At 39.6% G+C, this 68196-nt stretch overlaps 1 protein-coding gene across 1 annotated transcript; it reads right to left on the reverse strand.

The window, feature by feature from the left end:
- Nucleotides 1-2571: 2571 nt before the first annotated feature.
- On the reverse strand, nt 2572-55271 carry NECAB1 (N-terminal EF-hand calcium binding protein 1). Its single transcript, XM_068185273.1, has 13 exons — nt 55174-55271; nt 51774-51798; nt 42106-42214; nt 29884-29909; nt 27500-27597; nt 18024-18160; nt 16699-16811; nt 14277-14353; nt 10501-10554; nt 8954-9066; nt 6883-6960; nt 5816-5907; nt 2572-2943 (listed from the first exon to the last, which is right to left on the reverse strand). The coding sequence occupies exons 1-13, from the start codon at nt 55213-55215 to the stop codon at nt 2915-2917; spliced, it is 993 nt and encodes a 330-aa protein (XP_068041374.1). The 5' UTR covers nt 55216-55271; the 3' UTR covers nt 2572-2914.
- Nucleotides 55272-68196: the final 12925 nt, after the last annotated feature.

Here is a 68196-nt window from a genome sequence, read left to right on the forward strand (position 1 = left end):
CAAAACTCCTAAGTGAAACTTCTCAAACTTCTTCTTGTGTATGATTCATCAAAGTGTTTGTTCACTAGTATATATACAAAGGTGAGTAACTCTTATAAGGACATATGACCTGCTACAACTTTTTTCACCCTTCCAGCACCTAATTGACATGAAGTTCTACAGCAAGTTATTCTAAGAATGATTTTAATGCATTTTTCCTAATGAAAAGGAAAAATGTAACAAACCTTAGTGTAGTATGTAATTTTTAAGGATTTTCCCTGAATCTGTGTCACATGTCACTATTTCCTTTGTTGGTAGGTCAGTAGTGACAAAAAACCCATGCTATACACTAGCCTAACATCTTGGCATAGTAAAAATAGCAGCCAGTTGTTCAGGAGTATGAGTAGGTTTACTTTGATTAAAACAAGAAACATTTAAACTTATACTGAGGTCATTTGTGAGGGTAATTTCAGTGCCCTTTTACAATTGGACAGGTTGGTAGCTGGATCGTGTCAATATAGGAAAGCCTTGGACTTTGGTGTTAGAAGCATTCACTTTCACTGAGTTACTGTGAGAGAGATAAAGGTGAAATTTGTAATGTGGGCATATAAATTCACATGTGCATGTATCCCTCTCTGACATCCACATTTGTGTGGAGAACCAAGGCCTCATGAACTTTATTGGCAAAGGGCTTGATTCAGTTGCTGAAAGGTAGGCATGTGGTGTCATCCGAGACTCACCTGGAATTCCAGTCTGCATGCTGCGTGGGCCTGGCATAAATGACAGACAAACTACAGGTAACGTGTGTCATCCTCAGCTGGGAGCTGGATACAAGTTGGTGTCCTCCACAGTAATTCACATGCACTAGATCCCTTTGTTTAGGCAAATAACTCACTTCAGAACTCTACTGATAAAATGAAAGCCGAATTGCCTTGGTTGCATGCAAGAACCTAAATGTGATGCCTTTCTTAATCTTGAGCTCAGACCTTGTTGTGATTTCTGGAATATAGGACCTTACTGCAATGAAGACTGCTTGTTTGTAGTTGAAATTCCCTCTTTTCAATTACATATGGTAACTTTTTTTTGTTGAGAAGAAATAAAACTAAACAAGATGGTATTTTATTGAACATGGCTTTTAAGTTTCTTTTTGGGTACTGTTTGTAACCTCAGACTGCTAAATGGATGGAGAGAGTGGTCATGTAGCATGCTGAGCTTGTCAACTTGCTGTGGAGGTGTGAGGTTACAGTAGTTGCTTGCCCATTCTTGGGCTGGAGGGCACACCTCAGATGCAGGCGACAGACAACACCATGACTTGCTAGGGAATCAAATATTGCTACTTCCAGGTCTCACAGAATCACAGAATATCCTCAGCTAGAAGGGACCCACAGGGATCACTGAGGTCCAGCTCCTAGCACTGCACAAGATACACTTAGACTCATACCACGTGCCTGAGAGCATTGTCCACATGCTGCTTAAACTCTGTCAGGCTTGGTGCTGTGACCACTGCCCTGTTTCAGTGTTCCTCCACCCTCTGGGTAAAGAACCTTTTCTTAATGCCTAACCTCAGTCTCCCCTCATACAACTTGATTTTCCTTGGGTCCTGTCACTGGTCACCAGAGAGAAGAGATCAGTGCCTGCTTCTCCTCATGAGGAAGCTGCAAACTGCAATGTGGTTTCCCCTCAGTCTCCTCCAGGCTGAACCAACCAAGTGACATCAGCCACTCCTTGTATACTTCCCCTGCAGGCCTTTCATGATCCTCATGGCCTTCCTTTGGACACTCTTAAATAGCTTTATATCTCTTTTATATTGTTGTGTCCAAAACTGCACCCAGCACTTGAGGTGAGGCTGCTCCAGTGCAGAGCAGAGTGGGACAGTCCCCTCTCTTGCCTGGCTGGTGGTGCTGTTCCTGACGCACCCCGGGACACGGTTGGTCCTTATGACTGCCAGGACACTGCTGACTCACAGTCAATCAACCAGGACCCCCAGACCCCTGGATGTGAGGGCAGTCTGGCTGCAACCTCTGGCACCCCACTGATGACCAGGTTGATTGAGCTGACAAAGCTGGTCTGGTGGGTGTCCACTTGCTCCTCAGTGCTCCATGTGCATCCCTACCAAAGCTGCACCCTGGTTGAAGAGGCTGATCTTCCCCATGGAGATGGTGTTGTTCATCAACAAGGGTATACAGCAGCCCTGCCTCCTGCTAGAACCAACCTCCAAACAAGCTCAAGGTTTATGGTTATTTCTGCTGTAACTGCAGTTTCTCTAATGATTTTGCAGTGACTTGCCAGAGAGCTAAAGAAAATATTTTCTGAGTGGTCAGGACATAGAGGTTGTGCAGTGTTCAGTCTGGGGATCTGTAGTGACAAGAGAAAGGCAGATATGTTTCCTCTTGGGAGGGTAAGGGCTAAGAGTCTGTTAAGTGCTGCCGTGTCTTGTGAGCAGAAAATATCCTGGGGGAAGTTCTGTATTAGCACAAAGAGTTTTCCCTATGCTTATTCTTTTCATTAATGACTTACAGCTTCTCCGCAGACATGTATGAAAATGTGTGTTCAGGTTCATACTTCTTTCTTTTGTAAAAGGAGACCACAGCGGCATTAAGTAATATTTTTTTTATTAATGCATTAATAAAACTTTTCACAAATATTTAGTCAAACATTCAAGACATACTTTTCTGTGACAGTCTGGACTGTCACAGAAATAAATAGTTTATCATAGTTGTCTTATTTCAGTTTTTAGAATGCATTATTTCACTGAACTAGTCACAAGAAAAGGTAATAAATGCACAGTTTTCCAGATTTTGGAATGGATAAAGTGGAAAAGATGCCATCCATAATAACAAACGTTATTACATCATAATTTCACCTGTACACTGCAATATGAGTGTTAGTGTAATGAAAGACAATACAACATTAACATTACTTGGAACCACAGCTTCTAGTTGTCATTGAGGACCCACCATGATGCTGCAAGAGAGCAGAGTTTATTTATTTTTTAGCATAAATTGCATTTCTTTTTTAACCTCTGGTAAAAATTCTAAAATTCTAAATAAAATGCCTATAACCTTTTAACAAATTAAATGTTTGTTTATATATGCAGCTATTACTGATGAGAAAAAGTACTCAGAATACTGGGAGAGCTGAGTGTAAGTGGTGGGAAGGTGGCTTTATCACAAGAATTATATCTCTTTTTTATAACATCCAAAGAAGCATTAATGTGTCATAGGTGCAGCTGCATAGAATTAAGCGCCCGGAGAGCACACCAAATAAATCCTCAGTCCTCTGCTGCTGTGTGTGTCTGTTTTTAAGCCAAGCACTGTGTTCCCTGGGTGGTTGTGTTAACTTTAATGACTTGCTTTCCTGGTGACTTTATTCAAATCTGATAAGTTTTTTACACAACTCTAGGAATTAATAATTTTTTGTCCTCAAAAGTAAGAGAACTGATGGACTTGTAAAATGTCATTCCCATAAAAAGTTCTGTAATCACCAGATTATAGGTAGTGCTGGAGTGAAACCAGTTTGTGTTTCTTCCCCACAATCTCTAGCCTTTGGCCTTTTGAAATGGAACCTTATGCAGAGAGGAACCACAAGATTTGTGGAGTGAGATGGGAAGGTAAGAAAGGAATTGCGACTGTATCTGAGATGCCAAGTGCCCTTAGTAGAGGGGTGTTCTAGGCTACATAGGTTTCACACTACACAAATTCATTAGCAGAACTTATTTCTTGTGTATGTATCCATAAATGCTTCCATTAATGCTATTTTAATGAAAATTATTATTCATGAAGAAACATGATGAGAAAATACTCAAGAGTCCTACCTGAATTGAGGCTATGAGCCTAGCAGTCTTTGAAACATCAGTGGATGTTTCAGCCCCCAAAAATGCCAATTAAACTATTTGTTTCATGGGTTATAGTGTTATAAGTGTTCAATGGTTTCCCCTTATCTTGTTTTCTTTGCCCAAAGGTTCTCTAGAGTCTTCAAGTCCAGATCTTGTGTAAAAATGAGAAATTCACTGAATGTGAACTAAGAGATTCATGCCACTCTGGCAGACTGGTGAGTTAACAGGTGCATGAGTGATTATAGTAGCTTGTGGTTCCTCTTAAGTGATGGTAAATTAATTTTCTTTGGGATAATACTGGATCAAACAGTCTTGAAAACTTGTCCTCCTGAATCATTCTTAGCCACATAAGTGTATCCTTACTAATTTCAGTTAATTGGTAAAGACTTAAGGGTTGTAAATTTTGAATGAATCAGATTCAGATTACAATTTGCAATTGATTTAGTTCTTATGTACCCACATATGTAAAAGAAGTTTGGAAGTTTCTCAGCTACAGTAAATTTGTTTTTAGAATAGAGCATATCTGTGTTCTAATTGCAGACACGTTTAGGGGTTTTTCCTTCTGATTTTACAGTGATACCACTTTGTGGTGTCTAAAATTCTTTTGTAAGGTGTACTGGTGGGATTGCAGCCATCATTTTTTACTTCAAGATAATTTTCTGTCTTTCAAACACAAATATGACTTGTATTGATCAGTTGTGGGAAGCTCTTTCCATGAAATAGAGTTCAAATCATCGCACAGCTAATGTATAAAATTACAGGTAATGTATAAAATTGTACATTGAATGCATTAATTCCCATTGCAACCCCAGCAAGGAGTGCACAGTGAGAAATGCTGTTTCTATGGTAACTGTCTGCCAGGACAGAGTGCTGCAGACTGAAATCCTTCTTATCAGGCAGAGTAAATGCTTTAATGAGTACTTGGAATCCAATTTCAGACGCTTCCATATTTAGGCACTTAAAAATTATGTTTACATTTTATTTTATGTTAATTGTACTTTACCTGTGAGTAAACTACCCTGGAACACTGCTGGATCATGTGCAGTCTCTTGGACACAAAGAATTTTGGGAAAAGGCTTCATTGTTTCCTGCAATCAAGTTTTCCTTAAATCCAGCAATATCCCAGTAAGATACAAGAGATGCTTGGTTCATTAACTTCAATCTCCTGATTCTGCAGGAGTCCCTGGCATATAATTTTGTGTCCACATCAGGCTCATGAGATCTGAAGATGTCTTGGCTGGTTTCTTTTAAGGACAAACCCCAGGTACAGGACTACATTTATTTTTCTACTAAGTGGAGTTTTATTAAATTTAGCCTGTACTCAGACACATAGGAAATTAGGGCTTCATTGTAATAGATTTGTGTTCCCTAAAATAAAAAAAAAAAAAAATTGTCCTCTCTCTGTAAATATTGGACTGATGCTTTCTTTGCTTCATCCTGCACCTGCACTGTGTCTTTTAACTCTTACTTCTAGGAGAAAAATGTTACATGCTCATTGGTTTCTATTAAGAATAATAATTTGGAATCTTTACCAACTTGCTTTTTTTTAACATAGCAAGAAGTGTGTACAACAAGTTGGTTAGTAAATATCAATTATTGGTAAATAAGGCTCCCTTCAGTCCATGTAAGTAGGAATAAACTGAAGTCTTAATCAATCAGAAAGCATTTTTTTCCTTGAAAATCTTAAATGGGATATATTTTACCATTCACAAATAGTATTGTTTATTCTAGATATTTTCTTAAATAGTGTATGTCAGTGTTACTTCACACTATGTAAAATAAATCACTGTGGGTCTTCTCCTTGCTGATGCATTTTGTATTTATGTGGTTAAAATAAAAACATTTGGAGTCCTTTTCTCCTCTATACTCTAGAGAAGAAGAATATTCTCAAAGAAGATCTGAATAAGGGTGATATTATGCAGGGATCTTGCATATGGAACACACTAATAGAACCTTCAACATATAACAAAAAAAAAAATAATGTGAAAAGTTGATATTTACCAGGGACTAGCATTGTTGTGATGAGCTCTGGAGTTTCCAAGAAATCCACTTTACTTCTTTGGAATGTCTTGCTGTAACTCATTTGAAGGTGGCTAAATAATTGTAAAAAATAAAAATGTAATAGGTTTTTTAAATGGGCTCAAATTTTTAAGTGAACATAAGAATTTTCACAATTAATGCTGTACAGAGATTCTGTAATTCGAAACTTACAGTGATAGTGGGAGAGGAGACTAGATAAGCTATGAAGTGCCTGCATGTTACATTAAACACAGGTTTTCTTCTGTGCAGCTCGCTGTCAGTCTGATGCTCATCTCTTGGTTGTGACCCAGTACAGTTTTGACATGTGTTACCAGTGTTCCTGAGTCTGTGTGATAGGAAACCCAGTAAAACTGGGGTTTTGTTTGAGAGGAGAGCAATAAACCTGTTCTCCATCTCCCTAAGAACAGGTTCTTGCTAGAGATTTAGGATCATAGGGTTGGTGTATTTGAGTGTTTTAAGTAAATGTAGATAAGGAAAATCCTTTTGTCTCTATGCAATTCCTTAGTTGTCTGCCAGCCGGAGGCTAAATTTCAGCTGGTAGGATGATTAATAATTTCTATTTGGGGCCCAAAAGAGACTCTCTGGGAGTCTGTCAGATGGGTTCCTGTGCTGTGGATTGGGAAGTTTTGGGAGAGCTCCCCATAACTCCTGAAGTGTGCTGCAGGCTGGCACATCTTCTGTTTCAATAATTGTGTCTTTTTGTTTCTTCCTTATCATGAAACTGGTGATATTGCCGTCTTCCTGGTTTTCTGTCTCTGATGAACTAATATCCACCTAATGCTATATCTTTATGTACTCACTTTCGGACTTTTTCTGTTTTGAATAATCACTATTGTCTTTCTGGCATTTTATTTATGTTTCGGTATATTCAAGTCTTTAGCAACTAAAGCATTGTTCTGAAGTATTAATTGTGATATATTTAGCAAAAGATCAATTAGCATTATTTAAAGTAATTTGTACTGTCTTTCTACATAATTGATTTCTATCCTTCAAACTTTAGGAAAAAAAAAAAAACAAACCACACTTACCTATTCCAGGCATTGCTGTTTTCCCAGAACTCATAAACAATGAAGTGGAAATTACTTGGAAACTTCTGTATGGAAATACTAAGAATTTTACAATAGAACTAATTTAATGAAACAAAAGAACATTATTGGACATATACATTTTATTCCTAACTGCTTATCAGTAGGTACAAATGCAGTGATTTTGGAAAAAAAAACCCACAGAACAAAACAAAAAACCAAACCCAATACCAACCTAATTAATACACTTAACAAATGAGTGATCATAGTGATCATATACTTCAAATTATCTGAGCTTTTAAAAATAAAACCCCTTGTATATTCATTTTTATTAATTAATATTTTTTACAAAACTCATTTTTCATATTGCTCCAATAGTGTAATTTATCTAAACAAATACTAAACAGAAAATTAATCAAACAGCTGTTCAGGGATGATAATCTAATAAGTAGAAGTTATTCTTTTGTATGAGAGATGCATCCAAGTGTCATATAATTTAGGTTATTGGCTTTGAAAGCCAATGGAGTAAATGAAATATACGTATTATGGAGTAAAAAGCCATATAGGCTGATACCTGCTGCAGATACTCTTTTAAAATAATATTTTGCATACTAGTTACTTGTTCTTAAGTTATTCAAGTAACAATTTCTCAGGAGTGAAAAATGACCCACAGAATATCTCTTGATCCTCTACACAGGGTCATCCTGCTTATTATCCTGAGTATAAAAGCTTTATAGCGTGTAGGGTACTTATTCACTTGGGTACTCAAATTGGTGTTTCAATAAATTGCACAGAAAGTATACATACAGATTTTTCTGTGTGCCCAAGTGTGAGATTGCTGACCTCACTAATGCTGTGCTTGAAAACTGGTCTCAGCTTATGCTTCATAATATAGTCAGAAGTGTTTTATGATTTATTGGTTTTCTGCTGCTGTATGTGAAAGTGCATGGTAAAATGGCAAAAATATTAAAAGCTGTTGGCAAAAACAAGTCGCTGTCAATTATAGCTACCGCAAAACCCATCCGTTAGGTGGCATTACAGACTTAACAAATGCCTGTAAACTTGGGAAAGAAAGGAACTTTCTGCCACCATTTGTTAACTTGCATTCTGAAGTCATCTCTCTTCCCTGACAAGTCTGCAGTCACTACAGTGTTTTGCTGTATGTTCATTTCTGGGAGGAGGCCAGGAGCATGTCTCATTGGGGTTTTTTTCCATCTCTTCGCCAACAAGAGAATTTTATTTTTCTCATAAGTCTGCCTTTACAAGTGTACCACGGCAGAAAGATCAAACTCCTTCCAGCTTAATTTTTCTGGTCTATGTGAACACTACTGATAAAATCCTAAATGTGATAATCTCATAGCAACAAGACTCATAAATGAGGGATGTGATAGGCAGTCTTTGAAGCACTTGACTAGATGGGAAGATTCTGTATCGTGTACACATTACAAAAATATCTTTTTCATAATGGTCTGTAGTATGTATGATAGTACATACTCCACTATGTTAAATTCAGAAATTAAGTACAGTGGTAAGCCACTAAAACTTATTCTTAACCCAGCTCTAATGTTTTATTAATTCTAAAAGAAGCAAATCAGAAATATAGTTTCATTGAAAATTTTGCTTTTTAATTTTTCAAATTCTTTATTATGAACTAAAATTTTACAGTGATAGCCTAAAGGGAAGATTCTGAAAGCTTCCAACTAGAGAACTGGCAAAGAAGTTGATAAGTTGATGCTTTTCCAGGTGAGCATAAATGAAGGATGGCAAGTGAGTTTTCCAATAAAGAATGTCAGCCTAGAAGCTTCCAGAAGTCATGAAGACCCGCAGAGCTAACAAGCCTGAAAAGTTTGTTTAGCATCTTTGGGATGTACAATCATTTTGTCATAGTACCTAAAATCTGCACATTGTCACATCTCTTTCTAGTTCTAGGTGTCTTTAAAAAGCTCTGTCTTATACACACACATAACCCACTAAGAAAGGTGCCTCAGGTTCTGTCTTCATAAATAATCCCAGTTATTAAAGAAGAAAGACTACATGTCTTCCTTCAGCCCAAGGACAATAACCCTGTACTTACTGCAAGCAGCCACCTTGAGCAGAAGCAGATTCCAGGTACTGCTTCAGAGCAAGACGGAATTCCTCCACTTTTTCTTCTATCACAGACATCTGGTGCTGAATGACCATTATGTGCTGATACAAAACCATGACAATATTACTGCCACAGCTTCCTCTGAATTCCTTGTACTTTAGACTCAGAAAAGTCTATCATGAAACAATAAAACCACAATCATAAAAGAAAACCCACAAAAGTTCCCTTTAAGTTTGCAGTCCCTGTTTTATTCATCTGGAGTGAAGAAGTAGAAATGCTCCAGCATGGCTTTTGTGTCTAGGCATGAGTGTCCACTTCAGACCGTTGTCCTAACTCTGGAGGAGAGAGTCTTTTCAGAAGAGGGCAAAGCAAAGGTTGGTCTTTGAGATGTTCAGTAATAAAGTCAGTGTGTTTCCTTGGATGAATCTGTATGCCAGCAGGTGTGAGGTTTGGGATAAGAGCATATCCCCACAACCTGGACTGGGTGCATTGTTGCTTTTATTAAAGTGCTTTCATAGTTTTTACCTTTTGGAGGCCTGACCCTCACCTGACTGAGATGCCCAAGATAGCTCACATTAAGTGATGAATAGAGAGGGGGTTTTCAATCTGTAATTCTGCAGGAAAATGAACAGTCTTTATAAACAGGACTATGGAAACAGTCAGCAGTGCAGAAGACCTATTTATCCTGAATTAATATAATTATCATTTAGCTCTTTCAAGTAGTTTATTTATTGATTAATCTATTGAAGCTTGCCAACTTTACTAATGAAATATTTAAAGCAACGCTATGTGCTTCTTAATGAGTACAACTTAATTTCTTGTACAGGTTTTTTGTTTCTGCCTTGATTATGAATACTGTTATATCATGGATTATAAGCAGTCTGTGTAGCAATACTGCATAATCTCATTTAAAAAAATCTAATGCAACTACTGTGATTAAATAATTTTTTCATGTGTATTTGATTTGCATTTTGTTAGGTTCAAATGAATGAATGTAAGGTTCATGAATTTAGGAATGCTAGTATATCAATCTTGGGACATAAACTTGTTAAACAGTAAGTTTATTTCTGGTGACTATTTTGATTTTATAGATTATAATGAGCACGTGATGCTCTTCCATTTTTGTTCACAGGATTTCCTATAGCAGTTTTGGGAGGGAGGGAGGCTGTACAACAATGGTTAAAGCATGCTTGCGGCATTTGGAGCAGAGAAGCTACCACCCCATTAACACTGCTACCAAATTTGATAAATCTTATTAATGACACATTTTTCTCCTTTTGTGTCCTAAGGTTTTGGCTCACTCTATCCTTTAAAAACAATGCAAAAAGTTAATATAAAGGTTTTACCCACATATTCTAAATTTTGTTCTGTTGCCTTTTGCACAGTATATTCTGCTAACTAAAATGGATTCTTATCACTGGAAAAAGTGAGGATAAAGATTTTTAAATTATTTTTTAACGAAAGAGACCAGATGTGGTCTCAATGCCTGATGTTTAAAATAAAATGTCATAATCATTATCTTAAACAGTACTTACAGATCTTGCATTTTCTTCCAAAACTTCCTCTTCAAGAGGTTCAAGCTTTAGGTCCTTGGAGGCAATTGAAAACAAAATAGAAATTGCAAGAACAGTCAATACTACAGCTGTATTCCACTCTTACATTTTAAACAAACTATTCAATAATTAGATTCTGTTCTACCTCAAGAAGTTAAACCCCTTCTTTATTAGTTCTAAGTCAAACACAAGTTTTACAAGATCTTGGATGCCTCAGTGGTTAATTCCAGCCCAGGCTGTCTTTTAAAGTTTTATTTATAGTGCTTTGCAGGTGATTTTTCATTTTAACAAATCTGCTTGTTCCCAAATGTACGTTGGATTTAATTGAGAAAAGGCAGACATCCTCTCAAATTGTCTCATGGACTGTGGAGATGAGCAAGAATGGCAATTTGAAAGGAACTATAAGCTACTATTGTGCAATCATAAAACTTTACACAGAAGAAACTTCCCTGCAGGGAATCTGTGGTTGCAAGAGGCTGTTTTCTAGCATTGAAAGAGATCTGCATGATGGTCCAAGTCAGGTTTCTGAACTGCTGCCCTTCCTGTGAGAATTGTTTGGGTGGCAGCAAAGAGATGTGTCTGTGAGTACACCTGGTACCCAAACTGGATATGCACTTCAGGAATCAGTGATTCACACAAACACCAACCAGCAGCACACACAAAATCATTCTTTACTTGCCAGGCACTTGCAGTACCTCCTATCCCAGTGCCATTATGATATTCTGAAAAATACCCATATGCCTGAGAGAAAAAAAGCAGATTGATTTGCAACAAGCAGCTGGAGAAAAACATGCTCTGTTAGTGGTGCTTCACGTCTCACTGAACACAGTTCTTGTGCAACAAAGAAAAAAATCTTCCACTCCCAGCATGGGTGAGGATTGATTAACCTCAGGTAGCAGCTGTTCTGCCAGCACAGATGCTGTACTCACTGAAAAGCCAACAAGAGATGTGCAGGTAGAATTCAAATGAGCAGAGGGCCTCCACCAGCAGCAGGTGGCAGAGCAAGGCAGGAATGAAGTATTCAGAAGCTGCTGTGTAGTTAAAGTCATAAAATGTGTGTGGGAAGGGAAAGACAGCCAGCTTTGCTGTCAGTGCAGACACTTTGGATAAAAAAAAACTGAGGGAAAAATGTGTATTCCTGAAGTGAAAGTTCACTTTCACTGTCTTTTTTTTCCTGGAAACATGGAAAAAGAGAGGAAAGGAATGACTCCAAGAAGTACTGCAAAGTTTCTCTAAACATAGCAAGAAAATAATTGTTTTCTTTGCCAGTATATGTAAACAAAGCCTGGAAATAAAAATGGATGCAGCTCAGAGGCTTTAAAATGCCTCTGCAATCCTATACTACCTCAGCTGAGAAGTGGTGGCTTCTGAAACTGCCTTTTAGCATGAATGTGCAGTCCTTTCTCATCTGTTTTGGGGCAAAGTCAAAAAAGGGGTTTTAGTAAAGGCAAGCTGGTATTTAATGCCTCTCACAGTCAGATATGGCTGTGAGATACAAATTCAAGCAGATGCAAATTTAAACAAAAGTGAATATAGATAGGTTGTCTACTGGAAAAATTAGACTTCTGTAATTGCTATGTTTTATTAATCAAGTTTTATATTGACAAGGAGGTAATTATGGGAGGTCTATGCCCTTCCACTGTTTCCATTTGGCACAGAGCCCCTTTTCAGACTCAGGTTTTCTGTCATTTGTTTATAATAAATTTGATCAATTCATAGCATCATTGTTGTAAGTTCATTTACCACAAAATGTTTGGCTACTTGCTGTAACATTTGCACTGCATTATTGCTGAATACCAGGTTTGTTTCTTTTTAAAGTAACATTCTTTTAAATGTTTTCTCTTGGCATCAGTCCATGTCAGGTGGCAACTATGGCAAGGCAGTGAGCTGCTGTTTCCAAAGCCAAGTGGGGAGAAAAACCAGACTTACCTTTCAGGGTGGGCTTTGACATTTCAAAATCCAATTTATATCTATTCAGAAAAAGATCAAGTTGCTACTTAAATGTCATTAATGTGGCAACTGTTGTGTAATTGCCTTTCCCATGCAGAAATGACCTCCGGGAGGAAGCGCTTGGACAGAGGCTCAGGGGTATTCCCTGGCCACAGCTTACTGCACTGAGCAAAACACGAGGAGCTGCGGAGCACGGCAAGGAGCAGAGTGAGAAGCTGACAGAAGTCATGGACAGTGCCACAAGGAATGGCCAAATTTCACAGCTGGTTAAGGAGAAGTGATGTGAGAGACACTGTCAGACTTCAGGGATAACCAAAGGGAATACTGGGCTCCTTTTGGAGCAAGGCCAGCAGTGCTGGGGGTGGCCATATGCAGCTAATCAGTATTAAGGCTGAGATAACAGAAATACCAAACTGGGACCAAAGAGGAAAGGTAATTAGGGGCATTTTTTTTCATTTGGGAGGGAGGAACAGCAGAGAAAGGTCATTACACTTCTCTTGCTGAGCCCTATGCCAAGTCACCACCATTTATTGGAATTTTTTTGTTAAATTCCTTATTTAACTATTTTCTGTGTGTGTAACTTGCTACTGAACTCAAGCTGGACTAGCGGTTGAGTAGCAGGAGACATTTTTCTGCCTTGACCCAAGGTCTGAGCCAGTGTCTGGGTAAGGGGTATGGGTCCAGCCACAAATACTAGATGACAATAATCATGGGGGAATATCCCAATCAGCTAGAAAGAAAGAACAAGATCATGCTGTTTCATGTCCCTGTGAGTGCTGCCTGTGTGTGGGCTGGTGAAGAGACCCATGCCCATGTCTTTGCAGTACAAGCAAAGCTTCACTGCTGGTGAGCACTGACCTGTGGGGAGGAACAGCATCAGCTGCACTGGGACTGGAGCCACTCCTGGGTCTGGGACCACTTCAACCCAAAACCTCACCTCGAGTGGACAAGGAGGAAGAAACACCCTGGGTCTCAAAATCCACTGAATTCAGCCACTCCCCTACTGCATATCTGAAATTGTCTGTCTGTCCTTAAACAGGGAAATTTAATGCTGAGAACAACTCAGGAATTTATAACCTTACTTTTCCTCTGCTCTTCTTTCTTCTCAAAAAAAAAAAAAAATCATCACACACAGATTATAAGACAACTTTTGAACACCAGAATAATAATGAAGAAGAATAGATTTTTTCTGTACTGACAGATGTGGCTCAGGATTTTACAAGCACTGGGAAGCCCTAGCATTGTTGATCAGATGGGTGATTTGTCAGACTCCTCGAGGGCTCTGCTTTGGTGTGGGAATCACAGGTGGTTTCTGGAGTCTGGGGGCTGCTGCAGCCAGCTCCCAAAAAGATTTGCATCAGACTTTGGTTGAACTGTATTGACAAGGAAAGTGGTTTAATTTTTATAAATGAGTATTCTCTGATGGGAAAGGAGGAAACAAAACTTCCTGTCAAGCTTTCATGGGAAAATTTAGAGAGGAAGAAGATAATATCAGATCTTAAAAGGGGAAGGTTGTAGCATGCTCCCCCATACAAGCACTACTGAATACATTGGCATCCTCCAGTCATAGAATAATACAATTTTTCACGTCTTTATGAAAAATTCAATCTGTGGTGATGGGAGGGGGAAAGGGAAGCATGGAAAAACAATGTCATGAATAGGAAAGAGGAAAGTGGAAGAAAAATGTAGGCATTTAACGAGTGTTAGCTCTCTTAGGTAATGTTGCAAATGGGGCATTGAAAACATTTGTCGTTTAAGGTTTGCTTTACTGAAAGTGAAAGAAGAAACAGGTGAAAAAGCCTGCACACCTTCTTTTCCAGTCTATCAATTAGCTTCTGGAGTCTGTTTATCTGGACCACCCATTGGCTGTCTTCCTCAATCCAACCTTTGAAAAACATAGAAGAGAAACATTTACAAAATGTTGCTAAGTTGTTGGTATATAGTGTATTCCTGTATTTTATAAAAAAAAAATTACCCTGCAAATTTTTTGGCTTTTCAAAGATTGTGCTGCAACTAGTTCAATATTCATTTAGGTGAAACTAAAGGAAAACATGATTTGACTCTATGAATGATTTTCTGTTTAAGATACAATAGAAATCCAATACAGAATGAAAACTACATTCTAGATTAATGACAGTGCTTTTGAAATCATGCTGGGAACGGAAGAAAGTTCTCCATCTCCACTGCAGGTATATTCCTGTCTGTGTAGTGACCTGATCATAGATTCATAGAATGGTTTGTGTTAGAAGGGTCTAGAAAGATCATCGAATTTCATCTCCCCTGCCACGAGCAGGGAACCTTCCACTAGATCAGATTGCTCAGTGCCCCATCCAAAACAATCTGATGTCACAAAGCAAGGGTGGAGCTAGACAATACAGTTCTAGACAGGCACAAGCATCAGGGCTAAGAAGGTGCTGAAGGGTCTTGAGGGGAAGCCATACAAGGAGCAGCTGAGGTCACTTAGCTCATTCAGTCTGGAGAAGAGGAGACTGAAGGAAGACCTCATTGCAGTCTGCAACTGCCTTGTGAGGGGAAGAGGAGAGATGGGTACCCATCTTTCCTCTCTGGTGAGAGTGACAAGTGACAGGACCCAAGCGAACAGCATCAAGCTTTGTCAGGGGAGAATTCAGTTGGATATCAGAGGGTGGTTGGGCACTGGAACGGGCACTGGAACAGGCTCCCCAGGGAAGTGGTCACAGCACCAAGAGTTCAAGAAGCATTTGGACAATGCTCTCAAGGCACATGGTGTGATTCTTGGGGACGGCACTATACAGGGCCAGAAGTTGGACTCTGATGATCCTTATGAGTCCCTTCCAATTCAGGATATTCTGTGATTCTGTGAGTCCCTCTAATATCTCTGGAAAGTTTTGCCTTGCTAAAGTCTCCTGAAAATTGTCTGCCAAATGTAAAGGACAATACTCAAGGAAAAAATATTTGCATTATTAAAGAAATTTCTGAAATCACCATGTAGATGTGTACATAAGTGAGTGCTTTAAGGAGACAAGGAAGGTTGTTTATCAGAAATTGAAAATTTTTCAACAAATGCTCTTGTTATGCACATTCATTAACCTTCTAATTTCCCAGCTGAGAGTTCGTGTGGCACTTGCATATATTTTGACCAAACAATTAAATTCTAATGCTGAGAACATACCACAGCTGTGGTTGGTAGAGGAGGCAGGGTGTGGCTTTGCCTGAACAGGTGCATAGGCTGAAGAAATGTTGGCCTGAGCCTTGGGTGCATATACACACCACAGTGCTACTGTGCATGTGGGCAGCTGGCAGTAAGCAGGAAGACCAAGTGCCAAGACAAACACAAACTTTGTGGAGGAAAGTAGACAGCTGTCAGCTATTAGTAGAGCTGTGGAGGAAAAAATCTCTTTAAGATTACACCAATAGAGTAAGTGGATTTGGTAGAGCTTGCATTTGTTTGGGTTTCTTCTAGCTCTGTGACCTTCCTGGTTAAGAGCACCAATTCACAAGAGACCAAACTTCATCCTGCATCACTGCTCTTAAAGAACAGCATCATTTGGTGAGTGGCAGGGAGTGAGTCATGAATACGAGTGACAGAAAGGTTCTCAGCAGAAGCTTTAAAAGGAAGAGGTCAGCAGATGGTCAAGAAGTGGGCTGGACCCACTAGATATTTTATTGTTTCAGTTATCTTCACACCTTGATTCTGTGACATGTAATTAAGCATGGTGATGGCTTCACCGCAGCCTCATGCTTAGTGTCACTGCTTCCAAAGAATCCCATTTGCCAAAGTACTCTCATTTTCCAAGCAGAAATGCTGCTGCAGAGTTTTGTTTTGTTTTTTTCTTTTTTGCATGATCTTAAATGAAATATTATTTTCTTTCAGCTTTTGTATTTTTCCCTTTCTATTATCTATTCCCCTCAGCTAAGATGTGAGTCATGGCAGAGAACTTGGTTGTATACAAGTAATAGCCTTCACCTTTCCATTCATATTTGCAGGCAATACAGATTACCTAAAAAATGTTGAATCAGTCCAAAACACACAGTTTGGCCCACAGTTAAGTTTTTATCTTTTATAATTTCAGATCTGTGGATAAGCATTAATTTTCCTCAGTTTTCAGTTAATATCTTCTATATTAAATTGAAATTGTCTTCTGTCAGTAAAGTATCTTAGTTATATGTCTAAACTAAATTTTTGAGAGGAAGATTTGTGTATATTTTTCTGTATATATGTATATGTGTTTAAAATGTGAGATGCCATACCTGTGCTAGAATAAGGGTTATTTGATGACAGGCTGTTGTTCCTCTGAAGCCTTCGGGCTAAGCGTTTTCCTGGCCACTGAACTGAGAGCACTTCTGGTTTTGTTGGATCTTTTCTGCACAGAAACACAGGAGACTTCTTAAGCAAAAATATGTGGGAGAGCTCTTCTCTCTCTGTTCTCAAAAAGCGCACTTCTATGTTCCCTTTTGAATTAAATAAAAATAAATACCTATTGAGAGGACTGAATTATTTTTTGGATTTTCACTTTTACTCATTAGTTTCGATTAAGTCATTAAAGAAGTTAAAAGAAAAAAAAAAAAAAAAAAAAAGAAGAGGGTTAAGCCGGCATAAACCAAAATCTTTGAGGGAGACAAATCTCAAGGTCAGTATCTGTGCATGATGTGGTTCTGACCTGACCTAAGTAATCATTCACAGTTTCTTCATTCACAGGAGTTTTGTAGAATCACTGCAGAGGAACTGGCATGAATAGAGGTGCACAGATACCGTGCACCCTCAGCGCACCCTCAGGCTTTCAAAACCTGATTGATTCCTACAGTCAAGATACTGGCACAAAACCAGGTATTCCTCCTGTACTTCAGGGATCTCAAACTCAACAGCAAAACAAACAAGAAAATGACATTTCTAAAAGAAAAAGAAAATTACATGTCCAACAGAAAGGTCTTAAGATCTTTTTTGTCCATAAAATACAACAGTTTGTAATTTGCTTTCCCTATTGTCGTTAACAATAGCATACGGAGGAAAAAATTCCATATAACCAAGTAACTTTTCAAACCCTCATCACAGAGATCATTGTACTAAATTGAGCTAAAACCCTTGGATGGATAAAGGCTATGCAGGTGATTGAGAGTATATAGAGCTAGATGTTAACCAAGAATATGGCCATATATTCTAGGGACAAGCTGTGACAAGCAAAGCCTGGCTATTTCTTCTTTTAACATGAAGATCATTGTGCATGGAAAAAAAATTATAAAGCTGGAAAAAACCCCAAAACAGTCAGTCATCTTAGTAATTTCAGAGCTCTTTATATTGCAGTTTCTACATTTGATAGTAAACTGTCCAGGGATTTAAAAAGAAGTCAGCAGAACCTAGCATGTACCAAAATTATTGTCCTACAGGCAATCCACCACAGGATCAGATGCATTCAATTTCAGGAAAACTCCTATTAGTGGGTTCCTATAGGGAGTAAAAAGTGTATCCTTATTTCTCCTATTATTGCCTGTATCAGATTTCCGGGTGAAATGTAAAGCAGTTGTGGAGGTTCTCACTCCTCACCCCCTTCCCTGCAGCTGAAGAGGGGTTTGCTCACCTCTCCTGCCGGGTCTGCTCCTCCGTGGTTTCCATGGCACACTCCAGGGAGCTCTGGAGGGACTGCAGCTGGTTCAGTGTCTCCTTCAAAAGAAAGCGAGTCACAAACTGCTCCAAATTGGAAGCTTCCTGATAGTCCTAAGAATTACACAAAAAAAACCCCCAAAAGGTCAGGCTTTGCTTGCGAAGTTAGAAATAAACGAGGGAAGGTTCAGACTTCATTCAGGAAGGAATGAAGGAAGCATGTTGTATGTTTCCATGTTTATAAATGTAAACCATGCAAGTACCCTTTATTGATGAACAAAAAGACCTCTGAATTTCCAGGTGTAGACACAACTCCCACTCAAAATGAGAGGCTCAAGTACACAATGACACAACACAGTTTCTACTCAAAAAGACCCTTTTCTTTACATCCTTAACTCCAGCTGATGGCAGCACCACATTACTTCTGAAGTGTGGAAAAACCAAAATAAGATTGACAGCTGCAGAACTGAATTCAAAGTTTTGATTCAGATCCACTCTTGTGAAAAGATGTTTCTCAAACCTTCTGGCCTGTCTCAGATGTTGATTATGGGAATGGTCTTTGAGCAGGGCACATGCTTAAGATACTCCCCTGAAAGGTCCCACCAACAGTTGGCTGAAGGACTGTGCAAGAGATGTTGCCTTCTGAATTTAACACTCTTTGACTGATTTTTATTCCTTTAATTTCTTTAATTATTTTTGAAACCATATATCTGTATATGTCACAATTTCATTAAATGCATCTAAATGTAATTTAAACTAGAGTTTGGTTATTATGAAAGTCTGCACCTATACTTAGCAATTTGTAGTGGTTCTTTGAATAATTACATTTCCAATTTATTGTATGTATCAAAAAATATGTATGCTTTTTTTTTTGTGCAGATAATTTCAGAAATCAATTTTTATGCCTGTTGTCTCTCTGGCCCAATAAATCATATTTCCATGATTCGGGTCAAATTTGATGTTTCTGGCAAGCCCAAATCTGCAAAACCCCACTGTGTTCCCTTCCAATCATGCCCATTATGTGATTCTGTGATTTGGCATTTCTACAGTAATATGTAGGTAATGCTTTGTGAGGAGGGCCACCTTTACAACAATTTAAACACCCTCTTTCTTTTTTTCTCATTAATAAATGTAACAGAGAGGATAGCACAGACCCCTAGAACCTCTGCTTACTGTGTTGAGGTCACATCAGGAACAGAGATAGAAAATAGATTTACATCTCTTAAGCTCTGAATGAATGTGTTGGCTCCTCACTCAGCTGATCTTGAAAACCTTTGGGCACAATTCAATCGAAAACAGTTTCATAAAAGATGAGGTGCCTTCAATGAGAGATTTCTTTAGTCACCACACCTGAAAAGAGATGATGGTCCCCACCTCCAAGCTTTAAAGAAGACCTGTCACTTCGATGGTGTTGCCTCCTACACTATCTGAGAACCCATTCGAGTATTTTTGGCAATGCATATGAGTATTCTTAAGGTATTCCATGTTCTTTCCAATATGAATTACAGCTGAAATGCCTTTCTGATTTTTAGACTTCTCTTAGAATTTTTCCATATATGTGTTTGCAATCAGAACAAAAAGAGAAGATGTTTAGAAATTGGAATGTAATATGAAAGATAGTCAGAAAACAGCTTTAAAAGCATTTTGCTCTCAGATGAGAGCAATCTTTTCACAATATCTCTTATTAAGTTAGTTCTTGTTGGAAGACTTCTGCTACAGAAATCTCAGGTGTTAAACCACCCATGAATCATCAGAAGTTACTTATGTAGCCAGAAGCTTCATGGTCTTCTACATTTACTTATTCTGTCTTCAGACTAATCAGCTGTGAGTCACTTTCCAACAAATAATTTTTCATTTATACAATTTTAAAATAGATGTTCATGAGAGACTGTCTGTCTACCTGAGGGACCAGTCTATAATAATGTTTATGGGAACCTTTCTATGATTACTTAATCTTTTTGTGCAATACAAAAGCTGTTATTTTATTTTTCAAAACTGTCTCCATTGTAATTGATTTAAAACTTCATTGAACATGACAGATCATTTCATTTCCAAAAATTTTGATTTTCTGGCATGTTAGAACAACATGTGTGAATCTGTGCAGCATGGACATATAATTGAAAACTTTCAGTGGAAATCCAAGAGAGATCCAAGTGGAGATCCAAGTTTCATTTGTTTTTCAGCTTTTGCCATTGCTCTTGGAAATAAGTGAAGAAATCATCCCAGAACTAACCATTTCTTTTAAGTTTTTGAATTGTGTTTTAAAATTCTGGGCATCCAGAAAGTAAATGTTACAAATATCTCCATAATGCTTCCTGATGATACTCATGGTAAGTCTGATACAGGTATGCTGAATTACATTACATTACAGGTATGCTAAATGCACATCAGTGGTGTTTCATTTTGAAAACTCTTCAGGTGGGCTCTCACAGATATGGGGATCATATAAACATTAGCTGTGTAATACTTGCTGCTGTCTGAGGGGCTTCTTCTTTCTAACTCCTTGAGAAAAAAAATTACCTAGAAAAGCTTTCCTGCATCTTAAAGCTAATAAGATTTTTTTCATTAGAACTACTCTAAGTTTGTGCATTGCACTGGGATTTAGTCTTTTTTTCTTTAAATTCATATCCCATAACTTCTGAATTTAAATGCTTCCCTATGAAAAAGGTCCGTGTGATCTTTAGAGATGTCTTAGAGTTACCTCACCATATTTACAGAGCTATTTTTGAAAATGGGAAAGGTAGCCCGGATGCTAACATCATTTTTGGCAGTCTAGAATGATCAAAGACCCTTTCCTTAGGTATATTTTACCCAAATATTGGTTCTTACTAATATTCTATGTGGAATTACTTAACTCTCTTAATGCACATAGTTGAGCAAATAATTACAAATTATTTACTGTTTCCTTTGAAGAATTTATGAGTCAAGAAATTCTGAGCTCACAGCAATGTTGGGCAGCTTCAGCTCCTGCCCAGTGAAAAATAGCTACTACCTGTCTTTCTAAAGTTCTTCAAAGATCACAGAAGAAGGTATTCAGCATATATAAATGATCTGAATAATTGTAATTTAAGTCATGGAGAGGAAAAGATTGTCCATTGCAATTAATTTTAAACCTCAAGCCCAGCTCTCAGCACTGAGGAATTAGTAGCCATGCTTTGGTATTGTTTCACCACTCTGTTCCCTTTGAAATGCACCTTATTTTCTGTTTTATGAGAGGCACAATGGTACGAAATTTTTGTATCAATTTATTAAGTTTATATTATGGTAGAACCAGCTTAACTGGCATGCCCAGCATATGTACTGCCAGTGCATCATGCCACCAATCAGTAATGGGGCCCATGGATGGTGTCTGTACATAAACTAGAAAAATGGCTCATTTCTTGAATTTCATTAGCTGTAAATTACTGTTCGTTAGCATACACATTACACTGCACCACAGTTTGGGCAGTCAAGATGAAATAAGCCTGTGTTAACATATTGTTAGTTTCACTGAATGTGAATGAATGAGGGTAATTTTCCACATTTTCCTCATCAAGAGGCAACTGTGACCTTTGTGAGCAGCAAAGAGTTGTTTAATGAAACTGAAAATGCACATAATTAGTTATTTCACTGTGGAAAAGGTGACTGTGTTCTTTAAAAGTGTCTAAAGGCTATCTTGAAAAGTGCAGAAGAGGTTCTCCTTTTACAAAGGCAGAGGAGGCAGGGTTTAGGAATCTCCTAGTGCAGTCCCCATCTCAGGGTTTCCAAGGTTCAGCAACTCTTGATCCTCTCAGTCTCTGGTGCCAGCCTCAGCCCTCTCCCCTTGACCCTGCTGCTCCATTCATCAGAAGAGCAGCTCCTTGAGATGGAGAAGGAGTGGGACACTTCTTACTGACATATTACTTAGCAATTTTCTGTTTCCTATCTATATGTCATATTAAACATAATTTCACACAAATATGTATGCTTATCTTTACAGAAAATACCCTCAAGTCAACTGAAAAGCAGTTATCACTGAGTAGAACTCAGTAAGGAATAATCTATTTAAATTCCCCTTTATCATGGAATGTCTCCTGCCCTATATGTTTAGATCCCAAATTAGGAAGGACAATGCCCTGGGTTACAACTTTAAATTGAGAATATAAAATTAGTAAGAAAACCTTCACTAAAATGAAATCTCTGAAATCTAATTGTTCAGACTTGTAGGAAGAAATCAAAACAGCATCAGAATAAAATTACAATTTCACTAGAAGCCATATTGAGAGATGCTCAATGTATTGACATCACACAAATGTAACCTTTACAGCATCCTCACTGTAAAAGTGATCAAAGGCAGAATGTGCCCAGTTATTAGATTCAACTTTGAATATGGCACAAGTTTTGCAAGTTTATCCAAGTATTACATTTTGCATAAATTATGTGTTTAAATTCTTCCTAGAGAACTGGAACAGTGACAATTTCTACTAACCATCTGCAGTGCTGACATAGCAGCAATGAAATAAAATAGGCAGCCATGGCTGATTAGAAAGAAGATTGTCACACATTTGTAACAGCATCTCTCAGAACAGTCTATCACTCCCTGGGATTACTGTAGGAGTAATGCACTGTTGTTCCAATAACAGGGCTAGAAAATCCATGCATGGATAAAAAGTAACTCCTATTTAGGTTCTATTAGGTGCATCACATAGCTAAGAGACAAGAAACTATTTTGGCTGTGTTTGATATTAGCAGGTAGCAGGGAAATGTGTAACACCATTGCTCCAGGGAGAAGGTTGAAACAATGCACAGAAAACATCAAAGCCTCTGGTGGTTTTGATAGGTATCAAGAGGAGAATGGCTAATTAAATGTTTATTTTTCTGCTGGAAGTAATTTCTATTTAGAGGTATGAGTATTAAATTAAGGGGGGGGGTTGTTTCATTTTGTCTTTATTTTTGACTAAACATATCTTCTCTGCTGCTGGCAAAAATTTGAGCATTGTGTCTTTCTGACCCACTAGGTATTAAACTTCCACAAAAAAAGATCAAAGAAGTTCCCAAGAGTTTTCATTAAGAAGCTAGAAGAGGAAAGGCATGAATGTCTGGAATATCCTTGTATGACTCCTCAGAATTAATTGCTTGCAGCTTTTTGAATTTATCTTAGTTTGATTTGACTTGCACTAATAGTCACAGTCTTAAACAAAAATAAAAATTTCAAAGCATAATTTAATAATGTTCCCAGCTAAAATAGCTTTTATTCCTTGAGTCCTCTCTGCCTTGTAGCAGGGTGGAACTGGTGATACATTTAGCATTATCACCATCATTTCCCTCTTCTGTTGAGAGACAGTCAGTTCAGCTACAGACTGGAACAGGCTTCTCAGGGAAGTGGTGGAGTCATCATCCTTGGAGGTATTTAAAAGATGTGTAGATGTGGAACTTGGGGACATGGTTGAGTGGTGGATTTGGCAGTGTCAGGAGGTTAACTGTTGGACTTGATGAATTTAAGGATTTTTTCTAACTTGAATGATTCTAAACCTTAATGATGCTATGATTTTTGATTGACATAAAAAAGTGATAAATCTAAAGGAACAAATGAACTGTTTTCCAAGTCAGTGCATGAAATAATACTCAAGATAAACTGAGCAATACCCGTTTTTCTTGTGCAGCAGCTATTCATTGCATTAATTCTGTGAAAGGTGCATTTGTAAGAAGTGTGATTTCAAAGACAACAAGACTATATTCTGTGAAAAATGTTGATAAATTCTAACCTCATGGAAAAATGGGTGACAGCCAATTTAACACAGTTTTTGTGAAAACAGAATAGCAATTTAAGACTTCATTTTTGCTCAAATATAATGTTAGTTGTGGAACACTATTGTCAAAAAATGCTTATCTAACTTTCTTCCCCGACAAATTGTTTTGAGATAAAATTTACATAAATGCTACTGTTCTATTAGTCAAATATGCAAGTAAAAAAGTCTAGGCATTCTGGTTTATAATGGGTATCAACCCTCAAGATTGCAGTGATTTACATAATTACCATAAATGCACTATCAGTAACTAAATTTCAAGTCCTGTGTTACTCTCAGCTCCTGTAATCTTCTCTTTTACTTTACTGGCTCCTATTTGTAGACTATTCAAGAAATTTTCAAGTAATGATAAGGCTGCACGGACTTTGCTTAGCTTTGGGGTTTTTTGAGCAAAGCAGAAAAATTAATGATTTCATAGAAGTAGATAATTAGACATGCTGTGTTGGTCATTGAATCCAGCATCTTCTGTTGCACACCACACGCCCCCCTCTCCATGTTTTTACAAGTAACATGTAAAAAACAGTTGGGGTTTTTTCCCCTCAAAGGACTTGGAAGGCTATTCAAGAACTTTTTAGCTCCACTGAATAACTGCCTTGTTTTCATCCTAAAATTAATGTATATATTTTGTGTATGTAAATACTGCATGAAAACCGTCTTAAATAAATCAGTTTTGATCACTACTGCTCAAATGCATTTTGCTAGTTCACCTAGTCTGGTCCCTTGCTATCACAGATAGATCGTTAGGTATCTTTCATAAAAGAGTTGCAAAGGAGGGAAGAAAGTCCCTCCACAGCAAAGAATCAGACTTTTACAGAGTCTGAAAAGGAGAAAATTTGCACTGTCCCATCCCTCTTTTCCTGTGTTGTCTGTCATCTCTTTCCATGCAAGCCTGCTGTGCTTTTGCCTCCAAAAGAAGAGCTGTACCTCAGTATTTACAGGAGTAGTGTGCACTCAGGGGTCATCACTTTCCTTCCTGCTGTAAGATGTAACACAAGGAAACAGTACTGAAACAGAAAGACTGTAGCTCATATTCTGGTTAGGTGGGGTTTGTTTTGAAGTAAATTGCTTCCAAATGCAACTCAGTCTTTTCCCTGCTGAAAGATGTTCCTGAAGAAATCTAACTCTGCATTTTTAGCTTAGCACCTTCCCATCAAGCAATGGAGCATGCATGGTTCCTACACTGCCAAGGGCTTCCTGTCTTCCCAGGTGCAGTTTAGTTGGTTTGGCAGGAGGGATCTGACCCCAGAACAGTGAAAGGAATTCAAAGCTTCTTGACCCTGCAAACACACTGGAATGTTTTCTGCCACAGATGATGATGGTTTCACTTTCAGATTGCAAAGGACTGGAAGGCTGGAGAAAACTCAGTTCAAAAAAGCTGTGCTGACAGCTCTTTCAAACTACAGAGGGCAATAAAGTACACAGAAATCATGCTGGTCTGAGTCATTGGAAACTGACTCAGCCACTGTAGACACACTGTGTGCTGGTGGGTCCCACTGTGTAGGTCTTCAATTCCAGATTTCTTTTCTGTATATGAATTTTCCAACTAGCGCATCCCTTAGAAGATAATAATAAATGCTGCTACTACTCAGTGACTGGTCAAGGGATTCAGTGGCTGCAGTGGCAGAATGGTGACAAAGTTTTATGCTGCACTAGGAGAGGAAACCCAAGTCTTGCCTGGGATGTATGTCAATGGCCATTTCAAACCACACCAATAATTTCTGAGCACCTGTTTGCATGAGCAGGGAGTCAGCTCGAGCTATGAGCTGCCTCACATCTTGTGTGTCATTGGTGATGAACATCATTTATTATGCTATCTCAATGTGCTAACTAACTTTTGCTGTACCTCCAGCTGATTTTAGATGGCTGAAGTCCAGATTTTAGACCACAAACTTAAGTAAAACTTGAACCATTTAAGATAGAAATTTTAATATTTGCACGCCAATGATTTATGAGGTCACATAACCTGTTTCCTGAGAACTGAGTTCCTGTTGAAAACAATCCAAACTTTGAACTGAAAATTTAATTTCCATACAAAGCTCTAGTGGCTGAGCATATCCTTGGCAGAAAGCTCTATTTTAGAATATTTGAGGACACCTTTTTTGTTTGTCTGTGTTCATACAGAGTTTCTACTAAATGGAATTAAAAGCGCTTTTCCAGTTTTAGCCTTGCTCTATTTCTGTCACCTCTAATAAATAGTCAGCTGAAGCATTCCTGAAAGACAGAAAACCCACTAGGCTTGAATCGTGAGTTAAGAAAATAATATTCAAAGAAATTGTGGTTTGGTTATATTTTAGATGGGTTCTTCAAGCAGATATATGAAACACTTATTAATATTCCAGATTTTCTTATCCATATTTCTAGTCAGGCCAGTACATATATTTTATAATCTCTACTCTGCTGGGACTTCTCCTTGTAATTAACTTCTGAAGTAATTCTTAAATGCTATCTTTTATTTACTTCCAGTTGTTATGAGATGACATCCTGCCCTTCAGCAGCAGTATTTTATACACATGGCTATTTTTTCAAAAATATGCATAGCTAAAATGATGCAATCTGTTGCTCTTTAATATCCAGCTCAACAAGACAATGAGTCAGTGCTCATTCATTACGAGTGGAAGATGCACAGCATAAATGAAGAGACATTCAGCTTCCTGGCTCAAGCTCTAAGAAAATAAGCTACACTTCTGGGTTTTTATTTTGGCAGGTTATGTAAAATGTATGAGTACTTTATTCCTGCAAACACCCGAATACCAAAGATAACATCCTCACTAAGGAAGCACAGCTTTCTCCACATTGATCTCTCCACTGACTGACTGAAAAAAAACCCCAGGGTTTTTTGACCCCAGGGGATCTCATTGAATAATCTTGGGGGCAATTTCTGGTTTTGATGACTAGCCTGGTGTGGATCTGTGGCTAAGTTTGGAGGATCTGGGTTTGCTTCCCTCACCTTTTGAAGCTGTTCCACCTTGCACAGGATAACTGTTCAGCCAGGGAAGAGGAGTAAATCACTCGATGTACTGGTGCACTTTTGGTCAGCCACACAGCTGGGATTTGGTCTGAACACAGGAGCAGGTACAGCCACAATGAATGGAGTGCCAGGTGGATTGGCTGCCTGGCATGTCCTGCAGCACTGCCACAACCCTGGTCAGATGTGCAGGTGGAGAAACCAACCTTCTTCCCCTGAGAAACATCTCCTCCCTCCAGGGTAAATGTCCCCTTGCTGTGCTGGTGGGCAACAGCCCTAACACCTCCTCTTGGCAGGCTCTGTGACCACTGCTTTTGTTTAAAATGCCTCAAATGGAAATGAAATCTTGTTCTTGGCCAGGAGGTTTTGCTCAATCCACCAGGTTATTTTTTCAAATTTGGTCTATTTCCAAATGCTGGTGTTGATACTTACCCACATTTCATAGAGAACATAGAACCCTCTTCATACAACAATGCAAAGAACATTCTTCAGGCTATTCACAAAGATTTTGGCTATATCCAAACTGTAACAGTTTGCAGACAGGACTTTAAAGATTTCATATACAACCATTTTGACAGGTATTTTCTTACTGGATTTTGCAACAAACAGGTACATTTGGAAAAACTTAAATATGAATTAATAAATTCTGATACAAAAACTACTGGAAATACTCCAAACAAACAAAATATACAGTGTAAAGAAAATTTCACAATTTTTACTTACTTTCTTTGTTTTGTCCATTGCCTTCAGTATGGTTATGTTTAAGTCTTCCAAGACAGATAGAACATTTTCATACTCTCCTAAGTGCTTTGAAAAATAATCTAAAAGAAGAAAAAAACCCCACATCACCTACAAATGACCTGAAAAATCAGTGTTTCATTAAATATCAGCTTTATCAAGTCTGAATTAAATTACAGCATTATTGAATATTTAAATGCAAAATGAAAAGGAGTTATAATGAAAAGGATAATTTTCTTTTTAAATTTTGTATTCTTTCTCTGTAAAATCATTCCTGGCATACCTAAAATACCAAAATCAGTATTTCAAAACTCTTTCAATAAATGAGCTGTCGAATTCACAAAAAGTGTAAATATGAACTTGACAGATGAAACAAACATTTTCAAAATATCTACATCTTCTTTGTAAATTGAAATTTCAGTCTAATAGTCTACAATTACTAGCAGCAAATGAAGTTTTCATATGTATGTGGTGAATTTGATTATATTGATATGAAAATGAGTCATTCTGGTAGAGCCCTTAGAGGAGATAATATCAACTGGGGCTGGTTGAGAGCAGCTGTTTCTCTGAGAAATGCAGAGACCATGAGTTGGCCAGATAAGCTTCTAGTCCCAGGTGCTGTGATATTTTCGACAAATATGATGCATGCAAAATTCATTTTAATGAAAATCATGGAAAGAACAAGTTGCAGGATGTCCCTGTGTAGCTTCTCAAAGCAAAGGACTTAACAGAAAGAGCTGATGTAAAATCAGAGGCATTACAGCAAGAGGAGGGAGCAAACCTGGGAAATCATGACCCGAGTTCCCATTTGGTTGATGTGGTGAAATACAATAGAGGGAAGCACAGGAAGGAAACAGTGTGAAAAAGAAATAAATTTAATTATGTTAAAGCTTAGAGACTGTGTTAGACAAGGCATTTAGACATCAGATCACCTGGAAGAGCACAAAAATCAACATCTAAGTGGCAGACAGGAAGAACAAGATTAGATAAGAGCTTTTTGAAATAATAAATAGCAGCCCTTCAGGGCTTTTAAGAGGTCAGCATGAGCTTCTCAGGGGAATCACGAGAACATAAGTTACCAGGAAAACTGTGATGTGATCTGGTATTGCTGAGAGCTTGAATGAAATTATTTAGAATTAAAACATATTATGAGTTAGTACCCTGGATGTTTTTTAGCTTCATTTCTGAGATGAACTGATATAACTCAGAAAGAGCTCTATTATCACAAGCTTAAATATGGATTGAGTAAATTCAGTACCAGATTCATGGATGAGAAACATCTGAAGGACTTAAAAGGCATTTGAAGCAGCCTGTATTTAATCAAAACAGACAATAAACAGAGTCAGTGCTGGACTGACACCCCCCCAGTCCAGCAAGCCTGTGCAACATCAGCTGCAGTAAATCCCATGTGGAGCAAAACCACCTCTCTTCCTCAGCCAGGTTTATACAATTTTGGCCAGATGCTCAACCAGCAGAAGTTGTCACAGGCCAGCTCACTACAGATAAGCCTCTTGTCATGTATTTATAAGCCACAGGGTGAGGTGGTTTTTAGTGGGCTCTTGGCCATGTCACCCTGTGGGTGAACAAAGGAGCTGGTATTCAACTTGACAATATGTTCATCTTTTAAAGGTCTTCAACATTGTTGACCTATGGAAAACTTATCATGTTTCCCTCAGAAATTGTCTGGTGTTGAGAAGCATGATTTTTTTTTTCTGACATTTTGTGGGAAAACCTGCAAAAACATTTGTAAATTGTTTTCTGCTGCAAGAAGCACTCCTGAATCAGGTGCTGTTGGATAAGCTGGAGAGCAAACAGGGTGTTGGGGAAATGACTCACAGCTCAGAATGAGGCACAGAAATGGGTAGTTGGGCCAAAATCTAGGCCTTGCAGGAGTTTTATTGTGACAAAGGATCATAGAACTTGTCAAACTTGCTGTTCTCCCTGGCTCAGGTAGGAGGAAAGTAACGAATTTTCTTTAAGTGGGGTATCTGACAAGTGTTAAAGTGAGAAACTAACTAGAAAAGATATTTCACACTAAGGGGAAATAAAATACAAGTCATCTATCTATCTATCTATCTATCTATCATCTATCTTTATGACAGAACAGATCTTGAATCTCAGAGAGTGTGAAATACTGATTAGGAAAAATATTTTCAAAGTAAATTCTGGACATAGGGAAATTCTGCACATTCTGCACAAAGTCTGAAAAGATTATACACCATCTGCATTTTCCCAGGAGTTCTCTGAGTGGAAATTATTTTCTGTTTGAGCTACAAAGATTAAACAGGAAAAAATAATCACATGGCATGTTTATTTGCACAGGGCTGCTGCAGGCATAGATCATGTTCTTTCCCAAAAAAAGAACTTACCACAGAGCTCTTCTGTGTCAAGATTGCTGGAAAGATAAGAGTATAGAAGGTTAGTGAGTTTAGTAATTGTTTTTTGTTTGTTTTACTGGTAAACAGTGCAACTCAAATACTAGCCTGACTGGGATATGAAGCCCCTGCTTGGGCTGCAGCAGGAGATGCAAGTGCCTGGCTCTTGCTGGCCTTGCTCTGCTGCCTTAGGGCACAAGGCTGCAGCCTTTCTGAAGCTGGCTGCAGGTGCAGCCTCTGTTCCTGAGCACGTTCCCACTGGCACCTTCCTACTCACTGCAAACTCACCCTCAGGTTCAGCCTTTGTGCATCATGATGCAGTGGCTGCTCCTCAGGCCTTACACACTCGTCCCCAGTTCTTGCAGAAATCCTCTAAACACCAGAATTTTTTTGTTTGGGGCTTTTTCCTCCACCTTTCTGCCTGTACTCCTCTTCTGTGGCTGTCATGCTGGACAGCAAGGCTCAGAAGTCTTGGCCTTCCATGCTAAAGAAGAAAAACCCCAGAAACTTTCTCCTGTTTGCAATCCTTGCTGTGCAATAGTGTTCTATGGGAGAGCCTTACAGAAGGAGCATAAAACCAGACATAGCCCATGAGCACACATAATTCCTAAGACTTTCTGACCATGCAAGACCATTTCACCACTACTAGCCTTGGCAAAATTAATAATATGAAAAATATGGATGTACTGCCATATTCCCGTGCCATCATTACATAAATACATAAATGCAGGGAAGTATTCTATTCAATTCAAACCTCTTTGCTTGAAGCAGAGTTCATCTTGATCAACTTTGAAGTGATATTTTCTCTCATGAGCAAGGCCTTAATAGTTAAAAGAAAAAAAAAACATTTGACCTACAGCTCATTACTGAAAGTTAGCATATTGCCTTTCTTCCAAGGAGGAAAAGAAAAAGATTACTAAATAAATTTAAAAGCATGAATGTCCTCTTTGAATCTTGCTGAGGGGTGAATATTGAATGGCTGACTGCACTTAGTATTTTTTCACTTATCTTTTTAATGGAATTTTTAAATTGATCTTTTAATAAAATGATGGCACAGTCCTATCTTAAAATCACTTTCTCCACTGCTAACTTCCATACATCTGGCTTTTATTTCATAAAGGGGAGAAACTGACAGAAATAGCAGGATCCTGGATTATCACAAACTTGCATACTCAGGGCTATAAAAACTTCTGAACACTTTTAATTGATAATGTAAATGAGATTTTTCACACAACATTTACTAATTGAAGGTGATTCTTATCTGGATTCGAACAGGCCAAGTGAGATGGCTGCAAATGAGACTTACACTTGATTTCTCCAATGACCTTGGTGGCAGGTGTAAAGGAATTCACAGTCTGTAAGAGCTGGTGCTGAGGCTGTGAAACTCAACTCTTAGGTAAACAAACTAAGTGATGGGGAAAAGTGCAGCTCCTTAAGGCTGTTTACCACAGATCACAATGGTATCTATGATCAAATGTGTCTGGACAACTCTTCTGCAGTTCAGCAGTTGATTTTGGAACAGTCCAGATGTTCACCTTTTAAATGCAAACTGAAACCCTGAAAGCTGGAAATTTTCCTGAGTCAAAGAGCCTTGACAGGATATGATGAGGTTAAAGGACAGGAGTTTGCTGTTATAATGCTTACTCTTTTTTCATTATCCCTGCATTTTCTGCTCCTTCACATCATCTGCCCTAATGACTTAATGTAAAAGACACTTCTGCATTTCTTAATGCACAGCTTGATAACTGAGTTTAAAACAGCCTTTCACATTGTTAGCCAGTCAAATTCATGCTGTCTTTTCAAATTTTATATTCAAATCCCTTCTGGTCCATGTTCTTTTGCAACATCCTCAGCACCATGTTAGTGACATAGGGCTCAGAGGCTTTCAGCATCCCTGTTTTCAACATTCTGTTTGTCCTATTGACAGGAATGGCACAGCTGCAAATGGACTACCAGTGAAAATGGAAAAGTATTCAGGTGCTGAATTCATTTTCAGTTAGAACTGGACACATGAATAACCAGAAAATATTATCCAAAGCATTTTGTGCAGCAAGCTTGTGAAAAAGCACCGAAAGGTCATAAAGAACATGGATTTCTGTCTAGCATATTTAGTATTTCCTTCTGTTATAAATACCCTTGGAGACTTCATTGTTCTTGGCATCCTGTTTGAAGGGGATGTTGTTCTAGGCAGGGAAGGTATAATTTTGTATCAGTGATTATTTTATTCTCTCTGAAATAATGATATGATGCTTCAAAAACAAGCTGTGAATGAATCTCAGATTTCTTTTGCTGCATACAAACAATTTTGAGCTCCCTGCAAGATGCTACTGAAATAATTAAAGAAATTTGGCAAGTATTTAATAGTACAGGAGTGAGGTGCACACCAGAGGGCTGTTTCTGTAACTCAGTACTCAGGTTTACAGCAGCACATGTTCCTCATTTCAGTAGGTACATATGCCAAGGATGCTTCTGCTTAGACCCTTAATCTGGTAATGCTGAATGTGTTATGAACAATATTTGCTGGGTGACTCACCTCCAGGCTCCAGCCCTCCACTCATGATAAGCAACCAAGTCATAGGGTGAGGAAAATGCACTCACATCATGTCAGAATGATAATTCTCAATTTGCTTTCTGACTACTAGATGCAGTCCTTCTACCTGTCTGTGTCTAAAATGTTCTCTACCTAAAAAACACGAGCTATTGTTAAAGGACTATTACACTGAGCAGTCCTGATCACTGAAAAGTTGATCATATCAATTGTTCAGTGACAGAAAAATGAGCAAATTCACTTGAATGAACCATGGTAAAAGTGCTTATTTGTGGTACCTCTGGAAGTGGTCCAAAATGCAGAACTGCAAAGCAGCTGTGCTTTTGTTCTGCCCGCTACAGTTGGCTGTGAACTGGGGGCAGCCAGGGAGGAGGGAAGGTTAAAGCTATTCCACTCATCCACTGCTGTGGGTCCATGGATCCATCCACTGACCTGACACACACTGTTCTATGGTACAAAAGGCACCTCTAGGCAGGGGAACCAGCAGAAGATCTATGTATTTCCCCTGGACCACAAGAAAAGGCAATATCTTACTGAGCATAGAGTCTGAAATATAAAGCAGTTATTTTATTGAGGAATCCAATACTATATTAAACATTTTATGAACTAACTTACTTTCTTCTTCAGATCTCTCTTCATTCTCAGATATGAGAAGGATTTATCTCAAAAGCTTGAACTAACTATCTTTTCAGTCCCATTTGCAAGGCTTTTTGCTAAATTTGGTTTTAGGGATGAAAGTTTGAAGCTAGTATTGCCTATTGTTAAGTAGAAGCATATAATTTGTGAGTGAAAGGAATTCAGCATTACTTAAACTATGCAAGGGTAACTGAATAGGCATCCATGGACAACCTCAGCTAAAAAGCTGTAAGGTCTTTGCAACCAGAAAGCCTGTGTACCATCTCACTTCAAGTCAGCAAAATGAGGTAACTGCTCCAACACCACTGAGGGTGTTTTGCAAAGGAGTCTTATGTGTGCACTTCCATTTTAAGGATTTTCTGCCTCACAGCTCCTTTGCAGCAGCAAACAACACCTTTTGTTCAGGTCTGTACAAGGTTTCTTACCACTGGAGGCAAAACTGCTTCCAGTAGGATGCAGTGCTGTAGGAAGCTCAGGTGTTGGTCTGGTCACAGAAAAGGGGAAGGAAGAAGAGGGGGCAGAAGTGGGACAAAGCTTCTGTCCCTGGGGAGATGAACTTCCTGCGGCCCTGAGGACACTGCTGCTCTTCAATCCCAGATCCATCTGGACTGTGCACCCTCTGGGCTCCCAAAGGCAGCAGCCAGCTTGGCTCTCTGGGCTCTGACATGGACAGCGGGGCCAGCTCTTTTACTATCCCACATTTTGTTTCACTAAATAATTTCCTAGTTTGCTTAGCTCCAGGCTAAGTGATAACTTCAGAATCATCACTTACTGCTCTGCCTGTGGCAGGACTGAAGGAGAGAATAAAGGGTTTTTTTTTTCTCCTAAGAACTCATCTGAAAAAACAACGCTCTAGTCCTTTGCATTCAGCAGTGACTCACAGGGATGCAATGACTACACAGCTGACAAGTCACCTTAATCATTCCAGCTGTAACAGCCTTTGTGTTCCTAAAAGAGGCTTAATAATGATATTAAAACTTGTGATGTATGCTAAAATTTGTAGTGTAGAACACTCTACAAGGGCTGCAGAGCTATAATTTTTTTGCAGAGTCTGAAGACACAAACCTAAATGAGGAAATGAGATGCAGCATCACAGTGGCTCTTTTGCCAGCGAGAGCAAATTTCAGTTTTCACCCCATAGGAGGGGATAATGTTTCAATTCTGGTTTTGTCACAAAATTATTTAAAAACCAAAAAAACCCCAAAAAAACCCCAAAACGAACGAAACAAAAACCCCCTGAGATTAAATTATTTATTCTTCGACAAAACAAAAAGTTTACATTGGTTTCTTACACTCCTTGGAAATGCACAGGAGCAGGCAATTTCAAAATGTCAGAAATCAAGCGAACAAGGCAGAAGGTCAGCTTTGCTGAACAGGCATCTTCTTTTGGAAAAGGAAGGTGTGTGCCCAGTGGAAGCAAGGTCAGGTGACATGGGAAGGATACAGAGATGCAGCTTGCCAGTGCAGGGAGAAAATTCATACAGCCAAAGATCAACTGGAGTTAAAGCTGGCCAGAAATGTGGGGGGCAATAAAAAGTTATTTTAAATATATTAATGGCAAAAGCAGCATAGAAATAACATCAGCCTGTTACGGGATGGGGACGGGCACCTCACAAACAGGGACATGGACAAGGCAGAGGTGTTTAATGCATTCTTGGCCTCTGTGTTCAACACAGATGATGGACCTCAGTGCTCTGAGCTGGTGGACCATGGCTGTGAGAATGTTTGACTCCCAGTAGACCCTGAAATTGTGTGAGATCTGCTGCTTCAGCTGGATCCCTACAAATCTATGGGGCCTGATGGGACTCACATAAGAATCCTCAGAGCTATCTAATGTCATTGCAAAAACTCTCTAGGTGATTTTTAAGTGGTATTAAAAATCTCCTGGTTCTCTGGGAAACCCAGATTATGGAAGGGACCAGGCCTCCAAACTACACCTACCATTAAGCAACCAGCTTTCTGCAGGGAATCCAATGTTATCTACTGCAGAACTGAAATGGAACTCTTTAAGCCAGCTTCATTTAGTTAAAGGCAACTGAAAATAGTCATTACTGTTTGATTTTTTTTTTCATTGAGAGGGATTGCCATAAAGCTGAATTTCCCATTAAAAATGACCACTCATATGAAAAATTATATTTGCAGCTTGTCTGTCCAACCAGAGGATCTGTTAGTAAATCATTCTTGGTGAACTTGTTTCATCAGTTGTGAAATACTAAAACGTATAGTCAGCTCACTCTGACCAGTATCTTGCCTTTGTCTATGTGCTTCACTTCCAAACTGATTTCTATAACTGTGGTCATGAGAAATCTGTGTTAAAGCCAATAGCTGCAATTACATGTCTTAAATATTAGCAAACCTATCTTTCTGAGGCCAATGCTGCACCATGTACCTGAAATTCCAATTTAATCTAAAAGAACCAGTTTTTAAAAAATAGTCAAACCCCAATATATTATTTTCCTCTTGCAAATTTGCATTCAAAAATTCCTTAAAAAAATTATGCACCTGAAGTTCATCTAATTAAAGATCCTGTCTGTTATGTCATATTCTTCTTAATAATTTTTAAATTTTCTTTGTTTTACTTATTAGTTAATTATTCTTTTCTTATATTGAACTGTGAAAGATCAGTAATAGCATGAGACTGAAACAGGCCTTCCAACTAAAACAAAAAGAAACCATCCAAGGCAGAGATAATTAGTACACTTAAACTGCTGAGGAATTATCATTAAGTTTACAAGCAGAACCTTGAAGGAAGCATTCTGGTCCATATAAACATGCCTTTCATTTTAGTTTCAGTGCACAGTACTGGGCTCCAGGCTCATGGGTTCCCACGGCTGCAAGGATTGCTAACCAGCCTCTTACTCTCTACATCCAATTGTCGCCTTTTGGAGTTTGCTGCTAGGGCAGATGATCTCAGCATTTCTCTTTTGACCCAAGGGAGGAACTGGGGCTCTGTTAATGGAGACCTGGGCAGGTGGGAGGAAGGTTTGCTCACTCTGGGGATGAGTCCCAACTGTAGATGTCCATATGTGCGCCAGCTGTCCAACCTGCCCTGCCAGGCACAGGAGCCCCAATGAATTCTGTGGAATGAGAGGGTTTAACAGACCATCTAGAAGCAGACTCAGAAGTAATTTGATATAACACAGGCATCTAGTGTTGCTTCAAATGCTCTAGCATTTCTCCCACCACCTACGTCCCAACTACTTCTGCTTGTTACACTTTCCACCTTGGGCTGATTTGCAAGTGTGAACATCTTAAATGCCTAATGCCTGAGCAACTGAACTGAAGCCCATGTGAACAGTATCGCATCTTAGGTGCCAGTGACTTCCCTGAGCACGAGGGAGCCTTAGACATCCTGCTGACACACAGGCATGCAAGTGTAGATGTCTCCATAGTGCCATGTCCTACCCCTCCATCTGCTGTGCATGCAGCACGACACACTCCCCATATTCCCAGCATAAGCTCAGTGCTGCTAGTGGCCTAGGCTCTCAGATCCTCACCAAACTCATCTGTGTCTTGTGCACAGTTTAACTTACGCCACACACAAAGGTCTAATGGGGTCTCCCTGCCTTAGGGAGGCTGCCTGCACCTCATCCCTCCCACCTTGTAACCAGGGTCCTGACTAAGGACTTCATCTTACCAATGCATAAAGGGAGAAAAATAACTCTGATTCCCCACAGACTCCTGTGAGTCAGTAATCAGTGAAGCATTTATTGCACTATCTCTCTGGCAGTGCTGCATACTAAACCCCCTTGAGACCTTCTGTGTATCTCCTAGTTCATAACTGTGCCAAATATTCTCATTATCTTCTGACACCTTTTCCCGGAGGATGCCATTATGCTAAAACAATTTCCATGGAAGTCATGAGTGGGGGAAGGGTAAAGGATTAGGGTAAAAGGGAGGTTACATTTGCAATGACTTTTGTGAAGGCTTATTCTCTAAACCATTAACCATGTCAAGGATTCTTGCTGTGCTGAAACACGAGCTTGTCAGAGTTGACATTAAAATTAAGTAGGAGATGATTTACCAAAGAAAGGAGTTGTAACAGCCTTCACCCCTTAAACCACTAATTTCAAACTTTTCCTATATGTTTTTCTCTCCATGTATAAAAAGACTTGTGCTTCTGATACCTTTCTCTACTTTCAGTGCAGTTATTCATACAACACATATAAACAAAACAGCTGTATTTCTGCAGAGCTTCCTCAACTGTGCTTCACCACTGTTTTACATGAAGGATGTTTTGCATTCAGTAAATAACCAGAATGCTCTGAGACAACAGAATATGTGGGTCTTCAGGTCCGAAATTACTTCAGCTCCAAAATTACTACAACCTGCAGACCATGTTTTCCATCACCCTCCTTGTCAGTAAAAAGAAAGTCTTCTGGTGACTTTGCAGCACTCACATTTGCTCCAACACCCTTCCCATTGCTCCCATCAGCCCTGCAGAGCCTCACTAAGCACTGTGGAGCTTGGAGCTCAGACTGGGGGAAGGGAGAGGAGCAAGGAACCACACTGGGTTTCCTTCACCCTCACAAACCTCCAAAAAGGATTTAAAATAGAGTGCATTGAGATTTTTTTAAGTGTTAGGACAAGCACTGACCAGGTCCAAACTGACATTACAGATGTGTAACGTGGATGTCATGTCAAATATATGTCAAATCAGGACAGAAAGATAAGCTCTTCTCCTTGCCCCTTCCCTGCTCACAGACATGAACTCATATTGGTCTAACTCTTACTCTGGGGGCTTGGCTCCTACTCAGGAAACTGTGGGGATCTACCTTGATCTCCTGATAACTTAAAAAGAGCCTAAGATGTTGCCCAGATGCTTAGAGTGTATTTATACTGGGGCTACTTGCAAAACTCTTAATTATGAAAAAGGGGAGTAGAATCACTGTACAAACTCCAGGCTGAAGCTTAAGTCACTGCTCTTGATTTCCTGCCTGTATTTGTTTGGTTGGGGTTTTTTTACGGGTCTTTAAATACAAGACACTACTTTGCAGTAGAAGAAAATGCATGCTAGGAAACAAGAGTCTTTGAGATGTGTCTGTAACAGCCTAGACCTGATCACTTCTGCATCAATGCAAAGCCTTTCCTTCCACTGGCAGTGTGAGCGCATCTGAGTGTGGACTGTCCACAGCTGCTTCTTTATACCATTTAATGGTATGTGATTGCCCAAAGGTTTCATGAGACCCTGGAAAGCACAAACAGAAGTGACTCTCAGTGGCAGTCAAATGCCTAATTTGCTTTCAGCTTTACTCTGAAGTAATGACAATACTGGAAACTGCACTTACAGAAGAATGGTTAACTGCTACTCCCCTAAAGCAGTCACCTTGTACTAATTACATGTCAGGAATGCTCATTGTATGGCCTAATCCCCTTCAAGAAAGGTAAATCACTAATCACTAATTACCTTCAAGAAAGGTAGAATATCATAGGAGTACTAAAAGATGGAAAAATAAATTCCTTTTTGCATGGATACGCTACTTCACCTAATGTGGTTGTCTTATGCATTTGTTTCTGGCTGTATCCAAAGGAAAAAAAGAAGCTAAAAAAATTAGGCAATCAATTTGTACACTGTGTCTTTAATGGTATTTATTTAATATTTCAAATGTTAGAAAAAGATAAGGTAGAGATTTTTAAATAGAAAGAAAAATAGTATGCATGGAAATACCTCCATAAACTGCCAAATATATGTCCAAATTATGTACTGAGGAAATAACCTCAGCTAATGCAAATTTTCAGTAAAAGCAATGATCTGCCCTGAATGAATAACCTGTACTTTAAGGTATATATATATATAAAAATGCACATTTAAATTCATCCTGTCATAATAAACTCCTATTCAACCTATGTCTTGGAAACTTGATGCGGCAGTAACTAATTCTTACTCATCTGTGTTTTTCCTGCTGATTAGGCACTAATTTACTCTTCTTTTGCTCTGTAAAAAGAGAACACCTGACTGCTTCAAATACCAAGGTGCAGAGATCCTAGTCAGTCAGGCAGACACAACCTGAATTACTGGGAAGTTAAACCCTCTGTTATTTTCCCTGCTATCACATTGGAAATGGTAATTACTCATTTCAGCAGTCTTCCACAGCCTATTTGCTTTGTGACAAGCATGTTGCATTAGCTTGGATCGGTCTTTTTAAAAGTTAATAATCTAAATCTCACTCCAACCAGACCAACATTAGGGCCTGTGTAATAGTGGGGTTTAATACCTGCTTAAATTTAGTTCCCTTAGAAGTGTTAAGCCAGTGTAAGTCTTTCATGCTTTGAATCTTTTATTGGAAAATTGCTGCAGCATAGCTGAGAAGGGAATTCAAATTGCCTGAGTTTGTGGTCCATGGCTATCACCTCAAGGCCACATCTCCTTTTTCATCTTCAGGCTTTAAAGTACAAAGACTTGTGCACACAGACAGTGAGGTTTTGAATGATAGTAAAGCTAGAGGATTTAATGCAGGTGGAAACAGCCCAAAGTCTACTCTTGTGACAAGATGGTTACAAAATCTTGAGATACTCCAAGAAATTAACTAAGGAATCATGACATGCTTCCCTAGACATCTGTCCTAGGCATTTACATGTAGTATAAATCACTGCATAATCACAACACTTCCAAAGTATTTCTAGGATAGGGAGCTACAGTCTGCAATTTGTAAATAGTGAAATGAAGCAGAGAGAAGATAAAAGATTTGCCCAGACTTTGACAGTGTCTGCATTTTAATTGGTTAAGAGACACAAAATAATCTGTGCAAATCTCCTCCAACTAGCTACAAAAATGAGCAGAATTCTTTGCCCTCCCCTACTAAAACCAGCCATAAAATACTTCTGAGTTGCATCATTTCCATTTCATTCCCTTAGATAATTTGTAAGTGAAAACTTCTATCTTAAAATAGATGGTCTGGGGATTGTTTGATATGTACATAATTCTTCTAATGCTTACATTAAAACACTTCCCAAGGTTCAATGAACATTTTGCTACTTTTCTTAGCTAGCTCGTTAATTTGAGACATTTTACCATAACTTGCTCTTTTCAGGAAATTCCTGTGAATAAAGATTTTGCCTTACTGTATCTGGTCCATGTGATTTTTTTTTTGAAAGCTATGTTAACAAGGAAATTATATAATTATATTATACTGGCCAAGCTGCCTCTCTTTGCTACATCCATCTGATACTTGGCCTGTGACATCTTGCTGACCAGTTTCTCAAAAGTTTGCAAAGGGGTAGGGGAAAGCTTTTAAAATGTATTTGCCTCTGTTATATATCAAGCCTGGTATAATACTTTTCAAAGTATGCAATGTCACCCTAAAGCCTTTTATCAGTTAAAGACTCCATGAAAAAACACTCAAAAAGCTTCTTGTTGCTGTTTTAAATCCAAGTTTCAAGTCTGTTTTCTTACCCATTTCTAGGTTCTCCTCCTCCTGTAACAAATATTAATCCATCAATACAGAGCACCCTTTCTTCTGGTTCAAGAAGGTAATTTAGTAGTTTGTCTTAATCTTCCACTTGCTCCATTCCCTGAAATACATGAAAACTGAACTCTTCACAGCATGTATTCTGCAGCTTTTGTGCCCAGATTTTTGCAAGACTTTTTCTGGACAGTGAGAATGATCTCTCTCTCAGATGGCTGCAATGACAATTTAATTACCTATTTTCAGTTAATAGCAGCAGCATTCAACAATTGCACCAGTTCTTCAGGTGTGCCTATCTACCAGGAGGAAATAATTTTATCCTCACATTTCTACATATTTTTTCAGATTTATATATTCTCTATTAAAGATAAACTGGTGTAATAATAATAATAATAATAATAATAATATTTCATGAATTAAAAAAAGCTTTACAAATAAAAAACAAGGAAAATAGATGTAGAACATATGTATTTTTTCTTAGAAATCTTGTTTAGTATCAAGAATTTCTGCCCTTATCAGGATGCTGGCAGACAAATGGAATTATGGTAAAATAAAACCACTTACACAGATATGTGGTACATGTGAGGAAGTCCAAAGCTGTGTTAATGAGTCTGGCTCTGAAATGAGATTTTGACTCTGGGTCATTCATTGACCTTCATGGCCATAGGGGCACATTGTTAGCTCATGGTCAACTTGGTGTTCACCCAATATCCTTTTCTGCCAAGATGCTTTCCAGCTGAGTAGGCCCCAGCATATATTGGTGCATACAAGCACAGAATCATAGAATTGTTTGGGTTAGAACAGACCTCTAAAACCATTGAGTCCAACTGTTAACCCAGCATGGCCAAATCCCACAAATACCTCCAGGGTGGTGACTCCCCCTCCCTGTCTCCATCATGACATCCCTTAATCACCCTAAAAATCCTGTAGGATTTTTTGTTCCCCACAAGTCCAACAGACACGTACAATTTCTTCTGCTTACTTCAGGACATTATTTTGGCATAAATTCTAAAAATCTTGTGAATTCTACTACATTTAATTTGATTCCATTTCCCACAAAAGCTGGGTCTTGTTTCTTCCCAGAAGCAGGAATTTGCCCTTCTCCTTGCTGAACTTCATGAAGCTCCTGTCAGCTTATTTCTCTTGTTAAACCCAACCATAATAGGAATATGCCAAGGGACTGCACCAGCACAAGCACCATGTCACCAGACAAGATGGCTTTTTCAACTCTTTACTATATATAATTGCTTCATTTATTTTATTCCCTTCTCAACATCTGCTCCAAGTATTCATCTCAGTATGACTCAGTGGAATTGAGAATTGAGGAATTCATGTTTAAACCTGAAGGAGACCCCAGCTCCTTTTCTTTCCATGGTGGGAGAATGCAGAAAGCATCCAATTTCCATCCTGTGTTCTCAGTACCTAAATCACATTTATTGAAATATGCAATTATTTCAACAAGTTTTCAAAACACTTCCCTTATACAGTTCATAGCCATATGACACAGCCTGGCTTCCTTCAAGCAGCTTTCTACATATAAACTTGTTTCCTAAAATAAGCCTGAGGTCTATTTTCCATTTGCAGGTACAGAAAGTGGCACTGGAATTATAAGAAGGGGACACTTACTCAGTATTGTGTGTATCAATGGTGCGAAAAAGTTCACGCAGTTCTTCTCCACTCAGAACTCCATCAGCAAAGTAAGCTTTGAATTCATCAAAGGACAGTTTTCCATCATCTGAAACAATGAAGAAATGGAAACTGACCTAATTTCATTAATGTCATTTCTTGTTTACTTCATGCAGTAGAAGAAGAAAGTATTAAAGGCCTCTAGGTCTTCAGCTTAAATGTAGAAACTTTGCATTTTAAATGCAAGGGTGATAATCAGCAAACAAAAGTCAAATAAAGATTCACCTTTCTCTGTTGTTTAGAAGAAATCTGAAAGATTAAATTGTACTTAAGTAATAATTTATCTAAATCAATTGAGCCTTTGCATGAAGCATAAAGAAAGTTTTTACAGCCTGTCGCCCTGATATCTTAGGATTTTCTAAAGCCTTCTGAGTTTACATTCTTGTAGAGAACTTTCTCATGCAACTTTCTGTAAACAACCTATTTTTTTGCATTCCTTCATAGAGGCGGAGAAATTTGATAGACTGGTAGTTTGTCCAGTGTCGTTGGAGAGGTGGCACGTTCACCCTCCAGTCCATTGGCACCTTTTGAGAACTATAAGTGATTGGAGTCAGAAGAAATACATTAGTCTCTTCATCGTGACCAGAGCTGTGGTGCGTTGTTTTTCCTTGTGTCCTCTTCTGACACCTAACACTTCACAATTTTTTCTGGGTAGCACTAAATGCAAGTTCACATGTTTCTTTCTTTCCCTCAGTAATATACTGGATCCCTCATAGGGCACCAAAAAAACTGTAGAGGATAAGACTAAGATGTTCTAATCATCAGACCAATCTACAGTGTATTGTGACTTAATTTTATAGTAGTGAAGAATTTATTATAAAGGCAGTATCTAATTCCTGTGACTACATGCTGTACTACAGAAGGCAGATTTGAAAAGTAGACCTGAGAAGTTTAGTTCTTCTTTTACTTGCTATTATTTCATAATTTGACTGGAATATATGACTTCAGATATCTTGAAGAGGTTTCAAAATTGCACAAATTAAATGTCTGCTTCAACAAAACCATTTTGAAATATTTAACCCATTTTGAAATATTTAAAACCATTTTGAAAAGACAGATTGTAGCTGGATCATCATTACAATCAAAATAAAATGTCAAGATCTTCAAGAATCAGAAACCAAGACAGCACAAAACTGCAATGATAACCTAGCTGAGAATCTAAATACATTTGCCATTTGGCTCTGGTTACAGAGAAGGAATATCAAATATTGAGTGTGTTGAGTTGAGTGTTCTCACAGATATGTTTCCTTTGGCTCTTACAATCAATTGCTTAATCAAACCACCTCTGCAGCTTTTTACATTGCTGGGAAGGCTGATTTACATGCAAGTTATATGCATATTCAAGAATACTTGTGACTGAGAATACTCAGTGACTTCTGGCAACTTTCTTGAGATAAACGTATGAGCTTACCCATAGAACAGCCTGGGGTATGACACAAAATACTAAACAAGTCTGTTTTGGTGCTTCAGGATCATTGGATTTATCTCAATCCAGAAAATCACTGATCCACCAACAGACTGGGTAGTTTAACTATTTTCTTTAATTTTTTGTCATCCAAGAGCAGACATTGCCTTTTGGTTCATTGCTGTTTAGTCTTAATAACATTCGGAATGCTATTGACATTGAGTGACAAATCACTGAGATTGTTTCTGGCAAAACACAAGGACTTTTGAACCTGTTTGGTACTTACAGACTTCATACAGTTCTTTTACTAAAAAAAAGCTCTGATTATCCAGGGCATTTCTCTGATTTTGTATGAGTGTAACTGTTTTGCCAGAGCAGCTGGGGAGGGTTTCACTGCCAGTGGCCATCCTTGTGCTTCCTCAGTGCTCAGATGAAGCTCAGATCCAATGCCGAACAAGTGCTCCCTGTGCTGTTAAGCTGAAGATGCATTTGCCTAGACAGCTGGTTTTCCCCCTCCCCCAGGTGTAAAGAACAGCTTTTATTTTAAAGGCTGTGACATGTGTCCTCAGCACCATTGCCCTGGGCACACCTCACTGCCCTTGGAGTGCCCAGATCAACGCTATCTGGTTTAAGTGCTGAGCAGAAACCTCTGTTAGAGAGTCTTCAATCCTTGCCACTGGCAAAGTGACAGAGGAAGGATGAGTAATGAAATAAACTTCTCTGAAGCTATGCATCCATCAGGGAAATCAACCTTCAGCTGTATTTGCCTTGACAATGTTATTTAAGAAGCTGTTTTGCAAGACTTGCTTGCTTTGGTATGTCTTCTCTGACATCTTTCAAAAGAAGGGCTTCTTTATAAACAGGAACAGTCGCCTGTTCTCCTTTGTCTCCCAACTGGCAGACAAGTAAATAAAATTAAAATATAAATAATAAAATGCACCCCCCACGTTGCACTTGCAAATTTAGAAATAGATTCACACTGTAGTTTACAGGACCTTCCTCCAGGTTACAATTGCATTCTCACATTTATTTCAGTAAAATTCACCTATCTATCAAATTGATGGTTTTCTATGTAAAATATGCCCAAGGGATATCCCCCAGCCAGTCTGCTGCAGAAATGCTAATATATTCTCCAGGATATTCTTTGGATAGCTGATGCCTTCAGTAGAGAGCAGTATATCTGACAGAGCAAAGTCACACACAGTCTTTGAGTTGAAAGGTGATTTCAGCGAGTCAAAAGGTATTGAGTGAATAATGGACAAGGGCACAGACATATTTGGAGCCTGTGTGCACAAAATAATGGCAAACGGTGAGACCACAGCTGGTCAAGGAAGTTACAGTGATGTAGAGAAGAGGGATGTCTCACAGAGATGCCAGCAAATGCTAGAGGACAACCAAACCACTTCACTATTTTGGGCATCCTGTTAGGATTGTGAGTCTTTCTAAGCAGTTTAAAAAACCAGTCTTTTCATAGCAGGAGCCATATCAGATGGAGCTCATATGGCTGAACGGCAGCCCTAGGGCTTATGGCACTTGGAAGAGCCACATTGGCAATCAGAGGGGAAAACCACTCTTGGCTAAAGGTCATCCTGGGGTTCACCTCAGAAGGATGTGATTTGGATAACTGAGCCCTCAGAGCTGTCTTAGCCCAATCAGATAGTGCCAAACCTGCCTCCAGGCTGGCAGCATGCACACTACCAGGGCAGTGAGGTTGTTTATAAGCACAGATCTATAAGAATTGTTGTCCCTGTAGGCCAACAATTAGCAAAGGAAGAAGAGAAAACAACAAGTGATATTAATAAATGGAAAAACTCACTGTGGCAGAAAGTATTTATTCACCAGGAAGGTACAACAGGGACTAGGAAATGACAGTGCTCAAAGTCACTTCTGCCATGGGAAAACCAAGGGCCAAAACACAGACCCATTCAGGCCCTCACAATTCTCAATGGGAGCTCAGTTTCTCTTGTGGGTGTTGTGACAGCCCTTTACAGAGTTTTGAATCCCTCTGCCTTTTTAGAACCTAAAGCCTTCAAGTGTTTCATGTGAGCCACAGCCGTCTGCATGGCTGAAGCAAACACACTGGGAAGGCAGCGTGAATGTGGGTCCTCCTCCCAGCTCACCTGCTCCTGGGGACCTGCTGTGGGACTTGTCCTGTGGAAGGAACTGACAGTCCACACTGCTGTAAAAGGTTTGGATCAGATTACTTGAGTGCTATAAGATATTGCCCTATGCACAGACAAAACAAGGTAGTGGGAGGGGGCACATCACAATAAACATAGATGGACTGAACCAGATGCAAAAAGATGAAACCCACGTGATTTATTGACATATGACACATAGGCTGGAATCAGACCAAGAAAGATCTGCCAAAATAACAAATTTCAGTGTGCCAAGGTGAGCATGCTAATAATATCCACTAGGTACCAATCATAAGGGGGCTGCATCAGAAGTAGCACAGACACAGATGAAGATTTAAAGAGTCTGGGCAAATGCACTAAGCTTTTATTGACTCTGATCTGTATTGCATGTTGATAAAATCAGAAATAAGGATTTTGAGCCATTATTCCATCTGCTATGATGGAAAAGCTTCACACAAGTAACTAAGTGATTCCGAGGCTAACAGGGCAAGGGTTTAGGTTATTTCTATAGAATTGTTTTTGGGGATCTGTAGCACAGAGTCCAGCCATGCAGCACTTGAAGGACCCAGAGAGGTGGGATGGGAAATCCCACCCCAAGCTGAGCCTGGGCTCTGGAACAGGATACAGGGTGATGTCTACAGTGGATCCAGATGGTCAGGAAGCAAACAGCAATGTGGTGAGAGTTCATGGGATGTACTGCAAGGGTTTTGCCTTACTAATCTATTCACTGAGTAACTTGGGAGCTTAAATCAGGGATGCAGTTTTAGAGAATTTCTGTTCTCTGGCTTCTGTTCAGAAAATGTGCTCTGCAAAGTCATTCAGTAAATCTGTAGCCAAAACATGGCCACTTTGGGCAACTCAGACCTGGCTCTTCTGGGTATCATTGCGCATCGAGCTTTCCCAAGGGATTCCTGTACATTGCTGTTTTTCTCCAGGGAGGCCATACAAGAGATGGGTCACCCTGTCATGCTGTGACCTCCCTGGCCTGTCCATATGGAGGGGAGAGCCTGTGAACTGAAGCAGCTGCCACTGAGCAGAGCTTCTGGGGCAGTCTCTGGGCTAGCTGAAGACCTCATGAGATGACAGGATGTTATAGCCACAGGTTAGGAGATACTGGCCTAGATAAAAAAGGCTGAAATCAAGGACTTGGTATTCTTTGCCTTGGTATAACTCCAAAATTTTTCTTGGAAAAAAGTTTAACCCTCTAAGTGGCAATTTGTGAGCCTGCAGGCCAATTCTGACAGTTCACTTTAGGAAAGATTCCAGAGATCCCTTTCCCAAGGTGCTTTCTCTGCCTCTCAGAGGCATATTCCCTAAATCCTCAGGCACGGTATAAACTAGCACACTGGTAAACAAGCTAGAGCCACTGAGAAGTCCCAGTCTGAGAACTGCTGCAGTGAGGCAGCTTTCAACCTGCCAGAGCTCACCTACAGACCCATGAGCTGACACAGGTGGTATAAGACTCAGCTGAAAAGTCAGTGTTTATTCTGAAATGTTACTGTCAATAAAAAATGAATAGGAAAACACCTATTCTGATCTCTGCAAAACTGACTCTGGAGTAGGCATTGCAAGATTTCCTCCTGATGATCATACAGGTGCACTTCAGAGGCGTTTTGGTTATTTTCTGGAAATTTTGTTGGTCACTCAAAAGCCTATGATCTGTGAATCAATCCCTTTGGTCACTGACACCAGTGAAATGGACAGGGTGCTACTGCTGCTCTTGCCTTATTTTAAGGAATCCTTTATTTATGACCCACAGTTTTTGTTAGGCCAGTGTTAGCATGGTTTTAGAGCTGGGCTGAAATCCCAAGATTATTGTAATCAATATGCTGCATATATAACCACAGTATTTTATACAGTTCCAGAATTCTACATTTAAAAGCCTGGTGTGCCTGCTCTGTATCTTGAACATCAGGGGTACTGAATAGGACAGAATTCAAAGATTAGTGTCATCTGACCATTTTTAATTTTATAGATCCTAGTTCAAATACATTAAAAAAGATTTATATATTTTAGGGGGGAAAAAAGCTTTCAGTGAGTGCTTGTTTGAAATGTCAGAGAAAAAAAATTAAACCAGACATAAATGCAGTGATTCTGACATTAATAAGATTCTGTTACAAGTCTGCTGGTTGTTTGATATTCAGGTTTGTCAGTCTATGTAGCTTTAGTCTTCTTTTGATTAGTCAGTTTTTAAAATTTTCCCTCATTTGTTTGCAGTCATTCCTGACTGCCTGAAGCATACTGCTTACAGTGTTTCTTACAGTTCAGGCTTTTTGGGTTTTTATGAAAATATCTGCTTCTGTAGCAGATATTACCAATGATGTTTTCAAATATCTTCCTCTTAGGAGCTTTAGGAATGTCTGAGGTATAGTTTTACTCAGTGTTTTTTTCTTAACAGCTGACTTGTATTTACAAATCAATGAAAGCATCTATGCACAAACCATCTTTTCCAAACCTGTCATATTAGGGTTGCCCTCCTTAGGGCATAGAGGCATCCAAGAGCTTGGGGGCAGGAGCTGTTAAGTTTGGAACAAGGCCATAATCAAATACCAATTTGAATTTTGTGGAGGAGAGAGACAGCTGAAAGCTATTCCTCCTGGGGGACAGGGCTAGGAGTCACTCGCTCCAGGTTTGACTGGATGGACACTGAAAAGTGCCAAGGGGAGTCTCAAACGCCAGAGCATGCCATGTTTCCAGAGCAGGAGAGGAGATCCAGACCTGGAGATGGTAAAAGGCAAAGGCAGTGGTCCTCTTCCCCAGAGGGATTGGAAGAGAAATGACCGCCACGATGCCAGCAAAGACAGGGCATTTTTCTCTAGTTATTTTGCGGTGCTCCTTGCCTTTGGTCTGTGTTGAACCATCAGTGTTGAGGCACCTTCCCCTTGTTACTCTTGCAAGACCAAGGGTTACATTCTCAGTAGATTATTATATTTTTTCCCATCTATTTTGACAGTCACACTGTTTGTGATTGGACCTCTGCAATGTAGTCTGTATTTGAAATTCCATTCCTGTGCTAAGAGGGGGGAATTCTGGCAGGAGGCAATTCTAATTGGGCACATGTTATAGCTGCATGGTCAGAAGAGGCCCCTGGGTGACATTCACCAACCCCTGATATAATTTCACTTGACTGCAGGACACTGCAAGGCTAATGGGGTGCCCCACATCCCTCCTGGCATATCAGGGGATAAGAGAGACACCTCATGCAGACAAGCACATGCAGGTGCTGCATTCACACGTGTGAGGCAACCACTGTTTCTTGTGAGATGAGGGAAGCAATTTTTTTTTTTTTTAATTAGAAAATACTGCATTTGGCAGTTCCAGTTTCCCATTTTCTTTTGCTCCCTCCATTGCAGGCTAGGGACAAGATTTTATTTTTCAGGAGGAATTTAATGAATTTGATTTTGTTTTAAATAGTAAAAGAAATTAAACAAAGATTTTTCCTTTTAGCTGGAATTTTTTTCCAAATTAATTCTGTGTGAAATCCACATACTTTCCTTTGAGCATGTGGAGTTCTATAAAGTAAATCTGGCCAAAATTTCATTTTGACATACAGACCGGAATCTTCTCCTTTCCAAAAAGGTCAGCGTGCAGCGTCTCACCTTTATGAAATTGCTTTTTTTTTCCCTCAGGTTTTTCTGTTGCTTTGTTCAACATTATGAACCATATAGTTCTTAAAAATCCTTCCCTTTGCCTTGTTCTCCCTTTAAAAAAATCATATGACCTTTTCATTTATGGGAGATGTATGGATCAGCTCCACAAAAAGCAGAGCTGCTCAGCCATGAAATAAGAACTACTGATGGAGTTTATGAAGCTGATCCTCTCATGGAATCTCTGCATAGCTGATATTTCCAGAAACAGGACAGTAACACAATGATATATGTACCTGGGCTGGCAAAGAAAGAAGCCATTTGTGTGAGTTCATTCACATGGCTGTTTGCTAAAGGACTTTCTTAATTGAACACAGATGCCATAAATTATTGTAGCATTTTTGAGTACCGGCAGTTCAGTGGAATGTCTTGGCTCTTTCGATCTTTCATTTTATACTGCCTTTGCAAGAATATTTGCCTTTCCTTGCTGTGGAAGGCTCACCTGAAGTCCCACAGTCCACAAATTCATAGTAAAAATGCTCATTCAATACTCCTATTTATCAGCTTGATCCACTTTTTTTGATTTTTTTTTTCCTTTCTGTCTAGCAAGAATCTAGTAAAGCTTTCTCTGAAGGTATTTTAATCTCACAAAGTGAATGAGTACAGCAGAGAAGGTTCTATTAACAGTATATGGGAGAATTTAACAGGGCTGTGTCATGGACAGTAATATAGTATTTGTTACTGAAAGCCAATAGTTGATTTCTCGTAGCACAGAAAGGTGACAGTGAAAGTGCAAGTAGACCGGTCATTAACCAAAACTAATAATTTATGGTGACAACAGTGTAAACATTTCCAGTAAGTGGTCACATATCCAATACCTTTCTGAAAACGTATTTAACTTTACAGCCTTGAAACCAATCTCCTTATCAATGTGGCACAAGCCTGTGCATTGCTAGATTAGCAAAGTGGAAGTCCCATGGGCAATTGATGGTTGAGCAAACACAATTAAGGCCTAAAAGCTGCAATGATTTCAAGTTCACAGATTTAAATTAATAGAACTGAAGTGACAGAACTTAAGCCCTTTTCTGCCAATAATATGTTGTAAAGAATCTGTATACAGGTAGGAATACCAGTGACCAAAGTCTCTGGGGCTGATATGGTTTTGTATTGTTCTGGAACAAGCAGGTTTGTCCCTGATATTGGGAGCTGTTCCCCCTGTTTTGATAGCAATGTATAGTAATGAGTTGTGGGGAAACCCAGATGAGGACTGAAGTGCTCCTGACCACCAACGTGCTGCAGATCCATCAGTGCTGGGACAGCACGAGCCCAAAGTCCAGGGCAGGGACACAAAGCTCTAGGGTCTCTTTTAGACTCTGGGGGGTGATGAGGTCTGCTCTGTACCATGTGCTCTGACCCTCATCAATCTTCAGGGCAGATGCACATACATTATCCCAAACACCCCCAGCACATCTGAGGGGGATGCCAGCTGAGCTTTGCTGTGGTGAGCAGGTAACTAAGCTAGAGATGCACCACTGCAGGTGCATGGTGTCCTCCTCCTCCCACGCCAGCCCTCACCTTGGAATTCAACTTGCACCATCACTGCCCATGCAAACAACTGGCAAGCTGACTGAAGGAGATAACAAAGAAAACACTACCAAAAAAACTCTCCCAGTGATGGATTCTGTGGCTCCTGAGCTCTCTGAAGGAGCCTACCATGGTCTTGTGGGAAGTGCCAGTTGCTGCATATGAGCTGGGGCAGGAATAGCAAACAGAAGTGGGCTGTGGAGGTGACATTTCTGTCTCAGCAAGAGTAAATAATTATTCAACATTCTCAGTTATACCACCGAACTGTACAGCAGCCACTTGCTGTCCAAGAGTTCTTCCTTGTAAGTTATCACTAATTTTCTCAATGGTATCCATTTGCCTTCTGTTTATTGAATGCACCCAGTATCTGTTTTCTGAGGATTGGCTGTCCTGCAAATTACTTGTTGGGGTTAAACCTGTCTGATCTGTGGCGTTGACACTGTTCAATGCTTCTCTTGTTAATAAAAACTTTATGACTTCTGTACTATAAATATGTGAGTTGGATTCAAGGGTTTATTCTTCCTACTGACACACTGAACAAATACAAAAACAAGTTGATTTCTGGATGTAGCCTATGGTGTTTTTACAAAGATAAGATGGAGCTACTAACAAGTATTTCAAACCTTCTTGAGTCAGTGTCACAGGAAAACACCTGCATGCACCCAAAGTGCAAATCAAACACAAATGTCAAATGGGAAAACATAAGATCTGTCCTTAAAGAAGCGAAGATCAGATCACAACATAATATATGGCACTGAATCTGCAGGAAACATAAAATTACATGAGGGATGTCTGGTTTTTCTGTTAGGATATTTAAAACATGACTTAAAATGCTGAATTAATGATGGATTCTTTTTTCCAAAGGAAGAGGGCAAGACATGCAAGAAATCTTACCATTCTTGTCTGCTCTTCTTAATATCTAAACAAAAGGAGAGACAAAGAACAGAGTCAATTTTTTTCTTTTGTATGGGTTAATAACAAACAATGTTCTTCTTAGTACATATTTATAGTTTGGGCTCTACATCACATTTTCACAAAGCTGCATAAAATTTTAAAGTTCTTAATGTGTCTTCATCCTTCCCTCAGAGTACTGCTTTTTTAAGTCCTTCCTTGCTGTGAACACTGAAAACCAAGACCATAACAAGAACCAGCTTTATTTTCTAGTTTGTTTATGGATTATAAGGATGATGTTCAGGCACAAAACCTGATACCATACGGCTACCATGATGCTGGATTCAGGTTTGAGAGAAGTGGCTTAAAGCAGAGCAAGAATGATGGCTGGGAGGATGTGCTGAACATCTGAGATGGTGAGAAAGACTCATGGTTTGTGTGGGTGGAGGAAGCAAAGGGGTAAGTCAGGAGAGGAGCTGGGTGGCACAAAAGGATCAGACTCAGTGTCACTGCAATGGGGGGTCATCCAGGAAATGCTGCCACAAGTGTAGGCAAGGCAAGAAAGCAAATCTTCCAAATGTAGTTTCTATTGCTGCTGTGAATATCAATGAGGTGTTTCAAAATGGGCACATATCTTTTTGAGAGCTGACAGCAATGGAAACATTCTCTGGTTTATTAAAATGTTAGCAGCATTTAAGCAGCTTCTCCAGCACATGGCATGACTGCTCTGCTCCTAGAAGTGAAACCAGACAAGATGGATCCAAGTGCCAAGCTCCGTTAGAGCAACTTCATGACTGTTTTGTGTAGGGTGGAGTTGGCTGGGAACCAGCAGAGTTGTGACCCACATCCAGGACTTCACAGATGGTGAACTTTGCATTGGACCAAATTTACAACACATAAAATATGAAATATACTTAGTAAGATGACATTTTCCCTCCCTATTTATCCAAATAAATCATACACTCAATTTTCAGAATAAGGATTTGAGTTTTGAAGGGATGTAGCAGTGGAGTTTCAATTAAATAGAAATGTCCCATAACCATGGGTCAAGAGTGGCAAAAGTTTCTGCTTAAGTAATTTTAAAAATTGATGTAAAATAAATTATTTTATGTATTTATTATTTTTATAATTATTATTTAAAATTTATATTAATTTGTTTTTATTATTTAACCCTCTGCCCCCAACCTTAAGGAGGCATAAAAATCCTTTAGACACTTGAGAGGGATTTTGACAGAAGACCACAGAAGAGGTTGTTTTAGCAATCTCATTTATCACTCTCATTAGGTTTCTGTCTCTGGAGAGAGGTTATTTATAAGAACATTTAGTGACAGGACAGTGGGGAATGATTTCAAACTGAAAGAGAATAGGTTTAGATTAGATGTTAGGAAAAAAATCTTTATGTGTGCTGAGGCACTGGTACCGGTGGCCCAGGCAGGTTGTGAATGGCAGGGATCAAGGCCAGGTTGGATGAAGCTCTGAGCAACCTGTTCTAGTGGAAGGTATCCCTACCAATGGCAGGGGGTTTAGAACTGGATGATTTTTAAGGTCCTTTCCAACCCATGCCATTTTTTTAGTCTATAATTCTATTCCCCAGTGGTATCAGGACCTCAGTGCCTGCCCTTTCTGTGCAGCCTTACAACAAACCTCTTGCTGCCTGGTCTAATTTAGATGTGCTTATGTAGGTGAAGGTACTTCACTGAGGAGTAACCACACATCTACACACCCCCAAATATCTAAAATATCTGTGACATGAATGTACTCTCATAGCAGGAAGGGCCCCCAGGGTCCAGTCCCTGCTTCGAAGCAGGCATGGCTTGCTTTTCAGCTTTTCCTCCAGATATAAGAGGAGAATCACAGAAACAGCCTGCCTCCCTCCTATTTGTGGGTTTGTGAAAGGTATCTGCTTTCCTACAAATATGAACCTGACACTGGTTTAAGAAAATGCTGAAAATGAAACAATTTTATTTTTAATTATCTCCTCTACTTTAGTGAAATTAAAAGTTTTCAGTTTATCAGATAATCTGACCATGTGCAATTTCCTAACCCAGTATGCTAGGTTAAATTGGGGAGTTGCCTGCATTTAATGGTTTTTTAACTCTTTCCTGGCAACTTAGATTTCTCTTCTGTTTTCGTGATGCATGACTAGAATTCTCCCATTTCTTTTACAAGTGGTATTTCTGAGACAAAACAAAAAAATCTGCATTTTCAATATATACTTGAATTGATAGAATAGAAATCAATAAAAAGTCCTATTTAAACGACTTCCTGTGGAGGCTAGAGAAATCAGGAGGTGAGCAGATGATGTCTGATTGAAATAATTTGGGGAAAGGTTGGGTAAATTGAAGTGCGCGTATGAGAGAAAACATCTAGATAAAGAGTCTGTTAATACAGGCTATGCCATTTTCAGCTGATACTGGGTAATAACACAAATACAAGAGCTGGTCTGAAGCAGATCAGAGTTGGCAGTAGAGCTGGTCTCAAGATTTGTAGACCTCACCAAGGTCAGGGGATACTTTGAAGATCTTTGGGTGGAAATTTGCCTTTTACCACGGTTTGCCTTGGAACAAAGAAATGCTCTGTGCTGCGCAAATTTAGACAAGAAAATTTTACAGCTGCGCCTTGCAAGATGCTGAGCCCTTGGTGACAGTCTAGCACAGCACCTCTCAGGGGTTGCATGGCCAGATGCACATCAGGGCATCTCCTTGGGCTCATCCTCAAAGTGCTGAGGGGCTCAGGATTCTCTGCACATAGACCTTGGGCACCTCAAACTCATCAGGGTCTAAAGGGATGGGAAGAACCAGCATGGTTAGTGAAAAAACCCAAAAAACTTGTATAGGGTGAGAAACACTAGTGGAAAGCACCCCCCTCCCCACGTCCCAGTAAAACTAATAAAATTTGAAGCAACTTATTTAGAAAGGTGACTGTTTTGACTGTTTTCACTTATTTAGAAAGGTGACAGAACCTTTTCTAGCCACCCCCAAACACTAACCTGCTCACACATACAGCCCTTAGAAGCAAAAGAGGAAGGGGAAAGGGGAAGGGGAAGGGAATGGGAAAGGTCAAGGGAAAGGGAAAGAGGGAAAGGGAAAGGTCAAGGGAAAGGAAAAGGAAAGGGAAAGGGGGAAGATTCACAGTCTCACTGGGCTTCACCCCCTTCTACCGAGGGAGGAGATAACAAGGAAAAGGAAAAGGAAAAGGAAAAGGAAAAGGAAAAGGAAAAGGAAAAGGAAAAGGAAAAGGAAAAGGAAAAGGAAAAGGAAAAGGAAATAAAAGGGGGGAAGGGGCAAGTATGGGGAGAAAAAAAAAGACAAGAGAAAAAGGCAAAACATAACAAACCAGGTGCCCCTCCCCAGACACTCGCGGGTGCCCTGTGCGAAGGATGGCTTCCATGCCGCGTACTCACATCGCGGAAGATGCGCAGCCCCGCTCCCCGCTCCGCCGCCATCCGCCCGCCTCAGCCGCCGCAGCGCCCGCAGAGCCTGCCCGGGGCCGGGGCCGGGGCCGGGCTCGGGGTCCCTGCGGGGGCCGAGCCCGACCCGCCTGGCGCCGGGACCCCGCCCCGGGCAGCCCCGGAGCAGAGGCGGCCGCGGCTGCCGCTCCCCGCGCCGGGCGGGGGGCGCACACCCTGTTGCGTCCTCGGGGCGTGCTCTGGCGACGCTTGCTTTGTCTCCACGAAGGAAGCTTGGGTCTTGCGGTCTGTTTGCGCCGTCGTTTTGGCTGCATTCCCCTTCCGCACAGTCACTTTTGGGAGATCTTTCCCAGGAAAGCCTCAGGAGCCCATTCCGAAGATGAAGTCTCGGCAGTGCAGGGGGGTGATGGGGCGGCTCTGTGCTTCCACACCGCGGTGCGGGGACGGCCAACAGCTGCGCCCTGCAAAAGCGCTCGGGCTTGTTAAGAAGATGCTGCTTGAATATGTAATATAGGATTTAGAATAAATTCGTTCTCAGACTAAAAAATACAGTATCCTTTTTAATGGACGGGAAAGAGCAATATTCACAGGATGAATTCCTGTCTCAAAAGATAGTTATTCTGATGGATTATTCTGTCTAGAAGATATGCCTTGAACAATAAGATGAATATTCGTCACCAGAACAAGATATTCGAGGGGACTACCGTCTAACAGGATTTCAGCAATCAGACTGTTCTGGGAAAACCTCCGTTTAGAAGCACCACAAGAAAAGAACATGCATGAATATGTGAAAAAGGACAAAAGGAAACGGGAGGACCCCCCCAGAATCCCGCCAAGTCTAGAAACAGTATAAAAAAGACCCTGTGAAATCAGCACCCCGTGAACTGCTGGGGTACGGCGCCGCATTAGTCCGGACCCAGTTCACCCAGCATCGATCGCGTGGCTCGCTGCTGATTTGCTTGTGGCTTTTCCAATTTTACCTTGATTTAATGTAATAAATTCCTTTAATTATTAAATTGACTGATTAATTATAACATAATATATCCATCAAAGTGGCCTGGCCAAAAACCAGGGGCTGCCGGGTCGCGGAGCGCTGGTGCTCCTGCAAGGAAGCAAGCGGGAGCTGTGGGATGGGGCAGGAGAGGGCTCGGCGGGGTGACGGCAGGCGAGGAAGAGGGTCCCGGGGAGAGGAGAAGGAAAGCGGCTCTTAGGGGAGCACCCTCCCAGCTATTTCAGACCCGTGCCAAGAAGTTATAGCATGGACATCGTGTAACAGGGGCTGTGACTGTGCTCCCACCACACAGCACGAGCAGATGGCATTGCAATTACACATCATGTGTTACAACAGTGTTATAGATTATATACTACAGTTAGTGATTACTATACATGATACTATGCTTCTTAACAAATATTAGAGTGAAGTTTTTTTTTAAACACCTTCATGGATGAAAAGCCTCAGTTGTGGTGTGACTTGAAAGTTTCTGCTTCTCTCACCTCCCTTCCCACATTTCAGAGGAAAACCTGAGAGAAGGAAGAGAGAGCTGTCCAATTGGAAAGACAAGGCATTTCACAGGGTGAGCAATTTTTATCTCAATTCATAAAGATGGCTTGAAAAAGGAATGAAAATATCATCTCAGGCTATTTTTGCTTTTTAATAATACTGAAAGGCTTTTATTTAATCTGATTTTTATGATGGAAGTATGGGAATATATTTTTTTCCAGAGAGAGGAAAGAAGAATAAATTCCAAAGGTTGTCTCAAGAGCCAGGAGGGTGAGTGGAAATAAGAAAAAGTTTCTTTAGACTACAGAGAGGTTTGGTTTTGTTAACTTTTATAGCAACAACATTAATAATTTACATATTGTACTTTTTTGACTAATTTCTATCTTGGTGTAAAAAGACCTTTGATGAAGACCCAGTATCTTTCCTTTTTGATTAGCCATAATATTCACCAAGAATATTTTGTTTGTCTAGAGAAATCTTCCTTCAAAATTGTAAGAAAAAATATTGTGCCATCTTGATATTTTTAGGGTAAAAATTAAAACATAAGAATCAAAAATGTCTCATAGGACTTTTATTGTATGAGAAAGTTGTGAGTAGAGTATATGTGAAACTCACTGATGATAGTATTTGTACCACTTTCAAATTACCTGAAGCAATATCTCAATTTTAATGCCACAAGCAGAACCAGAGCTCTGAATTTTACTCAGTTCCATATTCATTCAATGATCTCCCTCTGTCTCTGAGCAAGGAGACATGAGGAGAGGGGAATGCAGCTGTGTGGTGCCCTGTGATGTGGGAGTACAGGTACTGCCTTACTGGGGGGATGATGGCTTTGTGACCTGCCTAGGTGAGGTTAGCAAAGGTCAGCACGCAGTGACATGCTCCCCTCTGCAGCCACAGACCCGTGCTGCTCACCATCTATTACAAGAAATAAAAGTTGTTTCATGTGTGTCTGAGGATAAAACGTAAAAGAGCCTGTTTTTTTCTTGCTGTATGTCAAATCATTAAACCTTTATTTAGAAACCAGCTACTTTACAAACATCTTCGCTCATGTCAGCCAGTGTGTAATGATTTTGCCCTTTAATTTGGGAAAAACAAAAAAATTAAAGCTGGCAGCAAGAGCTACCTTCCACTTACTGTGCAGTGGTCTGTGATGTGCAACAGCCATCGATGCTGAGACAGATAAACAACAAAACTTCCTTTTTACCGAGGAAATGCAAGCTGTCCAAGAGTCTAATTGAGTTACTAAACCACTCCATGATTCCACACTCTATGTGTGTGTCCTCTAACTGGCAGGAAAAGCACTATGTAATGCTTATGTCAAAATATAACCTTTCCAGCAGAATAACAGTACTATTTGCACTTGGCTAAAGGAATGGATCTGCTTTAAGGTCTTTTTTCTTCGCTGCAGGAGCTGACTGGTATGAGTCCAAAGGGCTGAGTCAGTATTATACAGAGGCCCTTTCAGCTTTCAAAACCTGTTGTTTTGTCATGGTTTAACCATCTGGTCTGGTGCTCTGTAGGCCAACCCCAAACCAGACTCTGGTTTGGGTACTCAAATGCTGCCCCTGTAGTTGCTCCCTCATAACTTTTCTTGGTCACAAAGTAAAAACAGAGAAAATTCAGATTTAGTATGTTTATTGCCATGGCTTCTAATACTAAGCAGAAACAGAGGAAGCAAGAGGCCACCCCTCTTTTCCTTCACTTTGTGTCTCATACATGGACTAATCTGACCCAAGGAAGGACCCAGTATCTTTACAGCTTGGTGTTCCTAGGAATTGGACTCTGATGATCAAAAAGTAAGTTCTCCTCTATAACATATGGTAACTGTGCCAGTGATAGCAAGGGTAGATGCACAAAACCCCAGAAGGAGTGTTGGTGTGCCTGGAAAACCATTAGGTCAGCCACCTATACAGGAGTGTGTGGCTAGGTATAGTTCATCAGATGAAAATCACCTCAAGGTTCCCAGCTTTGGGAGTTCACTTTACCCCCATCGGGATCCCTCCCGGGATAAGGCCTGGGTCTGCTCCCATGGCTTTCCTGCCCTCCTCCTTTCCCTCTGGTCCCATGTCCACTTGGTGGTGGAAAGGAAAACCAGACAAAGGCTGTACTGAAGCCACAGGGCAGTTCAATGGCAAGTCAGTGCAGACAGCAGAGATGAACACCAGTAGGTGAGCCTGGATGGAGTCTGCATGGATTGGAGCTCTTTCCTAAACCACCAGGAGAATAAGTATAATGTAAAGGGTTGTGAGAAACTGATATGTTAGGGGTTAATGACTCAAAACAATGGACCATTTGTGAAGGCTGCAGGGTGCTTTACTGAGGCCAGGTTTGCACCCCTGGCCAAGGGGAGGAGGCACCCAGCAGCAGCTGTGGCTCATGTTGAGAAAAAGCCTGCTGTGAGACTGGATGGATAAGGCAGATATTTACTCATAAGATCTAAGAAAAAGAATTAAGGGGAGGATCAAAGCATAAGGGTCAGAAGCAAAACAATGTGAAAGCACAGTGAAAAATTTGTACTTTTGTTCTTTGTATTTGCAACATTCCCACAAAAAAAAAAAAAAAGGTAGATGAAAACTGCTATTGTTAGCCTGCAGCTAAAATGAACTTTGAGGGGAACTGAATTCTTGAAGAAAGAGCAAACACGGCACCATCTATTTAAAAAAAAACGTTTCTAGCAATTTTATATTGCCAGAGAATTCAGTGCCAAGTACTGTCTGCTCTCTAGCTGTTATCATGCTCAGTCCTAGACTAAGGAGAAGAATGCAAATAAATGTAAAAACAAAAGGGAGAGATGTGATTTTATCTGCTCTTGATTTTAACAATAATTAATACAATTAATAGTTAAATATTTAATATAAAATTTAATAGATGTCTACTTGAAATAAAGAATCACTTCTGCTATTTTACAGAACCAAAAGCCTTAATCCAAACAGAGCATAACTCTGGAGAAATTTCCATCCAAATTCAACTCAGTATGAGAAACTAGAATAATTTCTGGTAATGAATGTCAAAGTTTTGGCTTGCTTCTGAACATTGTGCTTCTTTGGAGATATTCTACCTAAAATACTCCCAGAGAATTTCTACTTACAGATGGGATTTGAGATGGAGTATAACAGTAGGTGATTTGGACAGACACATCCCACTAATCCCATTATCCTGGTGCCAGACTTGTGGGCCTGGTTCAATGCCCCAGTGCTAGCCTAACCCAAAGACAACCAGGTTAATTTCTGGCCATATTCTGTAGGGTCCTAGATAAAGAATTTAGTAGCACTGGTACACCTAGGAGCCCCTGGATCCACAAATTATCTGCAAGCAGAGAATGCACCCTGTCCCATCATGCTCGTCTGTAATGACGATGTTATGTAGTACCAGTCCCAGAATCAGTCCCTGCACTGCCCCACATTAGTGACTGGCGTCCAGCTGGCCTGGAGAGGCTAAAAGAGCTGTGACTGTTCAGCCTGGAGAAGACATTTACCTATAAAGTGCATTTACCTATAAAGATAGGGGCAGGAAAACAAAACTCTACAGATATGCATATGATTTCAGAATATGGTCACTTCCTTCAACACAAACAGGGAACTGTAAACAAGATTTTAAGATGTGCATTCTCTACAAATCCAAAACACAATCATCAAAGGATGCAAGAAACAACAGGTACGTTGTATGTGTTTCACTGCGAGAGGTTTTTTTTAACTTTCAGAGACTGATTGTACAAATCACTTACTTACTAGGATATTCCTTGTAAATATTACCCCAGGCATAGCAAGAGCAGTCATAGGCATTTCCCAGTTACTTACATAAGGAAGGCTGTCAACCCAAATAAAAAATTAAAGTTTCAGATCTCATTTAAAAAAACAAACCACAGGCTTCTGTGAGTCTTCTCACTGTCCAAGTCAGAGAACAGTCTAATATAGCAAATTTGGAAAGGCCAGTTTTCCGTTTGAATGCTAACCAGGAATTCTGATTTACTACAGAACTGAATAATAAAGTTATTATTCTCCTTCTCTTTGGATATAGATTAGATGACTAGATCTAGATATTTCTGGAGTATATCTATATCTCTATATCTATATCTATATCTATATCTATATCTATCTATATATCTATATCTTTCTATCTATCTATCTATCTAAAAATCAGGATTTAGATGACTTTGTTTATTATTTTGATTATTAATTGTTAATTATTTTGATTATTCTGCCATAAAGGGACCTCCCAAAATCCCTGACATTTGTGAAAATTATTGACAAACATGGCAGCACATAGATAGAAAGTAAATATTTTTATTGCAGACGTTCCTAGAAATCTTAACCATGGAATATCAGTCTGTTATGCTTGATGTTTTACAGCTGCAAGACAAATGGCAAAAGTCACTGGTGAATAACATAAATCACATAATTTTGTTTAAAGGTCCATAACAGAGATGTAATGAAATTCCTCCTCCCTGCGTAGTTTTTGATATATGTCTGCTTCTCTTTACCTCAAATAATGTCCTCAGTAGTTAAGGGATAATAAAAGTAAATATCCTGGAGACAGTATACCTATAATGTCCAGTCCCTTGTGACATGCTTTCAGAGCAGTGAATCTGAAACCTATAAATCCATATCACTAACTTTATTGTGTCATAGAGTGCATTCATTGCCTTATGGTTGTGTCATAAAAGGGCTATTTTCAAAAGGTCATCAGTATGTGACATCTGATTAGGGATTGTTCTCAAACTCTTTTGGTATTCAAAAATTGAAAATGGTTGCAAATGGAATTGTCCATAGGATAGACAAGCTTTGTTGGTATCAAAGAATTTTAAGAAAATTAAGCTTAAGAAAATAGATCAATCAAAAGCCACTCTATAATGATTGTACCATTTGACTGAAAAGAATCTAAAATCACAGGATTCTGTTAGATCTCAAACAAAACTGATTACCTGGTTCAAAAGTAATTTTTGCTTTCAGTTATTTCATTCTAAATATATAAGCAGGTTTTTTTTCTGTAAATAGAAGATTTTGGTGTTGTTGTTGATTATAGGCTCAGAGAACACTGTCTTTCATGTATAAAGTAGAGTTTTTCCACCAAAGTAGGACATTTTATCTCCACTCCAACTCCGAATTGATATTATACTGTATCCTAATTTTTATTTCAAATCTGTTCATGCTGGGCTGCCTTATGCAGTTCTATATAGCTACTACATCTGTGCCATCTTGTGGTCTGCACAAAGCTTGTAATGATTTTTACTTTGAGAATTAATCAGAAGTGCAACAGCTTGTCCTCAGCCACAGCCAAGGGGGGATGGCTCAAATGGCACCTCCCTAAGCAGTGGTCCAATTGCTCTGCTAAGGAGAGGATGCTTCACAGGCAGACAGAAACATGCCCAAAACACTGTTTCAGGTCTGCAGGCTACTGGTTGGCAGGCAGAGAGAGCAAGGCATGTCAGGATGTCATTGTGGTAATGTCCAGAGATCTTTTCATCTTCAAATTGCATTCATTTCCTACCCAGAGTTTCAATAACTCACAGCAAAAGAATATGTAAGATTTTCTGTAAGATCCTTCATTTTTTTCCAACACAGAGGATTTATAACCAACCCTCTGCCATTGCAATTCAGCTTTATCTGTGGATCTGAATGTTTGGTGAAGTTCCTTATTGTGGCTTTGCTGATCTTCTTGCCAGTCTTTTTGTTCTTTGCTTTTAGGAGCAGGAGCAGATGGGTCCAAAAAGGGCCAGATAGATATGATTCCAGTTTCACTTATAACCTCAGAGCTGAGGAATTGCTTGCTGTGATGTAGGACTGGCCTTTTAATCCCATCATTAGCATACTGCTTTGAGAGCAGTCTCTCCCATTGAGAGATGAAGTGGTTTCCCTTAACTGCCATGCAATTTGGTATCCCTTTGGCATCTGTATGTCCAGCTGCAGACTAGGAATGCCTTTTGACTACTCATATTTTTCTTTTCCTGATGCAGGATGGTGGTGCTCCAGGTGGCACTTCCATATTTTTAGTAGCTGCTGTCCTAAAATTGCTTACCCTTTTCTTTCCCTTTACTGAGAGACAACCCTGCTTCCTGGTAGTTATTCTCCCCCCTATTTTCCAGACTAAACATATTCATGGCCAGGTTATTTCCATGTCTTGCTGAGTCAGCTAAAAGTCCTTTTCCTTCCCTGAGGTTTGGTCTTGATAGTTTTACAGAGAATAATTGCTTCTTCTTTCAGCTTTGATTCTGCTGAGCTAATTAAGTTAAACTTTTTAATGTTTCTCTCATTAAGAGAAGATGTCAGCTCCCTCATCATGTCTCCTCTGTGTACTGGTACTCATTTGCTTTTCTTTTTCAAAGCAAGGGACAAGGGTTTTATGCCACCTTTCAGAAAGGGCTCACCAGGAAAATGTCATTAATATGTCCTGACCTCTTTGCTAAAATTAGTGCAGAATCACAGAATGGGTCAGGTTGGAAGGGACCACAGTGGGTCATCTGGTCTAACCTCCCTGCTCAAGCAGGGTCATCCCAGAGCACATGGCACAGGACTGTGTCCAGATGGTTCTTGGATATCTCCAGTGAGGAAGACTCCACCACCTCTCTGGGCAACCTGTTCCAGTGAAAGGTCACCTGCATATTATAGAATTTCTTCTTCATACTCAGGTGAAACTTCCTGTGCATCATTTTCTGCCTGCTAATTCTTGTGCCCTTGCTTGGCATCACTGAGAAGAACCTGGCTCCATCCTCTTGACATCCTCCCTTTAGATACTGATAGACATTGATGAGGTCCCCTCTCAGTTGTCTCTTCTCAAGGCTGAACAAGCCCAACTCTCTCAGCCTTTCCTCATAAGTGAGGTGCTCCCATTCCCTCATCATCTTCATTCTCTGCTGGACCTGCTTCAGAAGCTCAGACAATACTTTCTAGATACCTTTGTTTCTTTGAAAATAGATCCCTGGTTCATCATCTCCTCAAATGATCCACTTGCAGTCTGCAACACAAATCTCATTGCAGGTCCAAGGGGCAGGATCTTACAACATATTTGATGAAAGATCATCACATTACTTTGACTCCATGCCCTAAAGTTCCCTAGAGCCTCCTGAATGATATTGCAGCCTTCTGCTTTGTCACCTCATGACACTATCAATTAAAAGTAACAAAGTAGGGATAAAAACTCTTTCTGTGTTTATTGTTTGTTTCTGCTCAGCACAAGAACTTGCACTCTTAATGAGTTCACAGATGACCTGGCAGTGCTGTCAATTGGACTTGAGTCCAGAAGATTTTGTGGTGTTTGTGCAGCCCTGAAAATTCTTCTAAAAGTGTCCATGCTGAAGGGAAGTAGGAGGCATCCCCTTCCCTGCACTTGCTAAGCACTGAAGCCCTCCCTGAAGCACATGCTTGCAGCCCAGGGGAGGATTTGCCATGGAGGAAGGAAGGGAATTGCCTTGTAACACTGGCTCCCAAGGCTGAGTAATGCAGCTCAGGGTCCAGAGCAGCACTGCATTCATTTGCTGTGCACCCCTGGAGCACCTGGCAGGAAAATCCCTCAGGAACATATCGGGTTGAGGGGAGAATAACAGTGTAAGTGCTGTTACAGAAAATTACTAACCCACGCCAAACACACATAACCTCCTTCCAGCATAGTAATTTTCTTTTCAATAGAATCAGTTTGTCATCTGTCTTTTTCCAAACTTCATGCATTTTTCCATTTCTCTTGTGAGTTCCTTTACCATTTATCTAGCAGATACAGTCCCAAGTGACAGCATATTAAATGTTTTCCTGAAGTTCAGATAGATGAGATCTGCATTTCCTATTCATATCTCTCAGCACATCAAAGAAGCTTGGTCTGGCATGATCTACCATTGGTAAACACAAGCTGCCTTTGATGTCATTTTCTGTTAACTTCTGTGAGCCAAAATTTTAAGAGGTGTTCAGTATTTCTAATCAGAAATCAGAGTTCCCATGAGTCTCGTTTTTTATTTTTGTTCCCTTCACAGTTGCTTATACATTCATGAGTAGCAATGCAAGTGTAAATAAGTATACAATCATGTTCCTGAAAAGCAGGAGATTAACAGCTGAGATTGCTGAACTCCATTAATCTACAGATCAGGTGCAGCACAAGCTGCAGCCTTCAGAAATGCTGCTTCTCTGGAGAAGTCAGGACAGGAATAGCTCATGCAAAGGGTCCAGAACTAGGGCTCTCCCCTGCCCAGCTGGGTGGCTTGGGCACAGCCATGGGCTCTCCTCTGGCCACGGGGCAAGTGCTCTGCACACCGTGGGCTCTGCTATGGAGTCAGAACAGCACATGGCTCTAAGGTTTTTATTTTCAGTAGCTGACTCTTGTCTTAACTTTCATGGATCTGCTATTTTTCTCTTCTCATCTCGTGCAATTTTGCTGTAAAAAGCATACAAAATCCTAAAGGTTTTCACCTTTTAGCAAAATGACCCAGGCTGCGGGCACGCTCTGGTTTCCCCTTTGAACACAAATCTGCCAGGAGACAAACACACTTACTTCATTTTAGATTTTATTTTTACACTACCGCCTAATACTATGTAACCAAAAACTTTAGGTCATTTTTTCCAGTCTCTCTGAATTAAAGTGATAGAACAGTATATTTTCAGAAAACATGCCTTCTGATGGCTCTAAACCAGAATTAGTTGAATAGAATAATAATATTTGAATAATCTTTCCAACTTTTCACATTAAAGCATTTGCTCAGAACTAGAAAAATAAATAATCAAATGTTTTTGTGAATAATGATTTGAAGAAGTTTTAAAACATTAAAATGACATTGACAAATATTTTACCTTAACATGTAAAAGGGACAGAAAATATATGTTACCTTTTTTTTTAGAAAACAGAGTTCATAAAACTATTCTTTGTATTTTTGAGAATAAATATGATGCCTATATTAATTTTAATTCATTTTAAACTTATCACATTTAGATAAAAATCAAAATTGTCATATGATGAAACAGCATGAAGGTGGTTTGAATACATTCTTCAATAACATTCTTCTTTCTTTTATCTGCTTTGTCATTGCCAGAGAGTTTCTTACATGGAATACTTCAGAAATTCTGAATCTTGCCTAACAAGTCATTAAAACAAGAGATTTAAAGCTGTGCAAAGCTAGTCTCCTATTTCCCTCTGCACGACAGTCAGCAATTTTGTTTAGTCTTTAGAAAGCTGCAGTGCAATGGGAAGAGGTTTACCAGTCACATCTGGTCCCCATCTTATCCTTTCCCTCCATTTTGTATTTTAATTCCCAAAATTCAAAGGGGTGTGAACAGGTTAAATGAGAGCAGCAGAAATAAAATGCATACATGTACAAACTTCATCTGCACAAAGAGCATTGCCCACACTAAGCCTTTCTCACAGATAAGAATTTGGGAATTAACAAGGGTTAGCAGTATTTATCGTGTATTTGATTAAACCATGGAAGCTATTAACAGGATGATGACCAAAGATACCTACTAATGGGCTATCAATTTCTGCAAACCACAAATTAAAGCAGGGAAAGTGCTTACAGAGAGAGACACAGGCAGTGTTTGCAGAAGCTGGCATGGTCTGTTGAACACTCCTGCCTGCTGAAAAGCACTCTGGGTTTAACTGCAGCATCTTTAATAACTCAAAGCTGTTAGCTCCCAATTCTGTTTCTTAGGGTAGAATGTGATTTATTTTCAGAAGAGATTACAAGGAGGGAACTTTAATTTTGATGAATATAAGATGAAATTCTGTGGTGGATACAATGAATAAAAAATTAAAAATATGGCAAATTTAATAATTTCCCCATTTGTCTTTGATTTGTGACTATGATTATTCTTAGGCAATTCCAATTTTTTGACTGAGCAAGGATTTAAAGTCTGAAACCTCTGTAGAGAGAAGAATGTTTGTGGAGATATGTAGCAGATGTATTTTCCCCTTTCTATTATTATTTTTGTAAATATTCACAGGAACCCAGCTGAGGTCTTTTTTATTGCTAAGAGACAAGATCCTTGTCGCCCCGAGGTCTTGGTCCAGAGGAGTCTCTCCCTTCAGTTGCCTCTGCAGTCATGTTATTCCCAGGGCAGCTTCCTTCACACAAACCTTCTTGCTTTGCACTTTGCAAAGCATTGGATGGTCCATCCTGGTCCTGGCTACCCTGCCTACCTGCTCAGCAAACATAAATGGGGAACAGGAGTCTGCCTGGGAGGTTGCATGTACTAGAGGAAAATCAATGCTGAATTTAAGGATAGCTGGTGGATGAATTATATAAATTCTCTCTTCCTGTTTTGTAGCTCACACTCAAACAGTGGGCACTCCTCTCCTAGCTTCTTGCTTGTGGCAATAAAGTGGATATTTATGACAGAGTCCTTGACTCTCAGCATAGCCTTAATTAACAGCTAAGATTTACCAGCCTTACTTGCTTTGTGTTGCCAGCAATGAGGAACGCAAGACAGTTAAACAGAAGTATTTATCAGAGGGACCTCACTTGAAAAGGAAGCAAGTTATGTGTAAGACACTTCAAAGACACTAAAGCAGCCCTTAGTAAAGGAACATTACCATAGCCCCCTGCAGCCTGGGAATAACTCCTCTGCTAACTCTGGACTATCTGGAGCAAGGGCAAAGGTGCATCTGCAGAAGACCGAGGACCTGGAGAGGCTGTAACCAAATCTTACTTGTCTCACTGACCTGGTGAGGCTTCTGAGCTGCACAGAGTGTGTGCACCGTCTTCTCCTCCCAAATATTTGCTACACAGGTGACATCTGCCCAGAATGTGCTGGTCTCCTCGTTATGACCCCAGAGCACCTCAGCCCCTGCTGCTTCTCATGCTGTCCTCCGGGGGAAAGCCATGCTGCCTGCAGTGTGCACACTGTCTAATTACATCTCCTTGCCAAAGGTCAGATTTTCGTATGTGTGCTCAGTAACAAAAGTCGCTAATCTCTAGCAAATAAGCCTTGATTCTCATATTGGTATTTGTTTTACATTTTTTTCTCTGTCCTTCAGAACGTTTGTTGCTTTTAGATTCAACCAAAACCAGCCTGACAAATATTTGTCAGTAGTTACCCCTGACAGTTTCCCACTCACAAATCTTTTGCTTCAACTCCCTTTGGCCCTGCTGTGTCCTGCCTCTCTTGCAAGCTGAGCATTATTTCTTAGTTCTTTTCTTTGTATTTGTGAAAATGGGCTTCCAGCTAAAGCAAATCTCAATCCCCTTCAATTGTAAAAGCAGGCAGGGAAATTACACAACAGGTCTGCAATGCGAATCCATCCTCCCTCTAATTCCCTATTAACCTCAAGAGAACCAATTAATTTTTTTACCATGCTTCAAGTACATCCATTCTTTGGAAAGCTTTTTCTTGTTAATTGAGATACTGTCTATGTATTTTTCAACTTCAGGCCTTACTCTTCCCTCCTAATTTTTTTAGATAAGCTTCTTTTCCTAATCTATCCATTTCACTCTGATCACCTCTTTAAAAGCAGAAGGGCCTCATTTAGCCAGCACTCTCTTCCAATATGAAAAACTAGATTAAAGCTGGGGTGTGCTGTAGGTTTATAGCATTTAACAGTAT

The sequence above is a fragment of the Anomalospiza imberbis genome, chromosome 1 (assembly GCF_031753505.1).
Source record: "Anomalospiza imberbis isolate Cuckoo-Finch-1a 21T00152 chromosome 1, ASM3175350v1, whole genome shotgun sequence".
Classification (NCBI taxonomy): Eukaryota; Metazoa; Chordata; class Aves; order Passeriformes; family Viduidae; genus Anomalospiza; species Anomalospiza imberbis.

Excerpts from the sequence above, each read along its gene's own strand:
- NECAB1 (XM_068185273.1), bottom strand. The coding sequence starts at position 55,215 with ATGGCGGCGGAGCGGGGAGCGGGGCTGCGCATCTTCCGCGAT. Across the intron at positions 29,910-42,105 it reads ATTGATACACACAATACTGA|CAATCTTGACACAGAAGAGC; the intron begins GTAAGTGTCCCC and ends TTATCTTTCCAG. Across the intron at positions 18,161-27,499 it reads CAATGGACAAAACAAAGAAA|GACTATCAGGAAGCTTCCAA; the intron begins GTAAGTAAAAAT and ends TGTAATTCTTAG.